General features: G+C 37.6%; 8 protein-coding genes and 2 pseudogenes across 11 annotated transcripts; 3 read left to right on the forward strand and 7 right to left on the reverse strand.

Annotated features, from left to right (window-relative positions):
- The first annotated feature begins 530 nt into the window (after positions 1-530).
- On the forward strand, positions 531-3,598 carry LOC137730821 (NADH dehydrogenase [ubiquinone] flavoprotein 1, mitochondrial-like). The gene is made up of 3 exons (XM_068469804.1): positions 531-663; positions 1,631-3,104; positions 3,336-3,598. Exons 1-2 carry the CDS (start codon positions 661-663, stop codon positions 3,089-3,091), a joined length of 1,464 nt encoding a protein of 487 aa, XP_068325905.1. The 5' UTR covers positions 531-660; the 3' UTR covers positions 3,092-3,104; positions 3,336-3,598.
- A 925-nt stretch (positions 3,599-4,523) lies between these two features.
- LOC137732577 (uncharacterized) lies at positions 4,524-10,397 on the forward strand. Of its 3 annotated transcripts, none has more exons than XM_068471894.1 (9): positions 4,524-5,006; positions 5,445-6,220; positions 6,659-7,767; positions 8,001-8,244; positions 8,396-8,602; positions 8,944-9,117; positions 9,269-9,466; positions 9,573-9,686; positions 9,806-10,397. In XM_068471894.1, exons 2-9 carry the CDS (start codon positions 5,525-5,527, stop codon positions 10,136-10,138), a joined length of 3,075 nt encoding a protein of 1,024 aa, XP_068327995.1. In that variant the 5' UTR covers positions 4,524-5,006; positions 5,445-5,524; the 3' UTR covers positions 10,139-10,397. The 3 variants fall into 3 exon arrangements, with proteins under 3 accessions (XP_068327995.1, XP_068327994.1, XP_068327996.1); XM_068471893.1 differs by having other exon boundaries at positions 4,524-4,893; XM_068471895.1 differs by having other exon boundaries at positions 4,524-4,893; positions 5,448-6,220.
- An 86-nt stretch (positions 10,398-10,483) lies between these two features.
- On the reverse strand, positions 10,484-12,215 carry LOC137732581 (OVARIAN TUMOR DOMAIN-containing deubiquitinating enzyme 4-like). 2 transcript variants are annotated; one of them, XM_068471897.1, is made up of 6 exons: positions 12,036-12,215; positions 11,446-11,567; positions 11,311-11,351; positions 11,091-11,189; positions 10,827-10,991; positions 10,484-10,644 (listed from the first exon to the last, which is right to left on the reverse strand). In XM_068471897.1, the coding sequence occupies exons 1-6, from the start codon at positions 12,058-12,060 to the stop codon at positions 10,629-10,631; spliced, it is 468 nt and encodes a 155-aa protein (XP_068327998.1). In that variant the 5' UTR covers positions 12,061-12,215; the 3' UTR covers positions 10,484-10,628. The 2 variants fall into 2 exon arrangements, with proteins under 2 accessions (XP_068327998.1, XP_068327999.1); XM_068471898.1 differs by lacking the exon at positions 12,036-12,215 and adding an exon at positions 11,700-11,962.
- Positions 12,216-12,616: 401 nt separating this feature from the next.
- LOC137732591 (uncharacterized) lies at positions 12,617-14,327 on the forward strand. Its single transcript, XM_068471906.1, has 2 exons — positions 12,617-12,646; positions 12,977-14,327. Exons 1-2 carry the CDS (start codon positions 12,617-12,619, stop codon positions 13,850-13,852), a joined length of 906 nt encoding a protein of 301 aa, XP_068328007.1. The 3' UTR covers positions 13,853-14,327.
- A 520-nt stretch (positions 14,328-14,847) lies between these two features.
- LOC137732263 (geraniol 8-hydroxylase-like) lies at positions 14,848-17,523 on the reverse strand. Its single transcript, XM_068471571.1, has 2 exons — positions 16,595-17,523; positions 14,848-15,475 (listed from the first exon to the last, which is right to left on the reverse strand). Exons 1-2 carry the CDS (start codon positions 17,489-17,491, stop codon positions 14,855-14,857), a joined length of 1,518 nt encoding a protein of 505 aa, XP_068327672.1. The 5' UTR covers positions 17,492-17,523; the 3' UTR covers positions 14,848-14,854.
- Positions 17,524-24,948: 7,425 nt separating this feature from the next.
- On the reverse strand, positions 24,949-28,414 carry LOC137732264 (geraniol 8-hydroxylase-like; annotated as a pseudogene).
- Positions 28,415-30,343: 1,929 nt separating this feature from the next.
- Positions 30,344-33,013, reverse strand: LOC137731010 (geraniol 8-hydroxylase-like). The gene is made up of 2 exons (XM_068470048.1): positions 32,047-33,013; positions 30,344-31,081 (listed from the first exon to the last, which is right to left on the reverse strand). Exons 1-2 carry the CDS (start codon positions 32,941-32,943, stop codon positions 30,476-30,478), a joined length of 1,503 nt encoding a protein of 500 aa, XP_068326149.1. The 5' UTR covers positions 32,944-33,013; the 3' UTR covers positions 30,344-30,475.
- Positions 33,014-44,370: 11,357 nt separating this feature from the next.
- LOC137730469 (geraniol 8-hydroxylase-like) lies at positions 44,371-46,996 on the reverse strand. The gene is made up of 2 exons (XM_068469460.1): positions 46,100-46,996; positions 44,371-45,147 (listed from the first exon to the last, which is right to left on the reverse strand). Exons 1-2 carry the CDS (start codon positions 46,994-46,996, stop codon positions 44,527-44,529), a joined length of 1,518 nt encoding a protein of 505 aa, XP_068325561.1. The 3' UTR covers positions 44,371-44,526.
- A 3,105-nt stretch (positions 46,997-50,101) lies between these two features.
- LOC137732593 (cytochrome P450 76C4-like) lies at positions 50,102-50,503 on the reverse strand. The gene has a single exon (XM_068471907.1). The coding sequence runs from the start codon at positions 50,501-50,503 to the stop codon at positions 50,102-50,104; it is 402 nt and encodes a 133-aa protein (XP_068328008.1).
- A 948-nt stretch (positions 50,504-51,451) lies between these two features.
- Positions 51,452-54,840, reverse strand: LOC137732236 (geraniol 8-hydroxylase-like; annotated as a pseudogene).
- Positions 54,841-70,375: the final 15,535 nt, after the last annotated feature.

Consider the following 70,375-nt stretch of genomic DNA (forward strand, 5'->3'; position numbering starts at 1 on the left):
AATATCACAACGTTCAGGGGTATATTGGAATACAAGAAAAAGGTTAAGGATGTAACTTTGCTTTGGAACCTCAACTTATTTTTTGCTATGAGAGATTAAACCTGAGTCTTGAGCTCAACCACATGTATTTTCATGTCACTTAATATGTGTTATTCACATGTTAAGCTAAATGATGTCACATGTGAAAAACGTGTTGAAACTTGAGAATGTGAATCTCAAGTCAAAAAATTAAACCGAGCTGGAAAATTAAGCAAGCGAGTGGACAGAATAACATTCTTTATAAAACCCCAACAGTTCAACCCAAAGCCCACCAATAAAACCATGATTCATATAAAATTAAAAGCCCAACCCAATTTAACCAAAAAGGTCCACATGGCAAGCGTTGATCCATGGACCAAATAGAAACAGCATAGCATATATGTGATATAAGATCCAACACAAACACTCGCTCAATCTCAACCGTTCATCACCGACCTCATTAAATCATCTTGGTCGTTCTTATTTGGATGGTCCATTTTACCCCTCTCCGCATATGAGGTCCGCGTACTGGAGCTCTCCTTTATTTCCCACCTGAGCATTCTCGCTTCTTTTCCCCCAGTCTCGTTCTCGTCGATTACCTGATTCGGCGACGCATCGCGTTTCGTCCGCCGCAGCTCCACCATGGTACGCAACCGACATCTCAATTCGTCCACATTTTTTTGAGGAATTTTTTTTTTCAGGCTTATTATTCACCTCCCCAGGTTTAACTCTGATTCAGCTTCGCTTTCATGTTGTGTCAATCCGTGATCGTTTTGTATGTTAATTTTCTGTGAAATGTTTGGTTTTAGTAGATCTGATATGGGGTTTTCTGCTTTTTCTATTTGTTTGGTGGGAAAATTGAGGAAAATAGCTGGAAAGGGATAGAAAATCGAATTTTGAATAGCTAGTTAGGTTTTCACCGAAACAGACAATTCCGGATGCCCTCAGACAGAAGCCAGGTTCACCTGCCCAATGCCAATGATACGAAGAGCTAGCTTTGATACGTATTGGAGCTCTCATTAGCTGAGCCCGTCTTTTCGTAGGCTTGATTGGAGAAAGGTTCCGACTTTAGGCTTCAAACGGATTGCGAGTCATTCGGTCTACATTATTTATCACCTCCATCTTTAACGTTTTTGTTCGGATAAAACCACATGGGGATATAGCGGGGAGTCCTCTTAGGCTTATTGGGTTAATTCAATGTAGGTCTAGGTTCAATTTTGTGTGAGACTATCCTGCAGGTCAAACACGTGTAGCTTGGTGTAGGCAAATTAAAAGGGAACACATATATGGTTAAGATGTTCTAGGAATGATGAATTGAGGTTGTACAAGCTGCATTTCAATCTTATAGCACGTGCACTCGTATAGCCTTCTTCATGAAATGTAGAATCTTTAAGAAATGAATGTTGCGGATATACCACAGCTTTGTTATAGTACCAATGTTACACAGTGGTTCCGGTTGTGTAATTTGATGTTGGATTTTTCATGCATGTTTCTGTGAAGTTGGTTCATGTCAACTGTATTTTGTTTTTCTTGTTAGCTCTGAAGAGTAGATGTTATAGGCATAGGTCACTTTGGAGAAATAAACTATGTCTGACTTCTTGTTAATTTGTAGGCACCCCTCAAGGGTATACTTTCTCTGCAGAGAGCAGCCTTAGCTTGTCATCATGGTGCGAAGTGGGGCCTAGCGTTTAGATCATTCAGCACTCAGGGAGCAGCACCCTCTACTACTGCTCAACCTCCACCTCCACCTCCACCACCTCCCGAGAAAACTCATTTTGGTGGTTTGAAAGATGAAGACCGGATTTTCACCAACTTATATGGGTTGCACGACCCATTTCTCAAAGGTGCCATGAAACGAGGTGACTGGTACCGAACCAAAGATCTAGTTATTAAAGGTGCTGATTGGATTGTCAATGAAATGAAGAAGTCTGGCCTACGTGGACGTGGTGGTGCTGGTTTCCCATCTGGTCTCAAATGGTCTTTTATGCCAAAAGTATCCGATGGCCGTCCTTCCTATCTTGTCGTCAATGCTGATGAAAGTGAACCTGGAACCTGTAAGGACAGGGAAATTATGCGCCATGACCCGCACAAACTTTTAGAGGGTTGCTTGATTGCTGGTGTTGGGATGAGGGCCAGTGCTGCGTACATCTATATAAGAGGTGAATATGTGAATGAACGGTTGAACCTTGTAAAAGCTAGAAATGAAGCTTATGCAGCTGGATTACTGGGGAAAAATGCTTGTGGATCTGGTTATGATTTTGATGTTCATATCCACTTTGGTGCTGGTGCCTATATTTGTGGTGAAGAAACAGCGCTTCTGGAGAGCCTTGAAGGGAAACAGGGGAAGCCAAGATTGAAGCCTCCTTTCCCTGCTAATGCAGGATTATATGGCTGCCCCACCACTGTTACAAATGTGGAAACGGTGGCTGTTTCTCCCACCATTTTAAGGCGTGGACCAGAGTGGTTTGCCAGTTTTGGGAGAAAGAACAATTCAGGGACAAAATTGTTTTGTATCTCGGGACATGTGAACAAGCCTTGCACTGTTGAAGAGGAAATGAGCATACCCTTGAAAGAGTTACTAGAGAGGCACTGTGGAGGTGTGAGGGGCGGATGGGACAACTTACTTGCAGTAATTCCAGGTGGTTCATCTGTTCCATTGCTTACCAAGGATATATGCAATGATGTATTGATGGATTTTGATGCACTGAAGGCTGTCCAGTCAGGATTGGGAACTGCGGCTGTTATTGTGATGGATAAATCAACTGACATTGTTGATGCAATTGCAAGGCTTTCTTACTTCTACAAGCATGAGAGTTGTGGGCAGTGCACACCGTGTAGGGAGGGGACAGGATGGCTTTGGATGATCATGGAAAGAATGAAAGTTGGGAATGCAAAGCTGGAAGAGATTGACATGCTTCAGGAGGTGACCAAACAGATTGAGGGGCACACAATCTGTGCGTTGGGTGATGCTGCTGCTTGGCCTGTGCAAGGTCTAATAAGGCATTTCAGGCCAGAGCTTGAGAGGAGGATCAGGGAGCGTGCAGAGAGGGAATTGCTGGAGGCAGCTGCTTAAGTGCTTCTCTCAGGTTGCTTCTTGTATCTATTCTGCATTCATTTCTTGATTCATCTTCTAAAAAGAAGTAAATAAAGGAGAAAAACAGTACTAGTAACTTCAACTTGGGTACATTGGCATGTGTTTGTTGTTGTCTTGTTGTAAGGCCACACAACTGGTGGCCTGGTCCGGTTGGCTGAATCTAGACATCTATGGGCTAAAAAAGTTGTCGCTCGGTCTAATAAAGGGTTCTTCTGCTGTGTAGGTTAAGCTTGTATTAGTGGAAATCATGGAATAAAATGAAGTACGTGCCCCGGATTTCGGGAGGATAGGTGAATCGGAAGGCAGCTGGTGGTCCAGCTGCTATTGTTTGTTTTTAAACTGTATCTCGACTATATGACCTCACTGTCCCAGAGACAATCTGATTTATTGTGGATGCGTCTGGGCAGCATATTTATGTTGTGTTTCCAGATCTTGTTTTCCCTTACACAGTCGGAATTTTGTTAATAAATTTTCGTTTTTCGCTTCCCTGCTTTGATGGATATCCTTCACGAATTCAACTTTAAATCTCAAAACTAAGAGATTACCAAGTTCCCAAACTTAAAGGGATCTATGCCGCATTGGTAAGAAATGCACTATGAAATATTCGACCGAGGGGTAAAAAATGCACTTCATGAGGCACTACACAAAAAATTTTCAAGCCGTTGTTTACAAATCCCTGTTAGCGCGTTCTAGTCATTTTAAATCCATCTATATAATGGATCGGAGTGCATTTGTTACTAATGTAGCCTTGATCCCTTGGTACTTGGTATGGCAATGGCTTATGTGGTACACACCATGAGACTCGCCAAATTGCATACATGATATGTGACTCATCAAAGCCGGTTAAATTATTGAGTGTGACACATGTTAACATATGAAAGCTTTATCAAACAAATCAAACTAAGTTGAAAAACCAAATAAACCCTAGATCAAATCCCTTAATTATGCTTTAATTGAATCCTTAAAGCACCTAATCTCCATTGGCAAGAATCTCTGGCAGCTATACCAACTTCCATTTCAATAAAGCTGAAGGGGATGGTTTCCCACCGTTTGATAAAGAAAGAAAAACTTGACGTCGATGCTTCAACCTCTGTCGTCGGCTAACATCGCATAAAGCCATCCAATAATTATTAATTATTAGCTTTGTATCACGACCAAAGGACAGCATTGCTGGACTCCCATCAAATCAACGAATTCCACCAACAAATGGAAGTGAGTTAGTTGTCTCACAACCATTTTATTTTGGGAGGTGAATTTAACAGTCTTACTCTCTTTTTACAAAATTCTGTTTATTATAAGCATTTTTTAATGCAATTGTTTTTCGGTCGTAGTTTAATTAAATTAACCAATAAATTTAAAATATAAACTTAAAATCGACAAAATATTGATTGTCTATGTTTAACTCATTTATTTGGAGATGGTATATGAGAGGACTAAATATGTCAAGAAAGGTAGGTAATGGTCCAACTTTTTGTTTGAGAGGATAGAGAGCCCAGTGAACTGATCGTATGAGCCCAGATCGATCGGATCAGGCGAGAGCCAGAGAGCGAGAGGGGAGAGACAGTTGCTTCCTTCCTTCCCGCACATCGCGGTTGTCAACTTACCATCTTCCTCTGGTTCCTTTTTCTCCAACGACCTTCTCCTTCCTCTTCCGTACCCACCTTTCCCCTTCCAATTCATTCTTCCACATTCTGTAAATATATACCCACGCACTCACAGAAAGAAGAGAAGAAGAGAGAAAACAGAGAAGCAGCTCGCTTTTCTTCACTCTCTTCTGCATTGTAAGTTCACTCACATCTCCTTCATTTGTTCAAAGCTCCCATCTCCATCAAACTCTCTGCAATTCCCAACTTTACGTCCGATTGCCTCACAATTTTACTGTTATTCCGATCTGGTAGTACGAAGTTGCATTTTTCTACGCATCAATGCTCAGATTAAAAGTCAATTTTTTGTTTTGTTTGCTGTTAATTGATTCACTGCTGCTATTCTCATCACCCCTGTTTGCCTGTTTCAATTTTTGCTAATTTCATTCGCATTTTTATGTAACGCGGAGGGAGGTCAGAGATTTTGTCACCATTTTTAATATAAAAATATTAAAATTAAGCTGGATGATACCCAAAATTTATTCAATTTAAACCCCTCTCCGCGTTTGTATTTGTTTTGTCTTTGATGGTCAAATCTTGAACTGCCCATTATTTTTTTCTACTGAAATTCATGAGGGTTGAATTGCATCTTTTGTTGGTATTATATTACATTCAAAAGTCGAGAGCTTGGATATACTTTACATCCCATTTGTTTGTATCTGATTTTGTGATGTATTTTTATATGTAAGGAGGTTTGATGGATGTAGAAGCATTGTAAGTTTGTAACTGGTTCTACCCATCAGGAGCTGTCCCGGTGCTTTTCGTGACAATGGTTCTTGGGATAAGATCAAAGAGCAGGAAGAGCGCGGCCGTTGAGGTTGATTACCTCATCCATGTGCAGGAACTCAAGCCATGGCCCTCGTCTCAGGCTTTGAGATCTGTTCAGTCTGTTATGCTTCAGTGGGAAAACGGTGATCAGGTTTCTGGATCGTGTATTTGCAATGTTGGTGATGCGAAGATTGAATTTGGCGAGTCTTTCACGCTTCCAGTCACTTTATACAAGGAGAAATCAAGAAAAAACGCAGTTCGCGACACTTACCAGAAGAACAACTTGGAGTTTTACTTGTATGAACCTCGAAAGGACAAGGGAGTGAAAGGTCAACTCTTGGGGTCGGCTGAGATCAATCTTGCAGACTATGGGATCATTGTGGAAACCCGAAATGTGAGCACTCCGCTGAACTGGAAGAAGAGTTTTAAGAGTTCAGCGGAAACGGTTCTTTCTGTTAGTATTCAGCTGTGTGGTAAACCGAGCTCCAGCTTGACACCAAAGAGCAGCTTGTCCAGAGAAGAGTCTCTGGAAAATGAGGGAACTGAATCTGTTCCAGGGTCTGTGAATGATGGCACTGACGAGATTGCCTCTTTTACCGATGATGAGTTTGATGATGATGTTTCCTCGCATCCATCACACACTGTAAACTCCTCGGCTGTTGAGACAACAGTCAGTTCATCACCTAGCGGTGAAAAGGTATGTGAAGTCATTTTGAAAAGTTCTCCCTTTTAGATCAGTTTCTTTGCTTAGCTGCTCTTATAATGTAAAAATATGATATCTCCAGTTGCATCAAAACTATATGTAGAATTAGGTTTATGGAATTTAATTTAGTTTCAGATCCATGGTTGTAAAATGAATAACCTCATCGCTGATATTAAGGTCTTCAAATACAAATTCTGAGAACCCAAATAGTATGACTTTAAGTACCAGCACAACCATCCTTTTCATAATCATTCTCATGTGTATGTCCAAAGAAGTCCAATTTACTTTTGTTTGTCCGTTACTTCTGCACCAATCAAATATTGGACAATAACTTCCCTGACAGTGTTCATCCCGATGGTTGCTTCTCTTTATCTGATTCAATTCATTTGTGTATTTTCAGATTGTTTAACCTCCATATATAATTAATTTCAGAATGTATTAGAATCAACAGCCAATGGCACTAGGAGGACTTATGGGGAGCCTGCTGTACAGTCAATAGCAGCACCTGCAAGCACAGGGGTGACTTCAGTGGCTAAAGCATTAGAGCACCAAAATGGAAGTTCATCTCCACTGTCATCAATAGGCTCTTCCTCCATTCTGCTGAATTCTGCAAATGATCGTGCTTCTTTGCCTAACAGTTCAAAGCAGAGTGTTTCAATGCCAATCCTGAAAAAATCAATCACCCACTCTGTTCATTCAGTGTCTTCACCCTTTGGCTATCAAGACAGCCATCAGGAATCTGGTTACCATAATTTTAAGGACAACAGAATTCACATAACTCGTTCTAACAGAAGTGCCAGAATGCATGAAAATGCTCAAGATCTTATCAGGGACAATATTGTCCGTAACCATGCTGCTGAAGGTTCATCCTCAAGCACGTCTATTCAGGAGGACACAAACTCCACATTTGCAAGCAATGCAGATTCACAAGCCTTTCGAGAGGATGGTCATCTCTTAAAGGCAAATCATTATACTTTTGATGACAAATTAGCTTCTCGATTTTCACAAGATGCTACCAGAAAACAAGTCAGGTTAAAGAGTGAAACTTTTACACCCGGCAGGAGAGTTGTTGGAGTGCAGGGAAGTAACGTTAAAAGTAATGAACTAAAACATGTAAAGTCTGTGCAGTTACCTTTAGTATCAGCTCAGAACAATAGACAGTCAAGCAATAATGAGCTTCTCGAAAAATCAAAGGAAGCTGAAATTCCTAAAGATGCTTATGTTCATGGTAGAATTAGCGCGACAAGTGAAAGAGAAGAAAAAACAGTCAGCTTTTCCGATGGAAAAGTTGACTTGGAGTCTACAATTGAATTGCTTAAGGAAGAACTGAGAGAAGCTGCTGCTGTTGAGATTGGCCTTTACTCTGTTGCCGCTGAGCATGGGAGCCACACAAATAGGATTCATGCTCCTGCTCGTCGACTTTCTAGATTCTATTTTCATGCTTGCAAAACAAGCTCTGGAGCTAAGAAGGCAAATGCAGCAAGAGCTGCTATCACTGGACTAATCTTGGTTTCTAAAGCATGCGGAAATGATGTTGCTAGGTATTAGAGCTAAATAAATGGAAACTGAACTCACCATTTTAATTTACTGGCAATGCCTTATCAGTAAAAGAAATGATGTCCAAGATGAATTCATATGCATTTTTGTTTTCTTTTCTTTTTTCTCTTGACGATCCTAATCATTTGATGCTTTGAGTTCTAAACATCTTCCAGAATGCGAAGATAATTATCTTTTAGTTTGACGCTTCACTGTATGTTTTGTTGCCAATGAACAGGTTGACATTCTGGTTGTCGAATTCAATTGTGTTGAGAGCTATTATCAGCCAGTCCTTGCCCTGCAGTAAAGTTGGCGCTGAGGGGGTTTTAAAAGCAAAGAATGGGTTTCTTCCTCACAAGGAAGAGAACAATTGCACTCTTGAAAGTTTTGATGATTGGGAGGATCCGCAGATATTTATGGCTGCTTTGGAAAAGTTTGAAGGTTGGATCTTCTCCCGAATTGTTGAGTCTGTATGGTGGCAGGTAAAACCCATATTATTTTCAGTTTTCTTCATTATTGGCATCATCACCTCTTTTCATTATTTCACTATTGAGCTCTCCCTACAAGAATTTAGCCTAGATCTGAAAGCCGTTGCTATTCATGACGGATACGTATCTTGTTTTCCCTCTCCAGAATATGACTCCATATATGCAGTCAGCGGCTGCGAAGGGCTCAAGCTCAAGGAAAGCCAATGGAAGGAAGCATGGTTTGGGTGGTCATGAGCAAGGTAACTTTTCTATGGAGCTGTGGAAGAAGGCCTTCAAAGATGCCTGTGAAAGGCTCTGTCCTGCAAGAGCTGGTGGACATGAGTGTGGCTGCTTGCCTCTGCTGGCTCGTTTGGTAGGTTTATGCATCATAGTCCCTTCCTCAATGTGTACGTTGAGCTTTTCACTTCACCTGGGAACTCCTAAAGGTTATCATAGAACACTGTGCACGAATATAGTTGAAAACTTCGTGCAAATGCTATAGGTAGCCAGAGCTACACCACCAATGTTTAAATGAAAATATATCTAATGTTTTATTTATGTATCAAACTCTCAATAGAATTCCAGGACCTCGTTATAGTGAGCTTTTACTATTGCGGTGTGTTTCCAAAAGTCATTTAAAGATCCGTCACATGGTTTTTCTACTTTCCTCAAAATTTATGCAGACTTACAGAATGCTAATCTATGGTTTTTCAGGTAATGGAGCAATTAGTGGATAGATTGGATGTGGCTATGTTCAATGCTATTCTTCGTGAAAATGCTGAAGAGATGCCCACAGATCCTGTGTCCGACCCCATAAGTGATTCTAAGGTTCTCCCTATTCCAGCTGGAAAGTCGAGCTTTGGGGCTGGTGCACAGCTAAAAAATGCGGTGAGTGTGGACCTCATCTTGTGAGGTTATTAGTCACACTGTTTTTTCGGTTGCCGGTGAAAAGTCACAATTTTTATTTAAAAAAAAAATAAATAAATACTAGTCTTGCATTTCGTTGATGGAAGGATTGTGCTTGTTTTCATGACCGCAGATTGGAAGCTGGTCTAGATGGCTTACTGATCTATTTGGCATTGATGATACTGATGCCCCTGATGATAATACTAAACTCAGTGATCACAAGGGACAAGAGTGCCCAACATCCTTTAAAGCTTTCCGTCTTCTTAATGCTTTGAGTGACCTCATGATGCTTCCATTTGATATGCTGGCAGATAAATCCACCCGGCAAGAGGTAAAGACTGGGTTTGTGTCCACGCCCCACAGTTAATAAAAGAACACCAAGTTTATAATAACTCCCTGCCATTTTGTAATAATCACTGTTTCATTGATTTTTGAAGGTATGCCCTACATTTGGTGCATCATTGATCAAGAGGGTTATATACAATTTTGTTCCAGATGAGTTTTGCCCAGACCCAATTCCCACGGCAGTTTTTGAGGCTCTTGATTATGAGGTACCTAAGAGGCCCTCGAATATCTCGGCATGTAACGATTCAGCTTATTTACTGAACTTCATTCCTGTTCGAATGGTGTAGGACTGATTTGTTATCCATTTTGCTTGTTATTTATTTAGGAGAATTCAGAAGATAAAACTGACTCTGCTGCAAGTTTCCCATGCAACGCAAATCCTACAATCTATTCACCACCTCCAGCTGCTTCACTATTAAGCATTATAGGAGAGGTAGGAAGTCTAACTCTCTCGAGGAGTGGGTCATCAGTGCTTAAGAAATCGTATACAAGTGATGATGAGCTTGATGAGTTGGATTCACCGATGACATCAATCATCATAGACAATTCCCCGTTTTCTCCCAGTCCATTGGCAGCCAACTCAACACCGAAGTGGAAGGGTGGTCGGAATGCTGTCAGGTATCAACTCCTCCGTGAAGTTTGGAAGGATAGCGACTGATCTTCCCTTTCATGTATGTATCTGATGTACCCGGGGCAGTTGTTCAATTTGGGGGCTCCCTTTACTTCTCGCTTGTACATAGATGAGTATTTATACAACGTTACAACCATATGAATATCGAGGCAGTTTGTTCCACAGCAGTGGTTATCCAGTTGGCGGCTGTAATCTAAGCTTTCATGGAAGCCTGTTATTTTTTTGAATAATGATATCGTGTAGAATAAGTTTATACATATACCCAACCTTAATCTCCGTTTCCTTGTCTCGTTGTCTATGGACTTGAACTATGGCAGCAGGCAGGCGTTAGCCGATACTTGTCTATGGAATTGAGTTATGCAAATGTTGAACTGTTGAACGATTCATTTGAACTGAAATTTCGAGGATGTTGTATGAGAAAGTACCCATTTCTCGAATCAAATACTTATAAACATAACAGCAGGAATACAGTTCAAGATTTTGAATGACTACAGGCTACTGCACCACGCATCTCTGGCTATCTTTGTTTGCACCTGCAAACACCCACAACGAAAATTCATGAGCCACTGGCTGATTTGAGCGGCAGAGACAAAATTATGAAAGATATAAGCCAAAACCCGAGAAGGAAACCAAGCAAACAACTAGAGCCTATTGTGCCTTCTGGTGCATATGGTTTTTCCAGGAAACAGATGAGTAGGAAATGAAGAAATCTTACAACTTGGACTGTGTACCAGTAGTTGCAGCAGGCAGTGCGTCGTAGTGTCCATAACCATGATAAAGTACGCGGATAGGGTTGTCCTTACCGTACTCTTGACCATATTCGGCTATGATCTTGAGGTCGCCGGAATCCTTGTCCCGCATATAAACTGTAATCGGCATCCTAGGAATGAAATTGTATCATTAACTGTAAGATCGACGAACCTACGTACCTTCTGAAATATATAGAAACTTTCTTAGCATAGGAGTATATAGGACTTACCGTAGGACATGTGAGGACATAAGCAACTCAGGTTCTCCTCCCCAAATATGGGGCTGTCGCATCTGTACAACGTACGTTTCAAAATCATCTTCAATAAACCTGCAAATAAATTCGAAACAAATTACGAGAAGCGATTGACAATGATTTTCAAAGCAGTTTAAATCTGCATCGAGGCAGAAGTTATCGAGATCCAGGTTGGTGAGATCTTTACGAAATTTACCATTCGGTGTCTGACCTCCGTCTGATGAATTCATCGACCACCTGTCCAAATTATATCACCATTTTACATAGGAAATCGAAGGACAAATAGCATCAGTATCCTTCTGAATTCAGTAAATTTGAGTTCATCGTGTACCTTTGATCTGAGCTCGTCGGCAAGTTCTCTCTGAAGGTTGTCACTTGGAGATGGTTTCCCTGCCCTTAGAGAAGCGCCGTGAACCACAGACCGGAACAAACATCTTCCGTCTCCACGTATACCTGTACGAAACACACATAAATTAACAGTTGATGATCGCAAAACACATTTGCATTCAGTATTTAAAACATGAAAATAAATTGTAAAAATAAAATAAAGCGAAAAAAAAAAAAAAAAAAAAAACAAACCAATACCTTGATCCATAACAATTTACCAATATTCCCAAATTAAGGAGTACAAATTGGGAGGAAATTTTAGTAACCAAATGGCAGACAAAGTGCAAGGATTCAAGAAACGAATCTATTGTAACACCAGATACATGAAGAAAAGCACTTATATACGAAAACCACACCAGACATATGAAGAAAAGCACTTATACGAAAAGCACAAGCAATTCGTCTAATTACTGAAGTTAGGAATAACAAATTAACATGCATTCAAGAAAATAAAAAACTTCCATTCTAAATAAGAAGAAAAAAAATCAAAACTTTCGTAACAAAAAACAAAGTTAACAAATGAAATTTTGTTACCGAGAAGATTTTCCCGTTTCGGCATCGGTTGAATTCAGGTTAAGCAGTTGACAAAACAAACAAAAAAATCAGTAAAACTGCCAACTTATATGAATGATGAATCTTCATCTTTTGCTTCTTGATTTCGACGTGCAAAACTGCAATTGAGTCTCAGCCGTTGAATGAGCTCGACATCGACTGATGAGACGACAGCTCCTCCACATTTCACAGCCTTTTGCTTTCAAAGAATCAAATTCGATGCTTTTAATTTTGCTTTTCGAACTCTCAAGTTTCAACCAACGACCAACGGCTAGGATCCGTTACGTGCGCCCTTTTCCAAGCTCACTCAAACGACGACGTAAGGTGTATCATGCATGTAACACGTGTCAATAACACATAGAACTCCCCCGCTAAAATCAATAGGACCCGCTCGTATCCAACTGGCAGGGCGCCAAAAATGAAACTTCGCCCTTCCAAACAATAGATTTTGGTTTTTTTTTTTTTTTTTTTTTTTTACTATTTACAGGTGCTTTCAAATTTAGGGTAGAAGACTTCTCTTTGGAATAAATATAAGGCCAAAATCCTTAACTACTTTTCATGATATGGATTCCCGGGCATCCTTGGCGTCCCAGGTAACAACATCTCTCTCCAATCTCAAACCTCGATGATTTAAGTCGGAATCTAATTTTATGTTCATTTTCATTTACATTCTCTTCAAAAAAACATATATTCTTTATTAAAAAAGGAACATGCATCGTTATTGTATCGACATTGTTGAAAATATACTGATAACATGGCCGCTGTTTTATGGCAATAAATGACATCGACACATTATCAATGACACATCGATAGTTTGTTCTAGAACTGAACTATTATTTTCATATGTGTCACATTTGCTTTCACATTTTTATATGGAGTACCATATTTAATGTGCATGCCTGATTAAATTTGGAATTTCTCAGGAATCAACGCCGCAAATCAACATGATCAGTCCCAGAAAACGCCCATTTCACACTTGTGCGGTTTCAATTTTACTGGTAGCTCATAGAGCCTTCACCATAGCCCAAGGTCTCAATGGACCGCTAGGGTTCATAATAAAAATTGCAGCCAGACTAGTCACGTTGGCCGGAACCTTGGCTTATGCCTTGCAATACCAATGGCTCACAATGGCAATCCTCTCATTCATCGATTGTCGAATTTTAGCCCTTGAAGACATGATCGAGAGATTTTACCCTCCTTCACACATTGTGTTCGACAAGATTGACGACCTTGTCCAAGTCACCGAATCCCTGCCTGGAAAATTTGACAATGCCGTTGGCAAAATCCCGGCACATTTCCATCACGTTTCGTTTTTGGATTGGACGTTGGTGCGTGCCATTTCGCTGCTGAATTTTGTTGCGGCTACATTGAACTATTGGAGATTGTCAAACGGTACGAGGGAGAAGGAGATTAAGGTTGATACAAGCAGCAATATTGATCGAAACCGTGGACCGGGTTCGGTTCATGAAGCTGACTGGTCTACCCCAAATGGTAATAAGAATAATGCTGCTGCAAGTGGTGATCAGATTAATAAGGGTAATACCTTTTCTTCTCCTCGTAGAGGTGTTACTTACAAGGAAGTGCTTCTGCAGAAGGGAACAAATAAAGGAGGGATTGGAAAAAAAGAAGAGAATAAGGTTAATAACAAGGAAGAAGTGGAGAGTAGTGTCACTGATGATGATAGTGAAACCAACTCTAAAGATGACCTCCTTGAATTGTTCGAATCAGCGTGGCTTATGACATCGCCCGGAAAAAATAAGGGAAAATACGCGCCACGTTCGGTTTCATTCATTTTTTGACAAAAGTAGCATGGTTTAAACCACTCATTTCACGAAAAACAAAAAATTGTGCAAAAAGAATGCTATTCTTGAGATAAGGTTATATATTTAGCTAGTTTTGTTAATATGAAACATTAAGGTAATTTTTAATGTTTTAGAACTTGGTAAATATATGTAGATACAAAAATGACAGTGTTATTTGGCTGTCCAATTCCATAAACCTTGGGAGCTGAGTAGGATTCTTTGTGTTATGATAGAGAACTAAGCATCAGTTGGTTCTGTACTTTAGTTTTGGCATCACATCAAGAAATGCAATGGCAGTAAATAAAATGTTATATTGTTTGTGGTTTGTGGAATTTACAAAATCCACCGAGTGTGCTCTCAAAATTTGCAAAGCAAAACTCTCCCTTGCATCATTCTCATTAGTACTTATCGTTTCTTCACTCTCAAGTCTCAAACGATATCAATTTTGTCAGACGCGACAAATAGGGGTTACATATCAACAACTAGCAAGGTTGGAGTTTTATTTTTTCGAATGAACACGGCTCTAATCGGCTCTCTAACTGCGAGGAGTGGCTTAAGCGTGCCGTTGAGGTACTTGGAGCAATGCTTTTGGGAGTGACTGTTTAAAAGATCATGCATGTTGCTTGTCACTCCTTGGAATGTAAAAAAAGACGACAGCTTGAGAGATGATCTTTCTTTTACATAAATTATTTATATGCCCGAAATGAAAAAAAACCCTGGCTTATGTCAAGCAACATTGTTTTAAAAATATTGCGTGACTCCTCCCTTTCGTTTGTTTAGTCTGGATTATATCATTAGTAAAAAGGATAAAAGAGTCAAATATTTTTTTTTTTTAAATTTCCCATGCATTTTTTTTGTAATTAAAATGCTTGCTTTGAGATAAAGAGTCACTCAGGGTCTTCAATTGATTAAAGTTCACAACATAGCCATTTTTGTAGAAACCATAACTACGTACGGTTCTATAGGTGCACTCCCATACATACAATGTATAACGTAAAATCATGCTAGGTTTTTATATAGCATGGCCACAGCTATGAGAGGCTGAGCTTTCTCTAAGGTGATGCCAAACTTCTCTTCCATGTTCAAGGTCTCTGGTACAACTCCATTTTCAAGCTTCCAATCGTCAAACGAGTTAATAAGCGAGCCCAACATCAAATTCAACATTCTCATTGCCAATGGCAATCCAGGACATATTCTCCTCCCACCACCAAACGGAATAAGCTCAAAGTTACCTCCTAAAACATCAATTTCCGAATCCAAAAACCTCTCCGGCATAAACGAGTTTGGATCGTCCCAAATGTTGGGGTCTCTCCCTATGGCCCATGCATTGACCAATACTTGTGCACCCTTTGGTACAATGTACCCGCAGATTTCAACATCTATTTCGGCTTTTCGAGGAAGTAGAAATGGAACGACTGGGTGCAATCTGAAGGTTTCTTTGATTATGGCTTGTAAGTAAGGGAGTCGAGCAATGTGTGACTCCTCAACTGGCTTTCCTTTGCCGATGATTTGCTTCAGCTCTGCTTGTGCTTGTGATAGTTTTTCTGGGTTGCGGAGTAGCTCAGCCATTGCCCACTCCAATGTGCCTGAAGTTGTATCTGTGGCTGCAGTAAACAGATCCTAATTGACCAAATGGCTAATTAGCCTGAAATTTTAATATATCAAAATGAGGAGAACAGAAGAAAAACTGATTACAAACAATTATTCTTATTCGCCACTAACTAGTAGTGAAGTTCTTCTTCACTTGTAAGTTTGAGATCTTAAATTTAAATCTTCAAAATAACGAATTTATTACCAATTTATTCCTCCTTTCTCATAGTGTAAATATATTATTGCATAAAAATATATTCTTATTCTACTGACTGAAAGAAAGGATTTTTTTAAAAAATTTGATAAGACGCTACGTAGCAAAGGGACTACATTTTTGTCAAGACCTCATTCCTACAAGGTTGCAGTAGGTGTATTCATAAAGATCTAATCTTGAAACAAACGGGACATGAAAGCAATTTTAATCATACTCCAACAAAAAAGGACTTGAAAACTTTGAGTAGTGAATAGTACTAGGTTTGACTTTTTAGGTAAGAATGTGGTTTTTCGTTAAAGTGAACAATACCGCGGGCTTTTTGTTAAAACTTCCAAAAATTAAATGAGGCTAATATAATGAATGAAAAAAACTACTTGTACTAACTCAAGTGACCATATGATTATTGGGGCCCTTAAACACCCACCCTCCACCTTCCCCCTTTTTATTAGATTATCTTTGACATGGATCATTACAAATCTGGCTAAAGCCAAAGTCAACGAGGGCACAACTGTGAAAAAAAATTAAAGTCCCGAAGACAGGGTTATCCGATAAAAATTTCACTTGTCATATAACTCTTATAATGTTGAGAGATATAATTCATTCACTAAATTTTAGTGCTCTTGATAATTCTTCCTTTAAATACGAAAGGCTCCCAACAAATCGTGTATATAGTCCTTCACCACCTCAAGAATAGTAAGCAATAATAGAGAGCCCTCAAGAATAGTAGGCAATAATAGAGAGCCCTCGTGAAGTGTCAATTATTTATGTACACCTCAAGTGATGCACATGATGGCCAGTTTAGAAGGTACATATAGCGACACAACTAATAATTAACAAAAAAGTAAATGACCAGCAACAACAAAAATTAATGATCGAAGAAAACCTAGTTACTTTTTAATTCATCAAATCAAGAACAATATGTGGTAGGAACTAACCAAAAACAAATGCTCAGTTTCAGCCATGTCCATGTCCTTGCTTTTCTCTTCACTGAAGTTTATAAGTGTATCCAACATATCTTTAGTTGTGACATAATCACGTGATTTTCTTGACTCCAACCTTTGTGTGATCATGCGGTCAAAGAGGCTGATCATCTTCTGGAAGTGATTGGCCAGACGACGCCGTATTCCCATGGGATCGATCTTCTTAAGTACAGGAAAATAGTCAGCCAAGTTTGGCTTCCCAATCTCTTCAACAATACCCCACACCAACTCCTTATACTCTCTAGCCGTATCACTATTCGGGTCCGCCAAATCCACAGAGAATACGGTACGCGACATCAAGTTGAGCGTAGTTTTGAAAGCAGCACTTCTAACATCAACGGCTTCACCTTTTAAAACGCTTTCGTTGACCTCGGATATGAGGTCTTGAACTTTTAGGCGACGGTTGGCTTGGTTGGCGTCGAGAACTTTGGTGGCAAACAATTGCGAGTTGCATATTTTTCGAAGGTTTCTCCATGCCGCTGAAACCGGTTTCCAGGCCATGCCGTACTTAGCATGGTCACAGGCCTGGACCGCATCTGGGACGGTTCGGTTGCAGAAGAGTTGTTCGTGGGTTCGGAAGACTTCTTTGGCGACGGTTGACGAAGAAATTACCACCGTCGTTATTTGGCCGAGTTGCAAGGCCATTACGGGGCCGTAGCGTTGTGAAAGCTTGGTGAGAGAGAGATGGGGTTTGTTGCCAAGCTCTAAGAGATTGCCAATGAGGGGAAGTGGGTTTGGTCCAGGTGGGATCCTTGTGGTAACTGATGATCTTCTTCCAAGTGAATAATAGAGGATGTAAATTGAGATCCATGCAACCATTAGACCTAGTAGTATGCAACTCAAGATGTCCATCTCTGAGCTCTGTCTCCTCGTTCTCCTAAACCTTTAACTTTGTTGCAATTGTTGAAAGAGACGACGAATGTTGCGTATATATCCAAATCGAGAAGTGATTGGACGCATGTGGACTACATTATACTTACCACTTTTTGTATTTTCATTTATTTATTTTTAATTCGCAAGTAAAATTTTATTTACTATTTTTAATTTGTAAAAAATTCATTACTTCTTTACATTGGTGAGGTTGTTTCTTTTGAATTCTATTTGACAATTATTTTACTATTTTGTACTTATTTAATTATTTTTTTTTTCTTTTTAAAAGTTCTAAGAAGTGAGAAGCATTTTTTACAATATGAAAGATTTATTAAAATTTACGTTCTCTTTTATATAGAGATAAATTGTGTGTCGTCTAGAAAACAAAGCCATTGAACAAAAGGACACATTGACACACCCCCGACCCAGAATGTCCACCTAAACTCTAACTCGAGCTGTGCTGGCCGACACCTAGAGGGTGACAAAGCCATAAAATGTGGTGGTGTGGAAAATATGAATAAATTTAACCTAAAAGTGCCTAAATGTAAGAGTGTGCTTGTGAGCAGGAACAAACCTAATTCACACGTGATGCAGAGCATAAGTAAAGTACAGTAAAGGTAGGATAAGAATTATACGTCGAAGGTAATCACCTTTACCAAAGTTTGTCAAGAATCCTCGTCAACAGGAAAGCTTAGCCACTAAAACCTGGAGTAGCGAAAAATAAGGGTGAGTGGGCCAAAAATAAAGTTTTATAAAAACCTTTTCGAAAACATAATAACCCCTCGCCGTAAAACAAGTATAGTTTCCAAAATATACATACTACATATAGTAAGAAAATGCTTATCGTAACCTGCAATAGCTCAAGAATTCAGTTTGTCACCATTTTTCGTACATAGGCATATAATTAGTAATCACAATATCTCACATAAATAAGCATATCATATCGAGTGCTCATCGACATATGCTAATACATGAGTTCATGCAGAGGTATTCTGACATGAACATGAATGGGTGTAATAATGATTTACGCTCTAGTACTACAATCAAGTGAAGACTAGAGCTATGTGCATCACATACGAGTCCTAATTGCATATTACAATTTAGGACAGGACTGGCACCTACAATGGGTCCAAAGTGAGTGTATGGTGCGATGTGAACATACACGTGAAAGACTGGCCCTGGCCTGGGCGAGTATTAACACCTATGCAGCACATGATGAGTAGATAATATAATCATGATCATGTAATGGTAATCGATAATTCTAATCAACCATAACACTATTCATGGCCACTAATATAATTAAAGCATTCTATACTAGTACGCATATCTGTGCATCCCGCAAGATTCAAAATAATTTCGTAAATTCCATCATTTCACCAATTCTTACAAGTATTAGTCTAATTCAAGCATACGTAAGAGATTCTTTTTCAAACATATAAATGGATAATATATAAATATATAATATTTAAAAGCAAAGACATACTCACAGATACTGGCGAGGTCACAGCCGTTCGAACTAGGAAAACTAGAGTCACCAATAATAATCGCACCTAAGCATAACATTGGGGCCCGTTAGTAAAAAACCTAAACGATCAAATTTGAGAAAATGGAGTGCGGATTTGGAATCAGGGCGTCGAAATATGCTAAAGATGGTCCTCGGCAAATTTTACAAAAAGTCAATAGTCAACCCTAAAAGTCAATCGAAACGCCCTAATGGTCAACTATGCCAAAACCTCAGAATTTCACTAAATGGATGTCAAAAATGGACTCGGAGCATCGAAATTAGTTTAGGAGGGTTTCCGAAAAAATTTTGAAAAAAAATCAACAAAAGTTGACTAACAGTTAACGGTTAACTTTAATGGAATATTCCCTTCTCATAATGAATATTCTGTTAAAGTTAACTGAATATTCATTCCCTCTAATTTCAGAAATGAACTTGGACTTGAACAAAGACCCAAAGGTTTGGGCCGGATTTGGGCTTAGGCCTTTTCTTTTTTTGTAGATTTTAGGATGAATTCAAATGCTCCATTCAGACGTATTTCACAACCAAAATTTGCCCATAATATATCAAAACGAAGCTAGGAAAGTGTACAATAAGATTATACCTATTTAGAAGCCCAATGGTGCTGGAGATGGCCGGAAAATGGCATGAAAAATGACTGGTCCATTGGAAACTGGGAAAATTGGCCGGAAAACTGGACAAACTTTAAATGTCCATAACTTTGTCAATATATAATGAAATTGAGTGATTTAAAAATGAAAATCGTACCTCGGGATCAAAAAAAGAGATTGGTACCCTACTCGACTGCTAACTTGCCATGATTTGGTCGGAAAATGGCTCAAAAATCTCGGAGGTTGCCGGAAACTAGGTAAACTTTAAACGTTTATAACTTCTTCAATTCTTGACCAAAATCGACGATCTTTATATGGAAATGAAGTTTAGTAAGAGCATAAAAATTTTATACCTTTTGAAATTCTAAAAATTGGACGGAATTGGACTGAAAATGGCTTGAAAGCTCTCGGACCCTTTTTTCGACGTTTCGAAACTCAGTTGTTTTCAATTCTGTTTATGTGGATGGACTTGTGAGGATGACAGGATTACGATGGTGACGTTTTGAAGCTCATTCTTCTGTGTTTGATGATTTTGCTTGGGTTTGTAGAGAGAAGGGAATGGTATAGGTTGAGGGAGAAGAAGAGAGAATGTGAGAGAGAGAGAGAGAAAGTGAGAATGATAGAGAGAGCTTCAAATGAGGGAGACAGTATGGTCCAGAAAATAGGGAGACACGAGAGTGAGGGGAGAAGTAAGGGGTGTGGGCCCTACGTAGCCCACAAAACAAGCCACAAAAATATCTCACACGAATTTACCAAATCACCATTCATGTTCGTAAGTCCATAAAATCTCTACCCTAATTCCAAATTCAATTCTGATTGCGCTTACGCGTTCGTAGTGAAGAGTACTACGAGGATACACTAAAAGAATGTTTCATACATCTCACAATACGCTGGTCAACGAAAGTCAACATCCTCGCCTCTAAGGGCAATTTCGTCAATTCACCCCTTTTAAAATTAATAAAATCGTTAAATTAAGGATGGGTTGTCACACACATATAAATGAAATAGTTTAAATCCTTATTGTTCTCCATTCCGCTAATAAGGGCAATTCCAGCAAAGGCATAGGCATAGGCAAGGTCTGACAAATTGATCAAAACTCCAGAAAGTTGCTCTAGCGGCTCATTTTTTTAAGGGCGATTTGTGGGCTTTACCAGGCCCGTTGGATTACCTAGCGAACGTTTTTTAGGCGTTGAGCCTGTTGGTGATGGGCGATGTCAGCATTGACATTTTTTAGCAGACGGAATGAGCCCCATGCGCACCATAGAGCCCAACAACTTTTTCTTCCTCGTGCTTCAACCGTTGGAAAATTCAACGGTCTAATGCTCTGGACTGTTGGTTTTGCAACGGTAAAAACATTTGAATTTTGACCGTTGTGCCATATGGCACAACTTGGTGCATTTAATTGCCAAATGTGAAAATTAAGGGTCATGATTAATCCAACGGTAAATTTTTTTAAAAATAATGGAAAAATAAATTTTTTTTTTCTATAAATACCCAACTATCTCCATCTAATAATTAAATTCTTTAATTAATTTTGGATTTAATTAATTAATTATATTTTATCAACAGACTCATCATTTCAGATGAAGTCTAAAGAGTGGTGAAAGAACGCAGAGAGCAAACACCCCTCTGAGAAGATGTCTCCCAACAAATGCATCCATTTTTCATACTTGTTGCGAACAGGCATAATCCTATTATATTTACATCCATCTGCATGACATTTAGAACATAGAAAAAGATAATTCTTCTTCTACAATCCAAAGCATTTTTATTGAGAGAACCACAAAGAAATTTGCCAGAAATTAAGTTTTTCGATGCTAGAATTCTGACTTGATCATTGAATATTGGTGAAGTAGACGTTCGTAGAACTACAAGCATTAAGTAGGGACGAAATATTTGTTTCAAGGACATTGCAGTACTCAAGCCTTGATCTTCAGTTTATTTGTTTAATATTATTTCATTGTTCATACTCTGTTAAGTTAGTTGTTCGCATGTATTTTTCATTAGCATATATAAAATTATCTTTGATTGTTTATATTTATCCAACATTAGCATGCTTAGTTGCAGATGTTGCTGCTTTAAGTTTGTCAAATCCTTTTGTCAAGCAGTTTGAAGTTAGCCACAAAGAAGGCCATGACTTATGGCTGGTTTGGTATTGCTATGTTTTGAAAAAATAACTGTTTCTGCTGTGCTGTGAGAATAAGCAACTGTGAAATAAAGCAGCAGAGTGTTTGGTAAACTTTTTTGTAAAAGTGCTTTTGAAAAAAAAAAAACAGTATTATAGTGTTTGATAAACTTTTATGTAAAACAGATGTGAAAAAAAAAACTGGTTTTTCAAAGCTGGTTTTGTAGCTTTGTGTTTTTGACTTATTCTCACCCAAAATTGTGTCAGCTTTGTATTTTTGGCTTATTCTCACCCAAAATTGTGAAAAAAAAACTAAAGCTGAATGTTTACCAAACATAAAAAAGCTCCTATCTTTTTTTGATGATCACTTTTTTTTTCAAAATCATCTCAGTACCAAACTAGGGCTTAATGAGGACAAGAACATTATAGTTATACACAAGCTAGAGAAGTTGGGGAGGAATAAACTAAAAGAACTGCGAAAATATTCCGTGAAAATATTTCTAATCCCAGCAGTGATACTCTATATGTCGCTTTTGCTTTGTAGTGCTATGAACTTGTAGAGATCCTAGTGAATTGGAATTTATCGAGAGCGACTTTGTAGGGGAAAACCATATGCTTTGATTTTGGGTTTCTATTTTAAATAGGTGTAGAGACAAATTTACATATTGAATTGGATTTGTTAGGATAATTTAGGTAATGAATTTGAGTTAAATGAGATATTGACAATTTAATTAAAAATAATTATGATGTAGAGAGTAAGTTAGATTTGAAGAGAAATTATATGAATTCAAATAAAAATTTTCTTTAAATTATTGTGAACAATCATCACCTAACTTTTTATTTTACCTTTTTTGTTAGAAAGTCCAATCTCTCGTCACGTAGGAACAAGAAATAAGAGGGAGATCAGTATTGCAGTTAAAAGATACTATTAAGGCTTCACTCTACAAATTAGAGTTGTTGAGCTGCCTATAAACTTACCTGTAAGAATCGCTTTTGTGGACTAGGCGTTAGATCATCTTTAATGGAGAGGGATAAATGTCTAAAAGCTAAAAAAATGATCTGATTTGTCAAAAAACTCATATCCAACCGATGGTTGGGCTATAAATCTGTGGAACCTAGCCATCAGACTAACCAAATGTAGCCCCCTTGTTAGTCATTTTTTGAAACTTAGCTCATTAGTTTCAATAATTGATTCAAATTCAACGATTATATTTGAAAAAATCCAACGATTTAACTAAATTTCCAATAAATTTGAAGTATAAGCTTAAAAATAATAAATTATTGAGAATGGCTATGGTTAGCCTATTTAGTTGGAGATGGTACATGAGTATGGCTTGATATTGTTCATTAAAAAATAATTTTTTGCAGGGCTATAATTCTGGACGGGATTATTTTTAGCTTTTCATTTGGAGATGAACTTAAACTCCTGTTGGAACTCTAGAGCTACATTCTGAAATATGGAGTACCTGTATTCTGCGCGCCTTGTCCTATACAAAAAGGATGCTGTACAAGAAGGGTGTTTGGCACATACATACAACAAGATTAAAAAATATCAATGTTGAAGCACACAAACATGCATGATTTATATATAACAGTACAAACCGTTCATGTTTTAGTACATTATTTACAGAAAAAAGTTAGACAAATTGCAAACTATTAAGACATTTAATTGTAGTGAAGAAAATAGACGAATTCAGTTTCTTAAAGAAACACGAATATGATTACTATTTATCTAACGGTCAAATGGTTTTTGAGTTGGGTGATTGTTGGTGGATAATATTTGAGGAAAGATCTAAAAGATGAACAGTTGGATCGCCAAAATACCAGGGTCTCTGCACGAAACTTATCTAAATTACACCAATTTAACTAATCCAAGTCTCTACAAGCATGATTCCTATTAAGAGTTTATAAATTATATGGTAGAAACATGAAAGTAGATACCAATAAGCTGGGTTCTTCTATATTTCTATAACATGGGCACAACTATGAGAGGTTGAGCTTTCTGTAAGGTGAGGCCAAACTTCTAATCCATGTTCATGGTCTCTGGTGCAACTTTTCTATGGAGCTGGAAGAAGGCTTTCAAAGATGCATGTGAAAGGCTCTGTCCTGCAAGAGCTGGTGGACATGAGTGTGGCTGCTTGCCTCTGCTGGCTCGTTTGGTAGGTTTATTCATCATAATCCCTTCCTCAATGTGTACGTTGAGCTTTTCACTTCACCTGGGAACTCCTAAAGGTTATAATAACAAGGAAGAAGTGGAGAGTAGTGTTGCCGATGATGATAGTGAAACCAACTCTAAAGATGACCGCCTTGAATTGTTCAAATCAGCGTGGCTTATGACATCGTCTGGAAGAAATAAGGGAAAATACTGTGCCACATTCGGTTTCATTCATTTTTTAACAGAAGTAGCATGGTTTTAACCACTCTTTTCACAAATAACAAAAAATTGTGCAAAAAGAATGCTATTCTTGAGAAAAGGCTATATATTTTGCTAGTTTTGTTAATGTGAAACATTAAGGTAATTTTTAATGTTTTAGAAATTGGTAAATCTACGTAGATACAAAAATGGCAGTGTTATTTGGCTGTCCAACTCCATAAACCTTGGGAGTGAGTAGGATTCTTTGTGTTATGATAGAGGAATGAGCATCAGTTGGTTCTGTACTTTAGTTTTGGCATCATCAAGAAATGCAGTGGCTGTAAATGAAATGTTACATTGATCATTTGTAGAATTTACAAAATCGACCAAGTGTGCTCTCTTATCGGCTCTCTAACTGCGAGGAGTGGCTTAAGTTTGCTGTAGATGTACTTGGAGCAATGCTCCTGGGATTGACTGTTTAAAATAATTGAGACATACAAATTAGAGGGCTAATTATAACAATTCCCGTATATTATACATACATGCATGTTGACTCTTGTAACTCCTTGTAATGGAAAAACAAAAGACGTCAGCTAGAGAGATCATCTTTATTTACATAAATTATTTATAATCAATTAAGTAAGGAAAATTTTATTTAAACCCATTTAACCTCTCTTTACACCCAACTTAAATTTTAAATGTTAATTATCTATTTGATCCTATTACATAATTACTATAAAGTACAAAACGAAATTACTAATAAAACTCAAATTTATCAATAAACCCAAACACTATAATTGATGCATGGTGATTTTGAAGTTTTGAAACAATATTATAGAAAAGTAGAAATCATGCTAGGTTTTTGTATAGCGTGGGCACAGCTATGAGAGGATGAGCCTTCGCTAAGGTGATGCCAAACTTCTCTTTCATGTTCAAGGTCTCTGATATAACTCCATCTTCAAATTTCCAATCGTCAAACGAGTTAATAAACAAGCCCAACTGTGGAAATTTTCAGGTCGACAGGCCGAGGGCCCACTCCAACAACACCGATACTGTCCCCACTTAACCACCTGCACAATCCTCAGGTGTGAGGTTTTATCACAAAAGGCCTCGGTGTTAATTAGAGAGGGGTATTTCTATTTAAAGCACTCTTCTCTTCTCCCTCTGTCCCTTCGCTAAGGTGATGCCAAACTTCTCTTTCATGTTCAAGGTCTCTGATATAACTCCATCTTCAAATTTCCAATCGTCAAACGAGTTAATAAACAAGCCCAACTGTGGAAATTTTCAGGTCGACAGGCCGAGGGCCCACTCCAACAACACCGATACTGTCCCCACTTAACCACCTGCACAATCCTCAGGTGTGAGGTTTTATCACAAAAGGCCTCGGTGTTAATTAGAGAGGGGTATTTCTATTTAAAGCACTCTTCTCTTCTCCCTCTGTCCGATGTGGGACTGGGGGTTCCAACACTCCCCCGCACGTGAGACCCCACTTATGGGTCACACGTGAATTTCCACACATCGGCAACCACGTGGAGCCATGTCGGGACTCACCCAATCACGCGGGGCCAATGGGGACCCACCCAAACACGTGGCATCTTTGGCCTACGTGGACAATCACGCGGGGCCAATGGGGACCCACCCAATCACGTGGCAGTACGGGCTCGTCCCGTGGCTCTGATACCATGTGGAAATTTTCAGGTCGACGGGCCGAGGGCCCACTCCAACAACACCGATATTGTCCCCACTTAACCACCTGCACAATCCTCAGGTGTGAGGTTTTATCACAAAAGGCCTCGATGTTAATTAGAGAGGGGTATTTCTATTTAAAGCACTCTTCTCTTCTCCCTCTGTCCGATGTGGGACTGGGGGTTCCAACACCAACATAACATCAAATTCAACATTCTCATTGCCAATGGCAATCCAGGACATATTCTCCTCCCACCACCAAACGGAATAAGCTCAAAGTTTCCTCCTAAAACATCAATTTCCGAATCAAAAAACCTCTCCGGCATAAACGAGTTCGTATCGTCCCAAATGTTGGGGCCTCTCCCTATGGCCCATGCATTGACCAATACCTGTGCACCTTTTGGTACAATATACCCGCAGATTTCAACATCTATTTCGGCTTTTCGGGGAAGTAAAAATGGAACGACTGGGTGCAATCTGAAGGTTTCTTTGATTATGGCTTGTAAGTAAGGTAGTCGAGCAATGTGTGACTCCTCAACTGGCTTTCCTTTGCCGATGATTTGCTTCAGCTCTGCTTGTGCTTTTGATAGTTTTTCCGGGTTGCGGAGTAGCTCAGCCATTGCCCATTCCAATGTGCTTGAAGTTGTATCCGTGGCTGCACTAAACAGATCCTATTTAAGACCAAATGGCTAATTAGTCTGAAATTTTAATATATCAAAATGACGAGAATAGAAGAAAAACTGATTACAAACTATTATTCTTATTCGCCACTAATTTGTAATGACGTTTTCTTCACTTATAAGTGAGAGGTCTTAAGTTTAAATCTTAGAAATAGCGAATTCATTACTATTTATTCCTTCTTTCCCATAGTCTAAATATATCATTACATAAAAAATATCATTCTTATTCTATTGAGTAAAAGAAAGGAAAATTTTAAAAATTTGATAAGACGCTAAATAGCAAAGGGACTACATTTTGTCAAGACTTCATTCCTACAAGGTTACAATAGGTGTATTCATAAAGATCTAATCTTGAAACAAACGGGACATGAAAGCAATTTTAATCGTTATTATACTCCAACAAAAAATTAAATGAAGCTAATATAATGAATGAAAAAAAACTACTTATACTAACTCAAGTGACCATATGATTATTGGGGCCCTTAAACACCCACCCTCCACCTTCCCCCTTTTTATTAGATCATCTTTGACATGGGTCATTACAAATCTAGCTAAAGCCGAAGTCAAAGGGCATGAAAAAATTAAAAGTTCCGGGCTCGAGGACAGGGTTATCTTATAAAAAATTTCACTTGTCATATAACAATTATAATATTGAAAGATATAATTTATTCACTAAATTTTAGTGCTCTCAATAATTCTTCCTTTAATACGAAAGGCTTCCAACAAGCGTATATCTAGTCCTTCACCCCCTCAAGAATAGTAGGCAATAATAGAGAGCCCTCATGAAGCGTCAATTGTTTATGTACACATCAAGTGATGCACATGATGGCCAGTTTTGAAGGTACATATAGCGACACTACTCATAATTAACAAACACGTTAAAGACCAGCAACAACAAAAATTAATGATCGAAGAAAACCTATTTACTTTTTAATTCATCCAATCAAGAACAATATATAGTAGGAACTAACCAGAAATAAATGCTCAGTTTCAGCCACGTTCATGTCCTCGCTTTTCTCTTCACTGAAGTTTATAAGTGTATCCAACATATCTTTAGTTGTGACATAATCACGTGATTTTCTTGACTCCAACCTTTGTGTGATCATGCGGTCAAATAGGCCGATCATCTTCTGGAAGTGATTGGCCAAACGACGCCGTATTCCCATGGGATCGATCTTCTTAAGTACTGGAAAATAGTCAGCCAGTTTGGCTTCCCAATCTCTTCAACAATACGCCACACCAGTTTGGCTTCCCAATCTCTTCAACAATACCCCACACCAACTCCTTATACTCTCTAGCCGTCTCACTGTTCGGGTCCGCCAAATCCACTGAGAATACGGTACGCGACATCAAGTTGAGCGTAGTTTTGAAAGCAGCACTTCTAACATCAACGGCTTCACCTTTTAAAACGCTTTCGTTGACCTCGGATATGAGGTCTTGAACTTTTAGGCGACGGTTGGCTTGGTTGGCGTCGAGAACTTTGGTGGCAAACAATTGCGAGTTGCATATTTTTCGAAGGTTTCTCCATGCCGCTGAAACCGGTATCCAGGGCATTCCGTACTTAGCATGGTCACAGGCCTGGATGGCATCTGGGATGGTTCGGTTGCAAAAGAACTAATCACGGGTCCGGAGGACTTCTTTAGCTACGATTGATGAAGAAACTACAACCGTCGTAACATGTCCAAGTCGTAAAGACAAATTGGGGCCATGGCGTTGTGAAAGGTTAGTGAGAGAGATGTGGGGTATGCTACCAAGCTCCAAAGGATTGCCAATGAAGGGAAGTGGGTTTGGTCCTGATGGAAGCCTAGTGGGACTTGAACTTCTTCCCGCAAACGAATAATAGATAGCATGAACAGAGATCCACATGATTACGAGGAACAATATCATGCAACTCAAAAAGTCCATTTGATCTTACTCTCTCTTTCTTCTCCAAACCCTTGATCTTAATTTGTTACGATTGTTGACCAAAAATAAAAAATAAAAATAAATATAGATATATAGATAGATATATATATATATATATATATATATATATGCATATAAACCTAGCAGTGTCCCCCCCGATTTACGCTAGTTACACATGCACTCATGTGATTGTCCCACGCAAAACTGCTTGGTACATTTCTTTCAAGATATAGTACTTTAAGAAGTCAAACATGTTAACTAATTATTATGCGGTTAATGTAAGGGTAATCATCACTTTAAATCATATTTAATAAATTATATATAACGTGATTGTTAATGATTTAATTATTATTTAAATATTAATTAATGTTTTTACTTTCTATTATTAGTGACATATCACATAATTTACAAAATGATGAGACGTTGTTCTTTCATAACCAAATCAAGCAAATAATGTGATATAAAAATGTGACCTCCTCATTATTTTAAAAACATTTAAAAGTCATAAATGTGGACAAAGAGATGAATTTTTGTTTTTCTTTGTAAAGAGTTCATTTAAATTACTGTGAACATCCATCACCAAACCTTTTACTTTGTCTTTTCTTTTTTTTGTTGAAAACCTGAATGTCCAGTCTCTCGTTAAGTAGAAACTAGAAATAGAAGGGAGGGCAATGCTTCAGTCAACAAATTAAAGGAGTTGTTGAGCTGCCAGCCAACTTACCTGTAGGAATCGCTTTTGTGGACTAGGCTTTAAACTCCGGTTGGAATCCTATTCAATATTGTGTGTGTGTGTGTGTGTGTGTGTGTGTGTGTGTGTAAGGGCAATGCTTCAGTCAACAAATTAAAGGAGTTGTTGAGCTGCCAGCCAACTGACCTGTAGGAATCGCTTTTGTGGACTAGGCTTTAAACTCCGGTTGGAATCCTAGGGCTACAGTAATTCTTCAATATGGAGGGCCTGCATTCGGCGCGCCTTGTCCTATACAACAAAGGGTGTATACAAGTAGGGTGTTTGAGCACATACATAAAAAAAAAAAAAACACAAGCATGGTTATATATATATATATGTGTGTGTGTATGTATATTTCCTTTTCACAGATCATCTTTGCATAGAATTAGACAAATAAAAAATCATTAAGACATTCAATTGTAGTGAAGAAAATAGATGAATACAGTTTTTCAAAGAAACGCTAATATGACTATTATTTAATCTAAACGGTCCAATTATTGGATTTTGGTGATTTTTGGTAGAGATGATCTTTGAGAAATACCTAAAAGATGAACAGTTGATCGCAAAATATCAAGATCTGTATTCTAAATTTATGTAACCAATTTAACTAAATCCATGTCTCTACAAGCATGATTCTTATTAAGAGTAAAAATTAGGTTGAAGTGTGGATGTAGTATTTGAACTATCACTTTAGTGAAAATTAGGTATTTGAATTATTTTTTCGGTAAAATAAGTCCCTAAATTCATTAAAAATTGCTAATTTCATCCCTAATATTGTATTCAAAGATATTTTATCTAATTTTTCGTCAACTTAAGTCACTTATTGACACACTTTAGAGGTTAATACTGTCATTTTCTCACCTATAAGCTCTTGACATTTCATATAGGTTGCGAATTGAACGTGTAATTTACCCCTTAAAATTAATTCCATACACTATTTCTTTATGAAAAATTATCAATCTATCCTTCAATGTATATCACATGCAAGTAACATGACTTAAATTAACAGAAACTTGAATATAGTAGCTTCAAATCTAATATGAGGGATGTAGTTAATTAGCATATTTTTATAATTCAAGGGCTAATTTTTCTGAAAAAATAGTTTAGGAACCTAACTTTCACTCACGTGATAAATTAGGGATTGAACTGGAGTTCATATTGCTAAAATTGGGAACTTTAACGAAAAACTCCCGGTATTGTTCGCTTTAACGAAAAACCATATTTTTACTCTAAAAAGTCAATTCTAGTACTATTCACTTACAACACATTTTTGTCATTTTCGTTAAAACTCAAAGTTTTCAAGCTCCTTTCATTAGTTTTCCTAAAATTATACGGTAGAAACATGAAAGTAGATATCAAGCTGGGTTCTTCTATATTTCTATAACATGGGAACAACTCTGAGAGGTTGAGCTTTCTGTAAAGTGAGGCCAAAGTTCTGATCCATGTTCATGGTCTCTGGTGTAACTCCATCTTCAAGCTTCCATTTATCGAAGCAGTTAATAAGCGAACCCAACATCAAGTTCACCATTCTCATTGCCAATGGCCAGCCAGGACACATTCTCCTCCCACTTCCAAACGGGATAAGCTCAAAGTTCTGGCCGTTTACATCAATTTCCGATCCTAGAAACCTCTCTGGCACGAATGAGTCCGGGTTGTCCCAAATTCCAGGATCTCTTCCTATGGCCCATGCATTGACAAACACTTGTGCACCCTTTGGTACAATGTACCCGCTGATTTCAACGTCTGTTTCGGCTTTTCGGGGAAGTAGTAAAGGCGCTGCTGGGTACAGACGGAAGGTCTCTTTTATTATTGCTTGTAAGTAAGGAAGTCGAGCAACGTCGGATTCCTCAACCAGTTTTCCTTTTCCGATGATCTGCTTCAGCTCCGCTTGAGTTTTTGACAGTTTTTCTGGGTTGCGGAGTAGCTCAGCCATTGCCCATTCCAACGTCGATGATGTTGTATCTGTGCCGGCAGCAAATAATTCCTGTAATGAACAATTAAGGAGAAGTGGAAAGTCATTTGTCCCACATACATAAAGCTTAGAGTTGCCATTAAGACATTGTCCTCCAACTGCTTGATGAAATGCTCAATGAACTTTGGGTAGGACATGTTGTGTTCAACTCTTTCGTTGCTGATTCGCAGCTTTGCACGCAAGAAAACCAAGTCATTTTAGTCTAGGCATACATAAAACTCAAATCTTTAAAATCCTAGATCTTTAAAATTAATTTTTTTTTTGTATTAATGATAAAGTTATAATACAACATTTTAAAATATGAATTGCATTATGAACGATTGTCACTTGTAATGAATAATGTAGTTTGTAATGTTATTTATTTCATGAATTATGAATAATGAACTTATAATTTAATTGTTAAAGCTATTTATTTTCCTAAGAAATATTTGTAAATTTTTACTGGGTGACCCGCCAAACAATTTTTCTTGAATCCGCCCCTGATCATCTGAAATTGATGTGATGAATAGTAGTGTTGACGATAGACAAGTTACAAAAAAAAAAAAAAAAAAAAAAAAAAAAAAAAAAAAAAGAAAAGAAAAACCCTATTTATATCAGCTCACCTATATCTTTTTTGATGAAATTCGTGTCTCTATTAGAGAAAGGTTAATGTTAGGAAGACCAATTTTTTATATTAAATTTTATAAATCATATAATGTGGTTATTGAGGATTGGATTATTACTTATGTGTTGGTTAATAAGTTTATTTCCTATTGGTGACAAACGATACCGTTTGCAAATTTAATTTAAAAAGTTGGTCTATCTAATACGCTAGACGACCAATTTCAGACGATGCACAACCCTAATAATTACCTAGTAACAACTCGCGAGTAATTATCAATTACCTCTAAGCAATTTTGAGTATAAACATATTATAAAATTCAAAGAATCAATTCATCAAGATCAAGAACAATGAAGCTAGAGAGTAGACAACTAACCAGGAGCAGATGTTGAATTTCATCCATGTCCATATCCTCATTTTTCTCCTCACTAATGTTTATCAGGGTATCTAACATATCATTAGTCATGATATAATCAAGCACTTTTCTTGACTCAAACCGTTGCATCATCAAGCGGTCAAAGAGGTCAAGCATCTTTCGGAAGTGACCAGTCAAACGGCGTCGAATCCCCAGGGGATCAATCTTTTTTAGCACAGGAAAATAGTCAGCCAAGTTAGGTTTCCCAAGCTCTTCAAAGATACCCCACACCAACTCCTTGAACTCTCTCGCCGTCGCACTGTGTGGGTCTGCTAAATCCACAGAGAAGACTGTACGCGATAGCAAATTGAGCGAAGTTTTGAAAGCAGCCCTTCCGATATCAACCACCTCACCGTTTACAGCGCTTTCACTGACGTCAGATATGAGCTCCTGCACTTTTAGGTGACGGATGGCTTGGTTGGCATCGAGAATTTTGGTGGCGAATAATTGCGTGTTACATATTTTGCGAAGGTTTCTCCAAGCAGGAGAAACCGGTATCCAAGCCATGCCATACTTGGAATGTTGACAAGCTCGAACCGCATCTGGGACGGTTCGGTTGCAGAAGAGTTGGTCGTGGGTTCGGAGGACTTCTTTGGCGACGGTTGATGAAGAAATTACCACCGTCGTTATTTGGCCGAGTTGCAAGGCCATTATGGGGCCGTAGCGGTGTGAAAGCTTGGTGAGAGAGAGATGGGGTTTGTTGCCAAGCTCTAAGAGATTGCCAAAGAAGGGAAGTGGGTTTGGTCCAGGTGGGAGCCTTGTGGTAACTGATGATCTTCTTCCAAGTGAATAATAGAGGGTATAAATTGAGATCCATGCAACCATTAGACCTAGTAGTATGCAACTCAAGATGTCCATCTCTGAGCTTTGTCTCCTCGCTCTCCTAAACCTCTAACTCTGGTGCAATTGTTGAAAGAGACGATGAATGTTGCGTATATATGCAAATTGAGAAGTGATACCGTGATAGGACGCATGTGGACTTCATTATTCTGACCACTTTTTGTATTTTTATTTATTTTTCATTTTTTAATTCGCAAGTAAAATTTTATTTACTATTTTTAATTTGTAATAAATTCATAAAAAAAAGCCCACTAACTTCTTTACATGGGTGAGGTTATTTCTTTTGAATTTTATTTGAAAATTATTTTACTACTTTGCACTTATTTAATTAATTTTTTTTTCTTTTTAAAAGTTATAAGAAGCGAGAAGCATTTTTTACCGTATGAAAGATTTATTAAAATTTATGTTCTTCTTTATATAGAGATAAATTGTGTGTCATCTAGAAAACGAAGCCATTTAACAAAAGGACGCATATAAACGAAATGGTTTAAATACTTACTGTTCTCCAGTAAATAATTGCAGACAAAAGATAAAGGACATGGAGATCATGGGGCACAATAGTCTAGAAACAGCAATTGCAGATAAGAGAGGTGCAATCGGTGGTGGCTGACAAATTGATCAAAACTCCAGAAAGTTGCTCTAGCGGCTCATTTTTTGAGCGTCAATTTGTGGGTTTTACCAAGCCCGTTGGACTACCCAACCAACGCTTTTTTAGGCCTTGTGCCTGCCGGTGATGGGCGATGTCAGCACTCATGCGCATCAGATAGCCCAATGACTTTTTCTTCCTTGTGCTTCAGCTGTTGGAAAATTCAACGGTCTAATGCTCTGAACTGTTGGTTTTGCAACGGTAGAAAATTTTGAATTTTGACCGTTCTGCCACTGGCACAAACTGGTGCAATTGATTGCCAAATGTGAAAATCAAGGGTCATGATTAATCCAATGGTAAAAAATTTATTAAAAAAATGGAAAAATAATTTTTTCCTATAAATACCTAACCATCTCAGTCATTTCCCACACCACAACTCAATTTTATTTTTCCTACAATCTCCTATATTTTTTTTCTACTTTTCAAATCCTTTTTTTACCAAAAAAAAAAAATGACTAAGAAGGCAAATTGGTCGATCATGAATGACGTTGCTTTGCTTGAGAGTAGGGTGCGTGTTACTCATGACTCAACCACAAGACATGAGATGACGGAGCAATAAATGTGAAAGAAGATTCATGCACACCCCAGACTAAGTAATTTTTGTCGAGTAGGTATAAACATCTACATAAAAGTTAAAATCTTGGCAAGAAGCCTTACAAAAGTGAAAGTAGTTTATCAAAGTGACAATAATCTAGCCAATAAGGTATATCATTTTATCCTTGATAAATTTGAATTGTAATTAACATTATTATGCAATTTATTATGTTGTTTCACACTTCTCTTTTCAGCAACTACAAGCACAAATGTGCTACAAGCAAAAATGTGGTTCAATCTTCATAACAACGATAAAGCAATCACAAAGTATGAAGGTTGGAACATTGTGAAGCATGTTCCAAGATACAAAACTGTGTCATACGTTAGGGACCCTAGGTTGTAGGCTACTGAGCATAATTTGTTTTAATATCATACTAGGTTGTAATAAATGCTTTGCTTTGTATTTGAAATTACATTATTGGAGTTAAATATTGAGTTTTATTTTCAAACAAAAAACTTATAAAGTTCACACTTAAACACATTCATCAAGTATTAAAAAAAAATAAAAATATATATTTGTGATAGTAAACGCCGTTGCCTTTGCCCTTACCCAAGCAAGGGTGGAGCCAAATTTTTTTTTCATGGGTGGACTATAAAATAATTACCATGAAGTAACATAATGTTTACATACCTACATAAAATTATTTAATAAATAACATGAAAATAAAACTCTACAATCTGAAATAATAATCCAAACAAAACAAAAAGATCATTTTTGTTAAAGAATTTTGCACTAATTACATATTAAATTATAGTTTTCATTAGAATTGGGTGGCTCTATACAAGTAAAATAGGTTAGAATAGGCTAATACATAGACTATATAAGTAAAACATGTAAAATTAGCAAAATATTATTGTGTTAACAAAGAGAGAGAAAATTAGAACTTCAACCTCTCTCACTTTTATTTTATTTTTATTTTTTGAAAACAACCTCTCTCACTTTTTTAATTACTATGAAAATAGAGCTATTTGGAGCCCAAAAATTAAAAATAAAGGCTTCAATGTTTTTGGTTTAGGTCCAAAAGAAATCATATTTTTATAATTTTAAAGGACACATGTTAAAAACAAATAAGATGAAAAGAATTAAGGACACCTCAATTTTGCTCACATTACAACTCAATGTCATTATTAGGACCCCGACATTCCAATACAATGGAAATCCATCTCTTGCTCTCGTTGTGGGTGTTTGCGTAAAGTGCAAGGATTATCAGTCACGTAGACACATTTTAGGAATAGGATAATGAATACAAGGATACATTTTATTATGAGTTTTCTATTAGATTCTGACGCATGATATGTATGAGAGTTTACACATTTGATTAAAGAAATAAAAAAAATATATTACCGTTTTTTATTATTTCAGTACATATTAGACATCAAAGTGCAATACAAGATGCGTCTCCTTTCTTGTAAGATGGAGATATGGACAGGTTCCAACCGACAGATCTAAGAAGCGAAGGTGATCAATTTGCATACGTTATTGAACAAGTGGATGCTATATCTTTGTGCTTGCCTTCTACCATGTTTGAAATGATGGCCCGTTTGTCTTACGGACGGTGGAGTTTTGTCCGACATCGTGTAAAACTTTGATTTTTCTTTCAGATATTAAACTTTGACTTTTCTTTTGAATATTTTTCAAAAAGCAATTTCAATAGTTTAAAAGTACTTACCAAATAAGTATGTGTCTCCCATCAAGTACTTATCAAATAAGTATGTGTTTCCCATCACGTCAATTGGCGTGTGAAAATGTTAGAGTGTTTTGTTACATTAAAAAACTAAGTAATTTTATACGTGCTTATAAAGATTATATTGTTTTCCTTATAACTAATTAATCTTGAATTGAAACCTTAACTTTCTTAACTGTTATTTAACTGGTGCAAGGCCAAATTCTCAGTCAATTAGCGAGCAATCTTGCTTTATAGCGTGCAATAAAAACGAATAGTATTATTCACATACCCTCTCACACACTCTTTTAATCTTTTACTATGAGAACGAATGAGTTAAAAAAAATTAACAAGGATACGTAGGAATTAACCACTTGAATTAATCATATTCATAAGACATATGTATGTATGTATTTCCTACCTCAAAGGTAAATCCGAAACCAAAATCCATAAATTACAAGGGGGCCGTACATTCCGCTCTTTCAAAAGTAAAAGAACAAAAAGAATAAAACGATGATACAAAACTGAAATTTACACCACCGTGGGAGTTAACAATGGTAAACAGTGTTGAAAATTTTGAGTAGAAATTTCATTGTCCCACATTGGTCATTCCGAAAAGGTTTTCTCACTTTATAAGGCATTGTCTCTTATAGAAAGTGATTGGAGTGATAGGCTTTGGAGACTAAAATTAGGCTCACCCTTAGGGTTGGCCTTTGGGATGTACTAAGAGGAAACTTGATATAAGTCCAATTTTTTGAGCCAATAGTAGGAATAGTCCAGTTTATTAAAATAAGTCCAATTTGTTATATTTAATTATTTAATTATCAATAGTTATCTGTTCAATAATAAGATTTATTATAAAAATCAAATTTCTTCCCAATTATCTCTTTGCTTATTTCTTTTTATTTATCTTTTTGTTATTTCTCGTTCTTCCTCCTGCTTTAAACCCCATTTATAGATTTTATTTTTAATTTTTATAATCAACCTATATCACAGGTTAATTATATTTATCTACCTATATGACATATTCTTTTTTTATAATCAATCTGTCACAGATTAATGTGTCTTGCTTGTAGGTATGTTATGTTTTTTCTACCTTTTAATTAGGTTTCATATCTCACGTATAGGTATTATATACATTCATATATTTGTTACTTGAGTTAGGATAGAATGCTTTGCAGATAAATTTATGTTAGTATATTAGTTTTTTTGTTATAAGATATTAAATTTTTTTTTTTGGAGTTGGAAAATGCATAATATTAGAAGATTTTAATTGATTTTTAATATTTTTAGAAAATATAAAATGAGTATAAAAGAAATAAAAACATATAATTAGATAACTGGACTCACTCCTAAAAACACTCTACGTTTTTGGACCTGGATCTAAAAGCCCCTTAATTAATTAATTAGTTATTTTCGGATTTAAGTAATTATTTTTAATTAATTTCGAATTTAATTAATTAATTATTTTTTTACCAACAGACTCATCTTTTCAGATAAAGTTTGAAGTGTGAAAAAATGCAGAAAGAAAACACCCCTCTAAGAAGATGTCTTCCAACAGATGCATCCCTTTCTCATACCTGTTGAGAACAGACATAATCATATTATACATACATCCATTTGCATGGCATTTAGAACACAGGAAAAACAATTCTTCTTCTATAATCCAAAACATCCTTACTGAGAAAACCACATAGAAATTCGCCAAAAGTCAATTTTTTCGATGCTGGAATTCTGACTTGATCGTTGAATTTTGATGAAGCAGACGTCTGTAGAACTATACTGAGTAGGGACGAAATTTTTGTTTCAAAGATATTGCGGTACGTAAGCTTCGATCTTCAATATTTATGTTCAATATTATTTCGTTGTTCATACTCTTTTAATTTCCTATTCGCATTTATTATTTATTAGCATATATAATTTTATCACAGATTGTTGACATATATCTAACAAACATAATAGCTTTTGATCTTCCATAAAAACCTAAAAGGTTTGCTCATCTTTCTTCTTGAGAAGGATTTGCATAGCGGCTTTGGTTCCGGAACAGACATGGGCTTGTCGCTATTTTCGACCGACAGATGCACCTCCGGCTCAGGAGGTGCTTGGTCTCTTTGTCTCTACTCACGGAACAGCATTAACAGCTTCTGAGCCTTCTCTTTTCCTCTTGATGTGCCATCGACGGAAATAGACACCAATGCCGTATTAGGAAAGTATTTCCATTACATTGAATAATTAGAGTACAGAGATATTTATACAAAGAGCTATATTTTGACAGCTCATCAAAATCTAACCTATAACTATCCAATAACAAACTAACTGTCCAATGACTAATTACAACAGAAAATCAAGATAAACTATCCTTAATACGCCGGAATCACCCCTTCCTTGAGGACCATCTGACTGCATTTCTCGCTCCCGTTACACAACATATACAGACATGAGACAGCTTGCTCCTGCTCAATGGGTTGTTCAGCCTCCAAAATTGTTGCAAGGGCAGTGATAAGACTCGAATTCGACATCATTTCATCTCTGGCAGAACTACTTGATCCCAAGTTTATCAAAACAGCTATACATTTTTCTGTCCACATTTGGTCACCAGAGTCCGCAAGAAGGGATTGGAGACCACTGATAATACCAGCTGAAATAAGTTTCGGTATATTTGACTCGACACCCGACAGATTGTACAGGGCGTGGTGGGCATCAAGCTTGCATTGGGTTTCAACACCGGCTCGAAGGAGCTGGGTTAAGAAAGAAACAGCCGGGGTTGTTCCAATAATAGGCTTGGCTTATTCAAGGCAGGAGAGATTCAGATACAGGGCTGCCGCAGGTCCTTGAGAACTGGGATTGGAGATCATTTCCTCCAGCAACGAAATTACCCCTGATGCTAACATCGTTTTCTTGTTTCTGGAAAAGAAAAAACAACGAAATAGAAATTATTCTTAAGTTTCCAAGGTTTAGAGAAGCATAAAAGAGAACCAAAAATTGTGACATGTTACTCAGAAATGTGGCACACAAGACGCAGACCATTCAACACATTCCAAGTGAGAGATGAAGAATCAACATCTAACACAGATCATTATAAGTAATCCAATGTCTCCCTGATCTCAATAAAAAGTCCAAGCACCCATTACTGCAGGGACAAATCTACAATTTTCCGCTCTTCCACGAAGAAATCTAAGCAGATACTGCGTAACCCTGACTTAAATCTTCCCACTATTGCCAATAAATAGAAAAACTACCCATTAAACAGATTGTATTTAAATCCTTCAAGCCAGTTGCTACGCTCAACGCAATAAAAGAAGCAGTCAAGCTACCATATGAATCTATAACTATCTTCAGCCAACAGAAGATTATATGAAAGAAAGAAATCTAATTGTGTCTGGTGAAGGATGTTATGAAGAATACTAGTCCAAGGAATAAGAGTTCAAAGCCAATGCATCATTCTCTACACCCATGACTCAAGTTCACTAACAATGTCTTCAATCTGAAAAGAACACACCTAAGTGATGTACACAAAACGTCATGACCAAGGAATGCAATTTGCACCAACCAGGAAAAGATACTGCAAAAGGGCCTTAAAGGATGATTACCTGACAACCAATAGATTGTGGAACAATGTCTTCAACACGCCTAAGACTATCCATGAGAGCACATCTTGCCTTTTCAAATTTTGAGGGCACAGAATCCCCAGTTATAGCCTGAATGATAAAAACAATATGACCATTATACAAAGAACACAATTTACACACAATCTCACCACGAATGAAACAAATTTAAATACCAAAAGAGAAATCTATTCATCTATAGTTGAAGGGTTGTTTAGTCGACATGTTGGAGTGGCAATAACTGCATAAACTACAATTGCAATATTGAGGGAATACCTACCAAGTAAAGTTTACTACATTCTACGCAATGCTGAAGAACATTCTTAGATTTTTCAGGTGCTACATGTAATGAACATAAAGCTTGGATACCAGACTTGCTCCTAGGTCGCGCTGCTTCCAAAGAAGGAAATATTGACATTATTTTGCAATAAATTGCAGAGAGTGCCTTGCACAACTCTCTGTGCAACTGCAAAAGAAAACAAAAACAGTCAACCAATGATCTACGATGATAAACCATAAGATAAAATCAAAAGGTGATATTCAGAGGATCCATGGTGGCAGTTATCAAAAGTGACAACTTCAAAAATAATGTGCAAACATACAATTCTAGTTTTTAATCAAATATAATTGTATCGATTGAATAATTTTAATTGTATTAGACTATATTATACAAATCTATTCTAGTTTTTTAATCAAATATAATTGTATTGATTGAATAATTTTAATTGTATTAGACTATATTATACAAATCTAATCCACACAACCATAAGGCCCAAGTCTTGGATCCATTTCCAAATGGTTCAAGTTCTAATTACTAGAACAAAGGACTAGACCTATATAAATGGCAATGGGAACTAAAAGTTCCCCGATGTGGGACACTACGAGTCTCAAAACTCTAACAGACATGAGTGTGGCTGCTTGCCTCTGCTGGCTCGTTTGGTAGGTTTATGCATCATAATCCCTTCTTCAATGTGTACGTTGAGCTTTTCACTTCACCTGGGAACTCCTAAAGGTTATAATAACAAGGAAGAAGTGGAGAGTAGTGTTGCTGATGATGATAGTGAAACCAACTCTAAAGATGACCTCCTTGAATTGTTCGAATCAGCGTGGCTTATGACATCGTCCGGAAGAACTATGGTTTCATTCATTTTTTGACAAAAGTAGCACGGTTTTAACCATTATTTTCACGAATAACAAAAAATTGTGCAAAAAGAATGCTATTCTTGAGAAAAGGTTGTATATTTTGCTAGTTTTGTTAATGTGAAACATTAAGGTGATTTTTAATGTTTTAGAAATTGGTAAATATACATAGATACAAAAATGGCAAGTGTTATTTGGCTGTCCAATTCCGTAAACCTTGGGAGTGAGTAGGATTCTTTGTGTTATGATAGAGGAATGAGCATCAGTTGGTTCTGTACTTTAATTTTGGCATCATCAAGAAATGCAGTGTCTGTAAATGAAATGTTACATTAATCGTTTGTGGAATTTACAAAACCCACCGAGTGTGCTCTCAAAATTTGCAAAGCAAAACTTTTCTCTTCCATCATTCTCATTAGCACTTATCGTCTCTTCACTCTCAAACGATAGAAATTTTGTCAGATGCGACTAACAGGGGTTACATATCAATAACTAGCAAGGTTGGAGTTTTACTTTTGCGATTGAAAACGGCTCTAATCGGCTCTCTAACTGCGAGGAGTGGCTTAAGCTTGCTGTTGAGGTACTTGGAGCAATGTTTTGGGAGTGACTGTTTAAAAGAATTGAGACATGCAATATATTATACATACATGCCTGTTGATTCTTGTAACTCCTTGGAATGGAAAAAAAGACGTCAGCTAGAGAGATCATCTTTCTTTACATAAATGAAATGCAGTGGCTGTAAATGAAATGTTAAATTGATCGTTTGTGGAATTTACGAAATCCACCGAGTGTGCTCTCTCATCGTCTCTCTAACTGCGAGGAGTGGCTTAAGTTTGCTGTAGATGTACTTGGAGCAATGCTCTTGGGATGGACTGTTCAAAATAATTGAGACATACAAATTAGAGGGCTAATTATAACAATTCCCATATATTATACATACATGCATGTTGATTCTTGTAACTCCTTGGAATGGAAAAAAAGACGTCAGCTAGAGAGATCATCTCTCTTTACATAAATTATTTATGATCAATTAAGTAATCAACTGCTGCATAATTTCATAGCATTAATATGCCCGAAATGAAAAAACTCTGGCTCATGTCAAGCAATATTTTCTTAAAACATATTGCTTGACTCTTCCTTTAGTTTGTTTAGTCTAGATTATATCATTAGTAAAACGGAAAAAAGAGTCCAACAATTTTTTTTTTTAAAATTCTTTTGCATCTTTTGTTTTGATCTTTCAAACACTATCACTAAGACACTCAGGGTCTTTAATTTATTAAAGTTCACAACATAGTCATTTTTGCCATATCTACGTATGGTTCTCCTATAGGCCCACTCTCGTACAACAAATCAAAGACTCGTTTTTATGTTTTTAAAGGAGGACAACTGGTGGCAAATTACGGTTATCCATTCTTTCCGGGGGCTGGAAAGACTCATTGAGGCATTTCAGCCTCCCCCTGACCACAAGTGAGATTTGATTTACAGTTCTCCTCCAACTGAGTGAAGACTATATATTAATGGATGAACTGCTAATTTAGTCCCAGAATTATTACCTGAATGAAATTTAGGTCCCTAGACTTTTATTTCAGAAAAATCAGTTATTGAAATATAAAAATTTGCCATTAACATCCCTAATATTAACTTCGATGCTACGATATTCAATTTTCTGTCAATTTAAGTCATGTTCTTGAATGTGATACATATTGGAGGGTAGATTGGTAATTTTACAAAAAGAAATAGTGTATATGGAGTTAACTTTGGAGAGTAAATTAGACGTTAGATTCACAACCTATATGAAATGTTAAGGGCTTATAGCAAGAAAATGACGGTATTACGTCATAAAGTGTGTTAAGTGACTTAAGTTGTCGAAAAATTGGATAAAATAGCTTTGAATATAATAGTATGGATGATATTAGCAATTTTTAATGAATTTAAGGACTTATTTTATAGGAAAAAATAATTCATGGATCTAATTTTCATTGAAGTGATAATTCAGAAACTAAATCGACACTTCACCCTATATTAATTTAGGGTAAAGTACAAAAAAGTACATCAACTATTGGTGTCACGACACTTTTATACCTCATATTTTAAAATTGACAATGTCATACCTCATCTTACGAATTTGTGCCAATGTCAGACCTCCGTCAGTTTTTCTGTTAATTTCTCTGTTAAATGCTGACGTGGCTCGACACGTGTCCCACTCACTAATCCAATTGGATTAAAAAATAATAATTTTTTTTTAATAATTAAATATTCAAGAATTAAAATATATATATATATATATATATATATATATATATATATATTAAATCTCTCTCACTCTCTCCTCTCTCTCCCCCTTTCTCGCCTCTCTCTGTTCTCTGCAACCCAAAACCCCTTCCCACCCGTCCTCCACGACCCCCTCTCTCCTTTCTCTCTCTTTCCCCCCTTTCTCGCCTTTCTCTCTTCTCTACATCCCAGAAGACCCAGACCCCAGAGGAACAAAACCCACTTTCCCATTGCAGCAATTGTTGCTGCAATTCGAAAACCCCAAAACGAAGAACCCAATATTGCTCGACTACTCCACCTCCCTCGCTCCGCCACCCTCGATCTGGAGATCGCAACGACACTGTTCCACGACATCATCTTCCTCAACTACTCCGCCTCCCTCACTCTGCCACTCTTGATCAGCACCTGGACGCCCAAATCAATGGTGTCGACCAGAACTCGGACTGGGAACCGGTCTGATTTGCGACGAAGTCCGAGTCTATGGGGTAGTGGGGGAGGGGGGACACAAGTCAATGAGCAAGAGTTTGGGGGGACAGGTCAATGGACAAGAGTTTGGCGGATGAAAAAACCCAGGTGGGTTTGGGAGGTTCTGGGCACAGCGAGAGAGAAAACTGGGGAGGAAGGAGACTACGATGGAGATGAGAGGGAGAGGCGAGAGAGAGGGGAGAGAAAGGGTGGTGGAAGACGGGTGGGAAAGGGTCCCGGGGGGGTTGGGTGGGAAAGGGTTTTGGGTCTTATGGGATGCAAAGAAGAGAGAGAGGCAAGAAAGGGTGGGAGAGAGAGATTTAATTTTTTTTATTTTTAATTTTTGAATATTTAATTATTTTTTAATCTAGTTGGATTAGTGAGTGGGACACGTGTCGGGCCACGTCAGCATTTAACAGAGAAATTAACTGAAAAACTGACGGAGGTCTGACATTGGCAAAAATTTGTAAGATGAGGTATGACATTGTCAATTTTAAAAAATGAGGTATGAAAGTTTCGTAACACCAATAGTTAAGATAGTTTTTTGTACTTTACCCATTAATTTATGTTTCAAAAACAATATTGTATAAATGTAGAAATCATGCTAGGTTTTTGTATAGCATGGGCACAGGTATAAGAGGTTGAGCTTTCGCTAAGGTGATGCCAAACTTCTCTTCCATGTTCAAGGTCTCTGGTACTACTCTATCTTCAACCTTCCAATGGTCAAACGAGTTAATAAGCGAGCCCAACATCAAATTCAACATTCTCATTGCCAATGGTAATCCAGGACATATTCTCCTCCCACCACCAAACGGAATAAGCTCAAAGTTTCCTCCTAAAAAATCAATTTCTAATCCAAAAACCTCTCCGGCATGAACGAGTTTGGATCGTCCCAAATGTTGGGATCTCTCCCTATGGCCCATGCATTGAGCAATACGAGTTTGGATCAAGGGTCATGATTAATCCAACGTTAAAATATTAGACGTTAGATTCACAATCTATATGAAATGTTAAGGACTTATAGCAAGAAAATGTCGGTGTAACTTTGAATATAATAGTAGGGATGAAATTAGCAATTCTTAATGAATTTAAGGACTTATTTTACCGAAAAAATAATTCATGGACTTAATTTTCACCGAGGTGATAATTCAAAAACTAAATCAACACTTCACCTTATTTTAATTTATGTTTCTAAAACAATATTGTAGAAAAGTAGAAATCATGCTAGGTTTTTGTGTAGCACGGGCACAGCTATGAGAGGCTGAGCTTTCGCTAAGGTGATGCCAAACTTCTCTTCCATGTTCAAGGTCTCTGGTACAACTCCATCTTCAAGCTTCCAATCATCAAACGAGTTAATAAGTGAGCCCAACATCAAATTCAACATTCTCATTGCCAATGGCAATCCAGGACATATTCTCCTCCCACCACCAAACGGAATAAGCTCAAAGTTTCCTCCTAAAACATCAATTTCCGAATCCAAAAACCTCTCCGGCATAAACGAGTTTGGATCGTCCCAAATGTTGGGGTCTCTCCCTATGGCCCATGCATTGATCAATACCTGTGCACCTTTTGGTACAATATACCCGCAGATTTCAACATCTACTTCGGCTTTTCGGGGAAGTAAAAATGGAACGACTGGGTGCAATCTGAAGGTTTCTTTGATTATGGCTTGTAAGTAAGGGAGTCGAGCAATGTGTGACTCCTCAACTGGCTTTCCTTTGCCGATGATTTGCTTCAGCTCTGCTTGTACTTGTGATAGTTTTTCCGGGTTGCGGAGCAGCTCAGCCATTGCCCATTCCAATGTGCCTGAAGTTGTGTCCGTGGCTGCACTAAACAGATCCTATTTAAGACCAAATGGTTAAGTAGTCTGAAATTTTAATATATCAAAATGACGAGAATAGAAGAAAAACTGATTACAAACTATTATTTTTATTCGCCACTAATTAGTAGTGGTGTTCTCTTCACTTGTAAGTAAGAGGCCTTAAGTTTAAATATCAGAAATAACGAATTCATTACTAATCTATTTCTCATTTCTCATAGTATAAATATATCATTACAAAGAAATATCATTCTTATTCTATTAACTAAAAGAAAGGAAAATTTTAAAAATTTGATAAGACGCTATAGCAAAAGGACTACATTTGTCAAGACTTCATTCCCACAAAGGTTACCGTAGGTGTATTCATAAAGATCTAATCTTGAAACAAACGGGACATGAAAGCAATTTTAATCATAATTATATTCCATAAAAAAAATTAAATGAAGCTAATATAATGATCCACCACCGTCCCCCACACCACCCCACCAAAACCCACCTTCCTCCTTTTTATTAGATTATCTTTGACACGGATCTTTACAAATCTGGATACGCAAAAGTCAACGAGGGCACAACTGTGAAAAAATTAAAGTCCCGCGCTCGAGAACGGTGTTATCCTATATAAAAATCTACTTGTTATATAATTATTATAATATTATAAGGTATAATTCATTCACTAAATTTTAATGCTCTCAATAATTCTTCCTTGAATACAAAAGGCCCCAACAAAACGCAAGTATAGTTCTTCACCCCCTCAAGAATTGTAGGCAATAATGGATAGCCTTCGTGAAGCGTCAATTGTTTATGTACACCTCAAGTGATGTACATGATGGCCAGTTTAGAAGGTACATCTAGCGACACTACTCATAATCAACAAACAAGTTAAAGACCAGCAACAACAAAAATTAAATGATCGAAGAAAACCTAGTTACTTTTTAATTCATCAAATCAAGAACAATATATTGTAGGAACTAACCAGAAACAAATGCTCAGTTTCAGCCATGTTCAAGTCCTCGCTTTTCTCTTCACAGAAGTTTATAAGTGTATCCAACATATCTTTAGTTGTGACATAATCACGTGATTTTCTTGACTCCAACCTTTGAGTGATCATGCGGTCAAAGAGGGCGATCATCTTCTGGAAGTGATTGGCCAGACGACGCCGTATTCCCATGGGATCGATCTTCTTAAGTACAGGAAAATAGTCAGCCAAGTTTGGCTTCCCAATCTCTTCCATAATACCCCACACCAACTCCTTATACTCTCTAGCCGTCTCACTATTCGGGTCCGCCAAATCCACAGAGAATACGGTACGCGACATCAAGTTGAGCGTAGTTTTGAAAGCAGCACTTCCTATATCAACCGCTTCACCTTTTAAAACGCTTTCGTTGACCTCGGATATGAGCTCTTGAACTTTTAGGTGACGGTTGGCTTGGTTGGCGTCGAGAACTTTGGTGGCAAACAAATGCGAGTTGCATATTTTTCGAAGGTTTCTCCATGCCGCTGAAACCGGTATCCAGGGCATGCCGTACTTAGCATGGTCACAGGCCTGGATGGCATCTGGGATGGTTCGGTTACAAAAGAACTGATCACGGGTCCGGAGGACTTCTTTAGCTACGATTGATGAAGAAACTACAACCGTCGTAACATGTCCAAGTCGTAAAGACAAAATGGGGCCATGGCGTTGTGAAAGGTTAGTGAGAGAGATGTGGGGTTTGCTACCAAGCTCCAAAAGATTGCCAATGAAGGGAAGTGGGTTTGGTCCTGGTGGAAGCCTAGTGGGACTATATCTTCTTCCTGCAAACGAGTAATAGATGGCATGAACCGAGATCCAGATGACTACTTGGAACAATATCATGCAACTCAAAAAGTCCATTTGATCTTACTCTCTCTTTCTTCTCCTAACCCTTGATCTTAATCTGTTACGATTATTGACAAAAAAAAAAAAATAGAAATAAATATAGATGTGTGTGCATATAAACCTAGCAGTGTCCCCCCGATTTGCGCTAGTTACACATGCACTCATGTGATTGTCCCACGCAAAATCTGCTTGGTATATTTCAGGATTCTCTCCAGATCTCTTCCTCCTAATTCATCAAGTTCTAGGATCGGGACCATTGAAATCTGATCCAACGGTTAAAGTTATTATAACTTTTAAAGTATGCCCATGTTTGTAGCCATTGGATCAAATTTCAATAGTCCGGATCGCCAAACTTGGTGGATTAGGAGGAAGGAATCTGGAAATGATCCCCTTCCATTTCCTTCAAGATATAGTTTAAGAAGTCAAACATGTTAACTATTATTATGCAGTTAATGTAAGGGTGATCATCACTTTAAATTATTTAATAAACAATATATAATGTGATTATTAATGATTTAATTATTATTTAAGTGTTAATTAATGTATTTATTTTTTATTATTAGTGACATATTACATGATTTACAAACTGGTGAGACGTGGTTCTTTCATAACCACATCAAGCAAATTACGTGATATGAAAATTTGACCTCTTCATTATTTTAAAAACATTTAAAAGTCATAAATGTGGACAAAGAGATAAATTTTTGTTTTTCTTCATAAAGAGATCATTTAAATTAAGGAAAACTAACGTAAAGTTTATAAAAAAACTTCCCTTCTAATGAAAAACACTTTTTAAAGGTATAGTGAATAGTATCAGAGAAAAGTATAAATGTGATTTTTCATTAAAAATAATGTACCCGAAGTGTTTTGTTAAACCTTCCTTTAAATTACTGTGAACATCCATCACCAAACTTTTTACTTTGTCTTTTTTTGTTGAAAACCTGAATGTCCAGTCTCTCATTAAGTAGAAACTAGAAATAGAAGGGAAGGTAAGGCTTCAGTCAACAAATTAAAGGAGTTGTTGAGCTACCAGTCAACTTACCTGTAGGAATCGTTTTTGTTCACTAGGCTTTAAACTCCGGTTGGAATTCTATGGCTAGAGTAATTCTTCAATATGGAGGGCCTGCATTCGGTGCGCCTTGTCCTAGACAACAAGGGTGTATACAAGTATGGTGTCTGAGCACATACATACAAAAACAATTACAAAATATCAATGTTGAAGCACACAAGCATGCATTTGCTCCCACTTCCTCCCCATATTCTTTATATAATCCCACAAAAAATTACAATATATATTAGGGGTGCAACTCAGGTGGGTTAGGCGGGTTGGAAGGTCAGTCCAATCCTAACCCGACTTTTACAATTCGGGATTGGGTTCGGGTTGGGTTTTAATCGGATTCATTTGGGCTCGGATTTAATTGGATTTGAGTTTACTTAGGTTGGGTTCGGGTTGCCCAACTTTTTCAAGTTTTATTCGGGTTCATGCAAAGTTTGAATTAAAATACAAGAAATACCAAAGCTAGTACCCTAAAATAAAAAAAATAAAAAAAAAAGAAAAAAAAAAAGGAAGACTTCATTGTCCAAAGCTAGTACCCAACTCAAGTCTTGTCCCTTGAAGCTCCTGCAGAAAAACAAAGCTAGTACCCAACTGGACATAGATTACAAGCCTCCTTTGAGCAAAAATCAAAGTGTGGCTACCAGAAAAACAATTGCTTTCTGCAACTCATGCACTTTTCTATCATAATCCATCAAAAGTCATTAATGAATCCTCCATGAAGGTGCAAAGGTCATTGAGAAGCATGTTGCACAGCTCAACCCAATTGGGTTTGGTTAATCGGGTTAGGTTGGGTTGAGTTGGGTTGGGCTGGGCAAATGATCAACCCAACTCAACCCAATCAATGAACAGGTTGAAATTGGGTTGGGTTCGGGTAGGTTATAATTAAAAAAAACTCGCTTGTTTGGGTTTAAAGTCGGGTTGGACATGGACGGGTTTGGGTTGGCCCAACCCAAGTTGCACCCCTAATATATATATGTATGTATGTATATTTCCTTTTCGTTGAGGGATCATAAACGAATTTTTTTCAACAATTCAAACTGTCTATGTCTAAGTACATTATTCACATATCATCTTTGCAAAAAATTAGACAAATCTAAAACCATTAAAACATCCAATTGTAATGAAGAAAATAGATGAATACAGTTTTCCAAAGAAACAGTAATATGACTATTATTTAATCTAAATGATCAAATTATCGGATTTTGCTGATTTTTTTTGTAGAGATTATCTTTGAGAAATACCTAAAAGATGAACAGTTGAATCACAAAATACCAAGATCTCTATTCTAAATTTATGTAACCAATTTAACTAAATCCATGTCTCTACAAGCATGATTCTTATTAAGAGTAAAAATTAGGGTGAAGTGTCGATTTAGTCCCTGAACTATCACCTTAGTAAAAATTAGGTCCCTGAATTATTTTTTCGATAAAATAAGTCCCTAAATTCATTCAAAATTGCTAATTTCATCCCTAATATTGTATTCAAAGCTAATTTATCCACTTTTTCGCCAATTTAAGTCACTTATTGACACACTTTAAAGGGTAATACCGTCATTTTCTCGCCTATAAGCCATTAACACTTCATATAGGTTGCCAATCTAATATCTAATTTACCTCCCAAAGTTAACTCCATACACTATTTCTTTATGTAAAACTACTAATCTACCTTCAATGTGTATCACATGCAAGTAACAGGACTTAAATTGACGGAAATTTGAATATAGTAACTTCGAATCTAATATGAGGGATGTAGTTGGCAGATTTTTATAATTCAAGGACTAATTTTTCTGAAAAATTAGTTTAGAGACCTAATTTTCACTCATGTGATAAATTATGGACTAAATTGGTAGTTCACCCCAAAAATTATATGGTAGAAACATGAAAGTAGATATGAAGCTGGGTTCTTCTATATTTCTATAACATGGGAACAACTGAGAGGTTGAGCTTTCTGTAAACTGAGGCCAAACTTTTAATCCATGTTCATGATCTCTGGTGTAACTCCATCTTCAAGCTTCCATTTATCGAAGCAGTTAATAAGCGAACCCAACATCAAGTTCACCATTCTCATTGCCAATGGCCAGCCAGGACACATTCTCCTCCCACACCAAACGGGATAAGCTCAAAGTTCTGGCCGGTTACATCAATTTCCAATCCTAGAAACCTCTCTGGCACGAATGAGTCCGGGTTGTCCCAAATTCCAGGATCTCTTCCTATGGCCCATGCATTGACAAACACTTGTGCACCCTTTGGTACAACGTACCCGCCGATTTCAACGTCTGTTTCGGCTTTTCGGGGAAGTAGTAAAGGTGCTGCTGGGTACAAACGGAAGGTCTCTTTTATTATTGCTTGTAAGTAAGGAAGTCGAGCAACGTCGGATTCCTCAACCGGTTTTCCTTTCCTGATGACCTGCTTCAACTCCGCTTGAGCTTTTGACAGCTTTTCCAGGTTGCGGAGTAGCTCAGCCATTGCCCATTCCAATGTGGAGGATGTTGTATCTGTTCCGGCAGTAAATAAGCCCTGCAATGAACGATTAAAGAGAAGTGGAAAGTCATTTGTCCAACATACTTATTGAAGAAGCACTACAAGAAAAACGAGTATGTGACAAGTGACAAGCCTAAAGATCACTTAATTTGTATGTAACAAAATCAAAATCGTGACATTGTACACAGTATGATCAGCACATAGAGATATTCACAAGATCTCCATCAGGGTGGATCCACTAAGGGGCAGAGTGGGTTAGACCCTCTTAACTATGACAAATCGCCGTGGAAGTCCTAAGTGCTACCACTTTAAAGCTTAGAGTTTCCATTGAAACATTGTCCTCCAACTGCTTGATGAAATGCTCAATGAACTTTGGGTAGGACATGTTGTGTTCAACTCTTTTGTTGCCGATTCGCAGCTTTGCACGCAAGAAAACCAAGTCATTTTATATATATATATTTTTTTTAATAATAAGATTTGGCTACTGAAATAGAAAAACTTAAGCTTTTAGTCTAGGCATATATAAAACTCAAATCTTTAAAATCCTAGATCTTAAAATTTTCATTTTTTTTTTTTTTTTTTTTTTTGTATTGATGATAAAGTTATAATACAACATTTTTAAATATGAATTGCACCGTGAACGATTGTCACTTCGTAATGAATAATTGTAGTTTATAATGTTATTTGTTTCATGAATTATGAATGATGAACTCATAATTTGATTGTTAAAGCTATTTATTTTCAGAATAAATATTTGTAAATTTTTACAGGTGACCACTGGGGCAGGCCTTAGGTGAGCACCCGTCCTAGTGTGCAATGGAGGTCACTAACCTAGGCCATGAGCCTTCTTGATCGCTCATTGATCCCATCCAGGTAATTATTTGTAGGATCCCACACGTTTCAATTATATAACTTACACAAACCTGTCCCCCTCCCCCAACGCTTCCCCGATGTGAGACTTATATCTATACGTTTCAATAATACTAATCACTTAGTTGGGAACAGCTCTTAGAGGCTGAGCCATCTGTAAGGTCAACCCAAACCTCTCCTCCATGTTCATGGTCTCTGGTACAACTTCATCTTCAAGCTTCCAATCAAATGAGTTAATAAGTGACCCCAACATCAAGTGTAACATCCGCATTGCCAACGGCAGCCCAGGACATATTCTCCTCCCACCACCAAAAGGAATAAGCTCGAGATTCCGGCCTAAAACATCAATTTCCGACCCCAAGAACCTCTCCGGCTCAAATGAGTTGGGACTGTCCCAAATGCTAGGGTCTCTGCCTATGGCCCATGCATTGACAAACACTTGTGCACCCTTTGGTACAATGTACCCGCAGATCTCTACATCTTTTTCGGCCTTTCGAGGTAGTAGTAACGGCACTGCTGGGTGCAACCGGAAGGTTTCTTTGATTATTGCTTGTAAGTAAGGGAGTCCAGCTATGTCTGATTCTTCAACTGGTTTTCCTTTGCCAATGACTTGATCCAGCTCTTCTTGAGCTTTCGATAGTTTTTTCGGGTTGTGTAGTAGCTCAGCCATTGCCCATTCCAGTGTAGATGAAGTTGTATCTGTGCCCGCAGCAAATATAACCTATATATTCACAAGTTGTAGCAACACACCATTGTAATGAATAACCAAAAACAAATGGTTACTGGCGTAGTTTACATGCCACTAATCATAATGGACTCTCCTACACGCTGTCAATTAACTAGTTGGTCTAGTGACATTCGTTAGTCAGTGAGGGTTGGCTTAGAATACTTAGTAGTGCATGCTAGCTATTTTGTGAGATTAGAGGGTTCTGAGGTTCTGAGTTCAAATTTTCAGGGTGCTTTAGATTTTGGCCCTTACAATTCATTATTTCTAGATAAAAACCCATCTATCTTTAAAGATCCAGTTTAAGCCCTAATTTAAAATTTGCAAACATATAGGAACACTATTGACCTATTAATGCAATTTATTTACACTCATGCCACTCATACTTTATGGTCCCTTTTTCAAATTCCTAAATTTATGCCAAATTAAAAGTAGTAGAAAAAGTGAAATAAAATGAAAAAAGTGTTTGCATTAACCGTATCTATGTTAAACTAGAAAAGTAGTTTTTTTTTTTTTTCGTGATATATTTTGTAGCAATTTTATCCATATTAATTGGTAGGTAAATTAGTTTGTTCCAATTATTTAAAAAAAAAAAAATACTACACCTATATTATATATTTTGAATCAAATAACATTCCTGTAACTTGTAGGTAAATTATTTTCTATGTATTGTTATATATGTTAGACACGTTTTGTTGTTGTATAAACATGAGTGGAACATAATATTGTTGATTTTATACATCAAACTGCATTTCTTTTGTTATAGGTAAATTATTTTCCATGTACAAGTACTTATGTTAGGCAAGTTTAGTTGTTGGTACCTACACCCATGGTATAATTGGTGTAGGTAAATTATTGAAATTAATTTGTAGTTAGGTAATGAACATTTTACATCATTGGAAATGAACATTTCAAAGAGTAGGTAGGTAAATTAATTTGTTCTAATTATATAAAAAAAATTACACGACACCTAGTTATATTTAATTTTTCCAATTATTAAAAAAATTTATGCTACACCCAACCAAATAACATTTCTCTAACTTGTAGGTAAATTATTTTCCATGTATTGTTAGATATGTTAGGCACGTTTTATTGTTTTATAAACATGGGTGTAACATAGTATCTTTAATTTTATGCATCGAAATACATTCCTTCTTAATATAGATAAATTATTTTCCATGTAATTAGTACATATGTTAGGCACGTTTTGTTGTTGGTATATTATTTTGCATCATTGTAAAAAAGAGATATTATATTACACCCATGGTATAATTGTTGTAGGTAAATTAATGTGCATGTAGATAATGAAATAGGGTGAAAAAACGGATAAATTCAAAAGTATTCAAGAGTAGGGTGAAAAAACTAAATCGAATAGTTTTATGAAAATTCAAAACCTTTCTAAAAAATTAATATGCAATAAATTTTTAACATTAATGTCTTTTTTTTTTCTTGTTGCAAAATCATTTACTATTTCCTTACAATTAATCGTCTACATCAAGTATGTAATAGGGGTATTTTAGGCATGTGAAAAATGTAAAATGTGTGAATTAATATGAAGTTAATGAATTTGCTTATGTGAATCCTAGTCATTGGGTTTTCTTTGAGTAAAAAAGTTATGTAGGGTTTTATATGAAAAAAATTGAGTCTGAATGGCTAAAGTCATATTTTCACAATATATAATATAGAGTAGGTAGGGAGGAGGGACTAACCAGAAACAGGTGTTCCATTTTGGTCTTGTCCATTTCCTCACAATTCACTTCACTGATGCTTAAAAGGGTATCCAACATGTCATCCCTTTTGACATAATCATGAGCTTTCCTCGATTCTAACCTTTGTGCAATGATTTGGTCGAAGAGTTGTTCCATCTTGAAGAAGTGATTAGTCATCCGCCGCTGAATGCCTTGGGGGTCAAGTTTTGCAAGCACAGGAAAGTAGTCCCCCAAATTTGGCTTCCCGGCCTCCTCCATCAAACCCCACACAGTCTTCTTAAACTCTTTAGCTGTCTCACTCCTCGGATCGGCTAAATCCATAGAGAACATCGTACGCGATAACAAATTCAGTGTCGTACTAAAAGCAGCCCTGCCAATCTCTATTGCATTGCCCTTTACCTTACTTGCATTGACATCAGCTATGAGCTCCTGGACTTTTTTGTGCCGGTTGGCTTTCCTTGCGTTGAGAACGTTTACTGCGAACAATTGGGAGTTGCATATTTTTCGGAGGCTTCTCCATTTGGCTGAAGCCGGTATCCAGGGCAAGCTGTGCTCTCCCATGTAGCAGGCTCGGACTGCACTGGGGACCGTTCGATTGCATAAGAATTCGTCGTGCGTTCGTAGAACTTCTTTCGCCGCGGTTGATGAAGAAACGACCACGGTTGTTACTTGGCCGAGTTGCAAAGTGATTACGGGGCCATAGATTTGGGAGAGCTTAGTAAGAGAGAGATGGGGTTTGTTTCCAAGCTCTAAGAGATTTCCAATGATGGGAAATGGCTTTGGCCCCGGTGGAAGAACAGGCCTTGTGGAATTGGGATTGGATTTGCTTCTTTTTGCTAATGAATTGAAAGCTTGGATTGTGATCCAGAAGAAAAGGAGAAGACATAGTCCCATAAAACAGAAATCCATCTCTTTCTCTCTCTCTCTCTCTCTCTCTCTCTCTCTGTGGGTGTTTGCGTAATGTGCAAGGATGGGACTATATAGTCCTGTTGGAGCGGTGCTATACATGTCAATGACATTATCAGTCCCGTAGACACATTTTAGGAATGGGATAATGAATATGAGGACACATTTTATTTTGAGTTTTTTTATTAAATTCTGATGCATGGTATGTATGAGAATTTAGACAGTTGATTACAAAAATAAAGAAAATATATTAATGCTCTATTGTTACAATACATGTCATATATCGAAGTATAGTACAAGCTGCGTTTCTTTTCTTGGGAAATGGAGATATGGACAGGTGCCAACTGACCGATCCAAGAGACAAGGGTGATCAATTTGCATATATTATTGAACAAGTGGATGCTGTATCTTTGTACTTGCCTTCTACCATGTTCGACATGTGAGAGTTATTGCACTTGATGGCCCGTGAGGGGTACAGACAATTATTTGTCATACGGACGGTGGAGTTTTCTTTTTTTTCTTTTTTTTTTTAGAACCAAGGCCGAAGCCAAAGAGACAAGGAGGCGGGCACCAAGCAGGGAAAGCAAACACAGAGCAGTGATGGGGGAACAAAGGCAAGAGACACTGCACCAAATGCAAGGGTGTCAACCCCATCACTACCGTAACAAAATTAAGGAGAACAAGAGAGATCATCCTTATTCAAGACATGCACTAACGAAGATGGGGGATGGTTAACCCAGGAGGAACCGCACATATCCGTATTAGACCTTGACGCCACCGGTACGCCGCCATATTGGCTAATCTCGAAACCCAAGACCTGTGACATCTCTGAAAGACATCCGTAAGCCTCAAAATCCTTGTCAACATAGGGAACGCCTCCCAGTTGCTAGAAGAAATATCATTCAACAAACAAGAAATGTTCTCCTTGGAGTCCGACTCCACAACAATTTGCTGCAGATATTAAACGTAAAACTTTCAATTTTCTTTCAGATATTAAACTTTAACTTTTCTTCTAGATAGTTTTTTTTAAAAGCAGTTTCAATTATTTAAAAGTACTTATCAAACGAGCATGTGTTTCCGATCACGACAATTGGCATGAGAAAATGTTGAGTTTTTTCTTACATTAAAAAATTAAGTAACTTTATATGTGCTTATAAAGATTATATTATTTCCCCTATAGCCAATTAATCTTGAATTGAAACCTCAACTTCCTTAATTGTTATTTAACTGGTGCAAGGCCAAATTATCAAGTCAATTAGCGAGCAATCTTGCTTTATAGCGTTCAATAAAAAAGAGTGGTGTTATTCAAAAACCCTCTCCCACACTCTCTTAATCTCTGACCATCTATTAGAATGAGTTAAAAAAAATCAATGAACAAAAATTAACAAGGATATGTAAGAGTTAACCACTTGAAGTAATCATATTCATAAGATTATATCTATTTCCTACCTCAAGGGTAAATTCGAAACCAAAATCCATAAATTACAGGGGGCATGTAAATTTCGCTCTTTCAAAGTAATAAAACAAAGGGTAAATGACAAAAAACTACCTCAACTATTGGTCTGACGACACTTTCATATCTGATCTTTTAAAAATGACAGTGTCATACCTCATCTTACAAATTTGTGCCAATGTCAGACCTCCGTCAGTTATTCTATTACTTTTTCTGTTAAATGCTAACGTGGTCAGACACAGGACCTACTCACTAATCCAACTGGATTAAAAAATAATTAAATATTCAAAAATTGAAAAAATTAAAAATTAAAAAACTAAACAAATAAAAAATGTCTAGGGATGTCGGCTTTCCTTTCTTCCACCCGCACCAACCCTCTCTCTCTTCTCTTTATCTTCTCCCACATCTCTCTCCCACTCTAACTCTCTCTTCTCTCTGCACCACCAGCGCTAACCAACCCTTCTCTCTCTCTTCTCTTTATCTTCTCTTGCATCTCTCTCCCACTCTAACTCCCTCTTCTCTCTGCAACCGCCAGCGCCGACCAACCCTTCTTTCTCTCTTCTTATCTTCTTCCGCATCTCTCTCCCACTCTAACTCCTTCTCTCTGCAACCATCGACGTCGACCAACCCTTCTCTCTCTCTCTCTCTTTTCTTTATCTTATCCCGCATCTCTATCCCACTTTAACTCCCTCTTCTATCTGCACCACTGGCGCCTACCAACCATTCTCTCTCTCTTCTCTTTATCTTCTCTGGCACTCTAACTCCCTCTTCTCTCTGCATCCACCGGCGCCGACCAACCTTTCTCTCTCTATCTCTTCTCTTTATCTTCTTTCGCATCTCTCTCCCACTCTAACTCCCTCTTCTCTCTGCACCACCGGCGCCGACCAACCCTTCTCTCTCTTCTCTTTATCTTCTCTCGTATCTCTTTCCCACTCTAACTCCCTCTTCTCTCCGCAACCACCGGCGCCGACCAACCCTTCTTTCTCTATTCTTTTTATCTTCCCGCGCATCTCTCTCCCACTCTAACTCCTTCTTCTCTCTGCAACCACAGACGCCGACCAACCCTTCTCTCTCTTCTTTTTATCTTCTCCTGCATCTCTTTCCCACTCTAACTCCCTCTTCTCTCTGAAACCACCAGCACTGAGGAGGAGAGCAGCAGAGAAAGGGACGAGAAAAAGGGTCTGAAGGCGAAGAGAGCAGAGGTGGGAAGGAGATGAGGGTTTTGACGGTCGAGGGGAAGAGGAAATCGAGAGGTTAGAGGAGGTGTGGGGTCGACAGCGAATCAGACGAATGAGAGAGGTCAAAGGAGGGACTGGGTGGAAAGAAGGTAGAAGGGTGATGGGTGTGTAGGAGGGGAAGGGGATCTGGGTTTGCGTTTGGTATTTTTGTTTTTCTGGTTTTTTTTTTTTTTTTCTTTTTTTTGGGTGTGGGATCTAGGTTGGGCTTGATTTTTTTGGTTTCTTCAGTGGGGTGGTGAAGATGGAGGAAGAGAGGCAGCGGTGGGGTGGTGAAGGAAGGTTAGGTATAGAGGGACTAAGGGAGGGATGGGTTAGGTTGGGAAATGGTGGTGAGGGAAGGACAAGTACGAGTGGGGAGAAGGACGGATGAGGGAGACCGTATCCCAGAGAGAGGAGAAAGAGAAGAGAGAGAGAGAGGAAGGTTGGGGGGACGGGGAAGGGTTTGGTGGCTGTCGAAGAGAAGAAGAAAAAGGGTTGGTGTGGGTGGAAGGGAAGGCCGGATCCCTTAGGCCATTTTTTAGTTTTTTTAATTTTAATTTTTTTTTAATTTTTGAATATTTAATTATTAAAAAAAAAATATATTTTTTTTTAATCCAATTGGATTAGTGAGTGGGTCCTGTCTCTGGCTACATCAGCATTTAACAAAAAAAGTAACAGAAAAACTAACGGGGGTTTGACATTAGCACAAATTCGTAAGATGAGGTATGACATTGTCATTTTTAAAAGATGAGATATGAAAGTGTCGTCAGACCAATAGTTGAGGTAGTTTTTTGTAACTTACCCTAAAACAAAAAGAATAAAACGACGATACAACACTGAAATTTACAACACCGTGGGAGTTAACACTGGTAAACAAAATAGCTTTTGCTCTTCCACAAAAACCTAAAAGGTTTGCTCATCTTTCTTCTTAAGAAGGATTTGCATAACGGCTTTGGTTCCGGAACAGACATGGGCTTGTCTTTCGACCAACAGATGCACCTCCGGCTCAGGAGGTGCTTGGTCTCTTTGTCTCTGCTCACGGAACAGCCTTAACAGCTTTTGAGCCTTTTCTTTTCCTCTTGATGTGCCATTGACGGAAATAGACACCAATGCCGGAATCACCCCTTCCTTGAGGACCATCTGACTGCATTTCTCACTCCCCTTACACAACATATTGGGACATGAGACAGCTTGCTCCTGCTCAATAGGTTGTTCAGCCTCCAAAATTGTTGCTAGGACACTGATAAGACTCGACTTCGACATCATTTCATTGTAAGTTCTATATTAGAGCAAAACACTTTGGTTGTTTGATTAAAGACATTTGGAATGATAAGGAGATTAGGATTGACACTTGTGGTAGACTTATCAGGAGTTGTATTACTTAAAGTTTCAAGTTAGATACATTCTCGATAAAATTTTAGGTACCATTGTCTTGATGTCTGCTGTAATCCAATTGTCTATTTTTGGACTCGAGATGACTTGTTTGAAAATCCCAAGATCACTAAACTCTGATAAATTAAAATCTGTCTCTACCAAATACACAAAATATGATGAGAATGTTGACTTTCTTACCCTATTTGATTTCCTCAAAACAGTGGAACATTACCGACTGCCAAAATTGTTGACTCCAGTCGGTCGTTACTGCCATTCACAGCTGCTTCACCCACACGTCTTTGCTGATTTCCTGCATGCGGTTCACTGTCTAACAACACCTCAATTTCAGTGTCACGCTTCAGTTGGTGGTCATTGCCACTTGAAACTCCTTCCTCCACGTGCCTTGTATGCTGACGAATTTGCTGCTCACCATAGGTAAGTGATTAAGTTGATAATTGTGAATAAGTTTTTCCGTTGCATAATTTACTTACATTTGGTATCAAAGCCCTTCACATATCATTTAACCCTATGTTGAAGGCATCAAGAAATTTTTCCTTGTCTCGCAGGTTACAGAACTGGTAGTGTATCATTAAGGAAATATATATGAACACGATCAAGTGATAGCTAAAGCTATCCTTGATCATAGAGACATATATTTTCATTCATATATACATACCAGTGATGGTGTTTAAATTCAAGACATGATCACTGGTCATCTAAAGAAGATCATTCTTTCATGCTTAGAATTTAAGCAGTATATCACTTTATATACGAATGTTTGAATCGAATTACTATTATCAAACCACAAAGGTTTATAATTTTGATTACAGAAATTCAAATGTTGGTTATAAAGGTGATATGATTAAAGAAAGTCTTCACATGTTCATCAATCCAAAGATGTTGAAAAGGTGATTTATAGTCTGGGGATTTACGGATTAATACTTGAACTATGTGCTTTGCCAGTTATGAATCCTAGCTCCGTGCACCTTAATATAGTTGAACCACTCACTAGTGTCAACTATAAGAAATGGAAGCAAGATCTTGAGATCGTGGTAGGTGTCATGGATTGGGACTTAGCACTTAGAACTAAAGAGCCCCATACACCAACAGATGGAAGCACCTCAAGTCAGAAGTCTAAGTATGAAAAGTGGCACAAATCAAACAAAATTTCCTTATTGATTATCAAAAGGAGCATGACTGATGTGGTTCGAGGAGCCTTCACAGATGCTACCAATGCAAAGGATTTTCTCAAGTCCATTGAGCAGAAGTACCAAGAGTCACCAAAAACTGAGACAGATGCTACCAATGCAAACGATTTCCTTAAGTCCATTGAAGAAAAGTACCAGGACTCACCAAAAATTGAAACAGGTAATCTCATGAATTCACTAACAACCATGAGACATGATGGCATAGAGAGTGTGTGTGAGTACATTTTAAAAATGGTGGACATCGCTGGAAAACTCAAACCTCTCGAGGTACTAATCCCTGAAACTTTCTTTGGTACATGTGATATTGAGCTCCCTGCCTGATAGTTATATACATCTCAAATTGTCCTACAATGCATTGCGTGAAAAGTGGGATGCGAATGAGTTAATTTCAGTATGTGTGAGTGAAGAGGAAAGGATGAAAAAGTTTGAAAATGAGAAGATTGAGTCTTTGAATTATGTACGAAGTACCACCGAGGCACATACACCCTTAACCACCGATGCTAATAGAAAGAATTCTACCAAAAGGGTTCCCTCTCCTAAAAGAAACACCAAACCTAACAAGCCATCGATTCTCAAACGTTATTTTTGTATAAGGTTTGGCTTGCCACATGAAGAAAGGTAAAAACTTTTTTGCTTGTTTTGAGTCTAATTTAATTGATATACCTAGCATTAAATGGTGGCTTGACTCTAGCTTTTCTATTCATGTTACGAATTTATTGCAGAACTTCATAACAAGGAGAACATCAAATAAGGATGAAGTCAAAGTTTCAGTTTGCAATGGAAGAAGAGTTGAAGTCAAAGCTTTAAGAAGTGTTAGGCTAAAGTTAGGATTTGGATTTTGTTTAGAATTAAAAAATATTGTCTATGTGCCTTCCATGAGAAGGAAGTTGATTCCGTTTCAAAGTTAGTTTTGTTGAGTTTTTTATTTTACTATAAATAATATTGGCTTCTGATAGGAGCATATTCATGCGACTTAAATGGCTTGTTCTCGTGCATTTACGTTATGTTTCTCTCGTTATTTTAGTCCTTTATGCTTCTTTTGTGTGTTTTCAGGTTCTAAGGGCCTAGGGAGCAAGAAAGTGCATTTTGAGGCCATTTGGAGCATTTTTGGGCATGGATTGGATAGCTTATCCATGGAGCCAAGAGGATGGACGAATTTGAAGGCCTTGTATGCACTTGAAGACACAAAACAATGGCCCTAACCCAATCACATAACACCTTGCCATGGGCTTAACACATTATGCCATACAAACCAACCTATTTTAGGCCCATTCTATGTACTTAAACCCTAGCCCTTTAAACTAGTTCATTTATCACTTATCAAACCATTCACTTATCACTCACCACATATAATTCATTTATCACTTAACATATCATTCATTTATCACTTAGCATATCATTCATTTATCAATTATCAAACCATTCACTTATCACTTCCATTCACTTATCACTCACCACATATCATTCATTTATCACTTAACATATCATTCATTTATCACTTAACATATCATTCACTTATCACTTATCATACTCATAATCATCTACACATTTCAACCATTTAAACATATGCATTTCAAATCACATGCACACCCACCTCTTTCCACCTAATCCACATGCATTCACACACATGCACATCATTCATTCTTCTTCCTAGCCGTGCCTTCCCTTCCACTTTCCAACCACATTCTTTCAATTCCCACTTCATCATTACACCACCTAAGCCACATGCACTCCCATTCTTTAATTAAGCCACTTAAACCACAAAACAATCACACAACACACCAACACACATGCATCCTGAAATTCTTTGCCATGCAATCACATGCATTTCCCTTGACATTTTCAGCCATCACACTTCATCATTACACCACCATTCAACCTTTAACCCACACACACTTCACACAAACAACATTCACATGCATTCACATGCATTTCCAACACAAAACACACTCAAAACCGTGGCCACCTTTGCATTTCAGGATTCCCATTTGCATTTTCAGATTTCCAGCTTTCCCTTTTATTTTCCAGCTTTCATTCTTCATCATTGCAGCCATTCCACATGCAATTCTCCATCATTCCTCCACACAAACACCTTAAACAAATAGCCATATACATCTCCACTCCTCCTATAAATACCCTTGCATTCCCATCATTCAAATCATCTCATTCCATTGTAGATACCACAACACAAACACTCCATTCCTTCTCTAGCCGTGAGTTTCTCTCCATTTTCTGCACCATTTTCTCCACCACTCCTCACCTATTTCCATAATTCCTTTTCCATTCCACACTTCCATCCCCCAAACCAATTATCCCTAGACCTTATGCTACAATAAAGAGGAAGAGAAGAGGGCCTAAACGTTCATACAATTCAAGTTTGAGTTGTTGGAATGTTTAGGCGTTTCTTTGATTTCAATGTTTAATTTCAATTCTCTTTGTTTTGTATGAGGAACTAAACCCCCCTTTAGCTAGGGGGGGATTCGAAATATATGTTTATGCTTGCATTTTGATTTGATTACTTCTAATTGCGTTTCATAAGTTGTGGATTCAATTTGTTTAACCGTTTGATTGATAACTTATTTATGTATGTTTATTAAGAATGCGCGCTTAATTTTCATGCATGAATATGACGCTAGAATATAAGTGAGTTTCACCTAATCGTTATGAACTTATATTCACAAGTAGTGGAGGTTGCTTATAAACAATCGTGTTAAACGAATTCTTGGCATAAGTTTCATGCAATCATAGTAACGAATGCCTCGTCAACACTTATAGTTTTCATGATGCTTAATGATTTTTGATTGTATCTTTATTGTGCTTTTCACGTAAAGGACTTTTGGAGAATGTTGTGAATTGCGTTGCGCTAACCCATCCAATTCATTAACTTAAGGAAAACTTGACGGTTAATTTAAGCGGACCTAATTGACCCGGGGCGTTGAGAATTAATGATTTGTTGAAATGCAATTGGAAATCTTTTTATTATGCAAGTGTAACATGTATGGAGATGAACCCCTTAGCTATTCTATCATCCATTCATTCCATTTCATCAATTCCATATTTACATTCTGTTTTAATTTGTTCATTTAATTTAATTTCGTATAAACTTAAATCCCCCTTTACTTTAATGTCAATTTAGTTAGAAATCATTTTAGTTTGTGTTTTTTTTAAAGCATTTTGAGTTTTTGGTTTGTTTTAGTGTTTTAAAGTTTAGTTTTACATTCTTTGAGTCTAGTTTAGTGTTTTATATTATGTTTTTACGTTTTTAAGTCAAATCCAAGTGATTAACAATCCCTCCTAATCCCCGGTCCAGAACGATCCCTACTTACATACTTACGATCCCTTGGATTGTTTGTTTCTGTATTGTCTTTTAGATTTAGTTTTTTTTTTTTTATTTGTGTTTTGTTTGTTAAGAACAAGATGGCACTTGATAATGCTTCTCTTTTGTCACAACTCATGGAAAGGTCCCAAATGCAAAGAGTTGATATATTTAATCTTCAATCAAGGAATAACGTGTTTTCCAATACTTACAATTCGGATTGGAGTGATCATTCAAACTCTATGTGGTGGGAACCTCAAAATGCTCAACAAGGAGGATATTGGCAGCCACCACAACCTCATATTCAATATGCCCAACCAAATTTAAGTTCGTCAATAAATTATAACCAAAAGCTTGATGAATTAATTTGTTTGGTGCAGGGCTTACAAAATCAAGACAATGAGGCTCAACAAGAAGGATATTGGCAGCCGTATGAGGAGTTCTATTCAACGCCTATGCAGCCACCACAACCTGCCCAAAGTAATGTAGGTAATTCAAATGATAATGATACGATTTTTCAATTACTTACTACTCTGGAAAAGCAAATTGGGCAGATAGCGGAGTTCGAAGGACAATTTTGCGACCAAGGCGAACTCCCTAGTTCAACCATTGCAAATCAGAAGGGAGAATTTGAAACTGCCAAGGAAATCATGTTGAGAAGTGACAAGGAGGTTGGAACGGACCCTCAACCATCAAAATCAAATTACAAGGAAGAGGAATACACCCAACCCACGGAAAGGGTGGAAACACCTTTGCCGGAGGCTCCTATTGCTCCTATGCCATCTAATACAGGTATGGTTGTTCCAAATTTCATTATTTTTAACCCTATTCCTTGCAGATTCATGACTTCCAAGGAAGAAGAATGTGAAAAAGACATCTTGGAAGCCCTTCCAAAGGTGACAAGTAGGGAATGTCATGAATCCATCAAAGAGGACGTTCTTGAAACCACAAAATCCAAAGAAGTTAAATTTGATGACATTGGACAAGTAATAACCATCACTTGCAATCTGGCCAAGTCCAATATCCCTGAAACTTTCAAAGGAGTGGTATTTGTCATTGAGTTCTTGTCGGACAAAACAAGTAAGTATTTTTTTCCAAATTCCATTAGATTTTATACTAACTTGCTATTTTTTTTGAATCAGGCACCTACACTAGAATTCAAACCAATGCCGGTTCACTTCAATTATCACCTTCCATTCAAGGACCAATTCCATGCCGTTTGATTTTATTTATGTTAATAAATAAAAAATAAAAAAAAAAAAAAGAAAAAAAAGAAAAAAAGAAAGATACTAAACATGGAGAAAGGTGGAGCTTCACAAAGGTTGTTTGCGTGAAGTCCCACTACGAGGCGCAGAAGCGGAAGGCGCAGAAGCGGGAGGCATAGAAGCGGGAGGCATCGAAGCGGAAGGCATCGGAGCGGGAGGCATCGGAGCTAGAGCATTCCAAGCCTCAATACTTGGCCAAGCGCTGGATGACCCAGGAAAAAGGTGCCTCTGGAGATAAGACGCAAGCCTTTGACGGTCACTGTGAATTCGACCCTCAGATTCTTGCAGCTCATCAAGCTTCCTCTTCATCCCCGACGAATAGTTATTTGCAAGCACATGCAAACTTCTATTCTCGTACTTAAGCTGCTGGATCTCTTGCTTAAGTCTTTCCACCTCTGCCATCAACGATTCCACCTGACGGGAGCGGGCAAGCAGGCGTAGGCCCATGTTGGACACAGAGCTCGCACACTGAACACTAAGTGCGAGGGACTCTTGAACGGCCAACTCATCGGACCGTCCTGACAGCAGCCTACTATCTTTTGGAGTGAGGAGGTTTTTAGCTACTATTGTAGCTGTTGTGGCGTCCTGCATCACAGAGTCTTCACCTGAAAGAGGACCGTTAGAAGATAAAAAAGAAGGGCGCCATACATTACCTTGACGGGGCGCAACCGGATCGCTGCTGAGACTCAAATCTAAGCTAAGGTTCGATGAGTTTGCCATTTTTTTCAAAAGTGTTCAAAGAGAAGGGGTGGATGGAGTTAAAAATTTCACAAAGGGCCGGAGTCGAGTTTCAGGAATGGGAAATCTTCAGAGTGTGTTTGTTGTGGTGATCGATAGCTCAATAAAAAAGCCAAGGCGACGCGTCCACCGATTCAAAAAGCCGGAATTTCCGGCGTAATTTTGGCGACGCTTTCTCTGCTTTTCAGAAGACGCGTTCAACTTTTCAAAAGATTTCTTCTTTTCAGACAACACGTGGAGGCCATCACCGCAACTACATATCTTTAGCCGACAAGCGCAAAGTTCGGCGACGCTTTCTCTGCTTTTCAGAAGACGCGTGCAGCTTTCTCAAAAGGAGTCGCATCTGCACTACCACGTGTCGTTCAGAAAGCGAAGGGGCGTCGTTCAGAAATCGAAGGGGCGCCTGCTCAGAAATCGAAGAGGCGTATTCAAAGATCGAAGAGGCGCCACTATTTCAAAAAGCCGGAATTGCGGGATCAAAACGTTTGTCGACAAGGGTAAAAAGTACCACCACTTGATATTATCTCTATATATGTCGACCTTCGTCTTTTATGGCAGGGCAAACCTGAAGAAAATGCCCAACTCTCCCTCACCTCTGAGGGCGCACTCCCAGCAAGGCCTTTCAAAATACTCAATTCTTTCTTCTTCCCCAAAGATGATACCAGATGCCTGGAGTACATATGACCCAGGAGGAAACGGCGGATTGAAGCATGTGCTGATTCATCCACCGCTTCTTCAAAGCAAAGGTATCTCATATCATCAAGGTCAAAAGCAAAAGTATCTCATATCATGCTCTTTCCCTGTCTTTTTCTTTGTCCTTGTTCTTACTCGCATGGCAAAGTAAAAGAAGCAATCAGCCGGCACTTGGAGTCAATCTTCCGATCTGGAGCCAACTGCTTGGAATCTATTCCTGATTGCTTACCTAGCGTTGCTCTCGAGTAGTCATCTTCAACGGTTGATACACTTCCGGAGAAGGGACCACTTCTGCAAAGGGGAGCGAGTAAGGCAAGTGAAAATGATACATTGAAGCATGTGGAGACAAACATAGGCTGAGTTATCCTCCAACCCTTTTCAATACGAATTGGAAAGATTGAACAAAGAAACAGACCAAAAGGGTATGCTCAGACCTTCGGGGGAGACCAAAAGAACCATCCTGCTGCCCAGTTCAAGAAGTAGCACAAAGGAAAATCAATGATGGGCGGAAACCAGTTCGAGAGTAAGCCTGTGGAATCATCAAGATCAAGCCTCAATGCAATCAACAAAGAGAAGATGGAATTTACACTCTATAACCAGATTTGCGTCTCTAAACTCTTCTCTTTGTTAATTACATTATGCCATGTTTAATATGTTTAAGTGTTTTTTGTGTATTTACTTATGCGTTGTGTGAATCTATGCTTAAAACATTGAGGACAATGTTTGATTTAAGTGTGGGGGGGTAACTAAGTATATTTGATGCAAATTCGTTGGATTTTATCACCTATCACTTCACATGTTGTTTCTCACTGTTTTAAAACTGTTTTAGTGTGTTTTGTCTTAAAAATTCGAAAATCCCATAAAAATTTGAAAAATTGTTTTGAAAAACCCAAAAAGAGTTGTTTTAAAGTTGTTTTTGTGTGTGTGTTTGTGTCTTAGGATACCTTCCAACACAATGTTAAGGATTTGGTTTGTAATTGCATGACTGTTAAAAAGAGTTATAAACATAGAGAAAAGTTTGATTTACTCTTGGTATATGCTTGGTTATGGTTATAATGTATGACTTCACATGCAATCATAAAAGAAAATTTAGTTTTTGTAACATGCCTGAAGGAAGGAACTCAAACAAATGCTACAACCCTGAGAGACTTGAGCCTATAACGTTCTTTGGAGAGTTTAATCTGTGATTTCTTGTTTTCTAAAATCGTTGCATGATTTCATTATTCTTTGCTTGGTTACTACTTAGAAGGCGTTTCATCATATAGTTCCAAATGCTAGAACTCATGCCCATTTCATTCAAAGCATGTTATTGATTTGCATAACATATATCAAGATGAAGTTGTGTAGTTGCCACCATAGCCAAATAGCCTCACTTCCCATATTTCGTATATGTTGTAAGTTGTACCCACGTTGAGCCGTGTTAGCCCATGTTCTTTGTTAACCCACTTTTTCCTCACCTAGCCTAGTTTAGGACAATCCCCACCCTTGTTCTTAAAAGATAATGAGCATGACTTAATTGAATTCCTTTTGAGTTACATTATGAAAGAAAATAAGTGTGGGGGAGAGAATGTTTAAGTGTTTATGTTAAAAAAAAAAAAAAAAAAAAAAAAAAAAAAAAAAAAAAAAAGAGAAAAGAATAAGTGATTGAAGAAAGGTTCCAAAACACCAATTCTGGGCGTAAATTGTCTAAATTCTCCCTTTTTGTTCAAAAGTTGAGTTTTCATTCAAAAGTGAATTCTAAGTTGATTCAAATGCTTTGCTCACTATTTCTTTAAGAACCTTTGTTTTCCATATCCCTTCTTTGTTATCCACATACCCCAAGCCCCGTTACAACCCTTGACTTCTATCTTGAGTGTTGTGTATTTCAATTTGTGGAGTTTGAACTTGGTATGAGCTTATGGTGTCACTGGTTCTCGCGTCTAAGTAGTAGCATTCCATTCATGAGATCATATCTAAACATGCTTATTAAACTCCAGAAATTGCGTTCTTTGTGATACTTATTTGTGAGTGTTCGTTTTCATGTTACATCAATCTTCTCACATATGACTAGATTAGGGTGTGTAGTTAGAAATTCTGAGAGAAATTCGAGTGCATATCTTGTAAAGAATTGAGCAAATTCTCTAAGGCATGTTACTACATTCAAAACATGGTTTTAAATGCTTAATTGTGAACTAGTATATGGTGACTATGATTAAGAATGTACTTAAGTGTGAAGATGACTAAAATCTGTGAGAATGATGATTTTTAACTTGTCATGTGCATTGGAAATCCCTAAAGACGGTTGTTGGAAGGTTTAGGTTGTGTTTTACGTGTTTAGTGTCGTTTTGTTTATTTGTTTTTATTCTGTTTTGCTCGAGGACTAGCAAAAGCTAAGTGTAGGGGTATTTGATAGGAGCATATTCATGCGACTTAAATGGCTTGTTCTCGTGCATTTACGTTATGTTTCTCTCGTTATTTTAGTCCTTTATGCTTCTTTTGTGTGTTTTCAGGTTCTAAGGGCCTAGGGAGCAAGAAAGTGCATTTTGAGGCCATTTGGAGCATTTTTGGGCATGGATTGGATAGCTTATCCATGGAGCCAAGAGGATGGACGAATTTGAAGGCCTTGTATGCACTTGAAGACACAAAACAATGGCCCTAACCCAATCACATAACACCTTGCCATGGGCTTAACACATTATGCCATACAAACCAACCTATTTTAGGCCCATTCTATGTACTTAAACCCTAGCCCTTTAAACTAGTTCATTTATCACTTATCAAACCATTCACTTATCACTCACCACATATAATTCATTTATCACTTAACATATCATTCATTTATCACTTAGCATATCATTCATTTATCAATTATCAAACCATTCACTTATCACTTCCATTCACTTATCACTCACCACATATCATTCATTTATCACTTAACATATCATTCATTTATCACTTAACATATCATTCACTTATCACTTATCATACTCATAATCATCTACACATTTCAACCATTTAAACATATGCATTTCAAATCACATGCACACCCACCTCTTTCCACCTAATCCACATGCATTCACACACATGCACATCATTCATTCTTCTTCCTAGCCGTGCCTTCCCTTCCACTTTCCAACCACATTCTTTCAATTCCCACTTCATCATTACACCACCTAAGCCACATGCACTCCCATTCTTTAATTAAGCCACTTAAACCACAAAACAATCACACAACACACCAACACACATGCATCCTGAAATTCTTTGCCATGCAATCACATGCATTTCCCTTGACATTTTCAGCCATCACACTTCATCATTACACCACCATTCAACCTTTAACCCACACACACTTCACACAAACAACATTCACATGCATTCACATGCATTTCCAACACAAAACACACTCAAAACCGTGGCCACCTTTGCATTTCAGGATTCCCATTTGCATTTTCAGATTTCCAGCTTTCCCTTTTATTTTCCAGCTTTCATTCTTCATCATTGCAGCCATTCCACATGCAATTCTCCATCATTCCTCCACACAAACACCTTAAACAAATAGCCATATACATCTCCACTCCTCCTATAAATACCCTTGCATTCCCATCATTCAAATCATCTCATTCCATTGTAGATACCACAACACAAACACTCCATTCCTTCTCTAGCCGTGAGTTTCTCTCCATTTTCTGCACCATTTTCTCCACCACTCCTCACCTATTTCCATAATTCCTTTTCCATTCCACACTTCCATCCCCCAAACCAATTATCCCTAGACCTTATGCTACAATAAAGAGGAAGAGAAGAGGGCCTAAACGTTCATACAATTCAAGTTTGAGTTGTTGGAATGTTTAGGCGTTTCTTTGATTTCAATGTTTAATTTCAATTCTCTTTGTTTTGTATGAGGAACTAAACCCCCCTTTAGCTAGGGGGGGATTCGAAATATATGTTTATGCTTGCATTTTGATTTGATTACTTCTAATTGCGTTTCATAAGTTGTGGATTCAATTTGTTTAACCGTTTGATTGATAACTTATTTATGTATGTTTATTAAGAATGCGCGCTTAATTTTCATGCATGAATATGACGCTAGAATATAAGTGAGTTTCACCTAATCGTTATGAACTTATATTCACAAGTAGTGGAGGTTGCTTATAAACAATCGTGTTAAACGAATTCTTGGCATAAGTTTCATGCAATCATAGTAACGAATGCCTCGTCAACACTTATAGGTTTCATGATGCTTAATGATTCTTGCTTGTTTCTCTATTATGCAATTCATGTAGGGAACTTGTGAGGAATGCTTTGGGTTGTCGTATGCAATCATCCAATTCATTAACTTAAGGAAAACTTGACGGTTAATTTAAGCGGACCTAATTAACCCGGGGTGTTGAGAATTCATGGT

Source organism: Pyrus communis, chromosome 4 (assembly GCF_963583255.1).
Source record: "Pyrus communis chromosome 4, drPyrComm1.1, whole genome shotgun sequence".
Taxonomy (NCBI): Eukaryota; Viridiplantae; Streptophyta; class Magnoliopsida; order Rosales; family Rosaceae; genus Pyrus; species Pyrus communis.

What these genes read in the sequence shown, in the direction of transcription:
- LOC137731010 (XM_068470048.1), bottom strand. Translation starts at nt 32,943, where the DNA reads ATGGACATCTTGAGTTGCATACTACTAGGTCTAATGGTTGCATGGATC. An exon ending in AAATTCAACATCTGCTCCTG is followed by an intron (nt 31,082 to 32,046) that starts GTTAGTTGTCTA and finishes TGTTCATTACAG; the next exon opens with GAATTATTTGCTGCCGGCAC.
- LOC137732591 (XM_068471906.1), top strand. Translation starts at nt 12,617, where the DNA reads ATGGATTCCCGGGCATCCTTGGCGTCCCAG. An exon ending in GGGCATCCTTGGCGTCCCAG is followed by an intron (nt 12,647 to 12,976) that starts GTAACAACATCT and finishes GGAATTTCTCAG; the next exon opens with GAATCAACGCCGCAAATCAA.
- LOC137730469 (XM_068469460.1), bottom strand. Translation starts at nt 46,996, where the DNA reads ATGGACTTTTTGAGTTGCATGATATTGTTCCAAGTAGTCATCTGGATC. An exon ending in AAACTGAGCATTTGTTTCTG is followed by an intron (nt 45,148 to 46,099) that starts GTTAGTTCCTAC and finishes GGTCTTAAATAG; the next exon opens with GATCTGTTTAGTGCAGCCAC.
- LOC137732581 (XM_068471897.1), bottom strand. Translation starts at nt 12,060, where the DNA reads ATGCCGAAACGGGAAAATCTTCTCG. An exon ending in GAAACGGGAAAATCTTCTCG is followed by an intron (nt 11,568 to 12,035) that starts GTAACAAAATTT and finishes TGTTTCGTACAG; the next exon opens with GTATACGTGGAGACGGAAGA. An exon ending in CGGAGGTCAGACACCGAATG is followed by an intron (nt 11,190 to 11,310) that starts GTAAATTTCGTA and finishes ATTTATTTGCAG; the next exon opens with GTTTATTGAAGATGATTTTG.
- LOC137732577 (XM_068471894.1), top strand. Translation starts at nt 5,525, where the DNA reads ATGGTTCTTGGGATAAGATCAAAGAGCAGGAAGAGCGCGGCCGTTGAG. An exon ending in TGCCTCTGCTGGCTCGTTTG is followed by an intron (nt 8,603 to 8,943) that starts GTAGGTTTATGC and finishes ATGGTTTTTCAG; the next exon opens with GTAATGGAGCAATTAGTGGA. An exon ending in TTGAGGCTCTTGATTATGAG is followed by an intron (nt 9,687 to 9,805) that starts GTACCTAAGAGG and finishes TTATTTATTTAG; the next exon opens with GAGAATTCAGAAGATAAAAC.
- LOC137732263 (XM_068471571.1), bottom strand. Translation starts at nt 17,491, where the DNA reads ATGGACATCTTGAGTTGCATACTACTAGGTCTAATGGTTGCATGGATC. An exon ending in AAACTGAGCATTTGTTTTTG is followed by an intron (nt 15,476 to 16,594) that starts GTTAGTTCCTAC and finishes TTGGTCAATTAG; the next exon opens with GATCTGTTTACTGCAGCCAC.
- LOC137732593 (XM_068471907.1), bottom strand. Translation starts at nt 50,503, where the DNA reads ATGGCTGAGCTACTCCGCAACCTGGAAAAGCTGTCAAAAGCTCAAGCG.